Below are 70,338 nucleotides of genomic sequence, written 5' to 3'. Positions count from 1 at the left end.
GCAATCCTGTTAGCTGCGTGATCTGAGAGAGGTTGCAAGGACCGACCTTACAGAGTGGTTCTAAGGTTTAGACGAGTTCATATTTACAGAGTACACAGGAAACCTAAGTGTTGTATTGTGTTTGGCCATTGCACTTGGGGGTCATCTTCCCACCTCCCCATCTCCATTAGCACCCCAAATAAGCATATCATCTACATTCCTAAGATGCTGCTGCAAGACACATTTGTGCATTTCAGGTAGTCCCCACTCCTAACTCCTTCTCTAACCTGCAGAATTTCGGGAACTGTCGGTCTACTTTTTCTTTTTCCTTTTTGGCTGTCATGGCTATTTTGGTTTATTTTTTATTTTTATTTTTTATTTTTTAAATTTATTTGACAGAGACACAGCGAGAGAGGGAACACAAGCAGGGGGAGTGGGAGAGGGAGAAGCAGGCCCCCCGCAGAGCGGGGAGCCCGATGCGGGGCTCAATCCCAGGACCCCGGGATCATGACCTGAGCGAAGGCAGACGCTCAACGACTGAGCCACCCAGGCGCCCCTATTTTGGTTTATTTTAAGTGATCTTTACGCCCAACATGGGGCTTGAACTCACGACCCTCAGATCAAGAGTTACCTGCTCTACCAGCGGAGCCAGCCAGGCGTCCCTGTTATGGTTATTTTAATTAAAATCATTTTGGATCAAAGCAAGAGCTTCTGAAGATACTCTTTGAACAAATCTTCCCAAAAAGGAAAAAAAAAAAAAAACAACCCATAAAAGGTATTAGCTACATTTCCAGGTCACCACTCTGGCAATTTCACCAAACAACCAAAACTGTCTTTTTAGCTGCACGTGAATAAAATGAGAACCAAAGATGAGTGAAATTTGCCTCAATCAGTATAATTTCATGCTCTTTGTTTTATGGGGGTCCATCCCTACTTCCGGTCCTTATTGCAAGACTCTTCGAAAGGTTTTTTTCTTATATTAAAATAAAGACTTTAATATACTTAAAGGAGAGAAATGAAGAGCAACCAAAAGTAAAAAACCATGTTTCTTGCCTACTACTACACTTTACACACACCAGATATAGTGGGGGGGGGGGGCTCCAACATCAACCAATTCTCCAATCCTCTGGACATCAGTTGAGTGCTCACGATTCAATTCTATTGTGACGCTAACTCCCAGAGTTAGAGTACACCCCACGGGTTCAGGGCTCAACCCTGTAAGTCTGTCCCCCACTTCAGATGCTGGACATCCAGTACATCTGACCCACTGGCTATAAATTAGGGTTCCCATGACCTGCCCTTCAGGTTCAATCATTTGCCAGAAGGCTCCCAGAACTCAGGGAAATAGTGTAGTTACTAGATTACTAGTTTATTATGAAGTATACAACTCTGGGGCAGCCAGATAGCAAAGATGTCTAGGGCAGAGTTTGGGGGAAAGGACGCCTTTCCCTCCGTGTCCTCGCCACACCTGCCACATCCTTCCCACACCTGCTGCACTTCCAGCACCTTCACAGTTTCACCAACCTGGAAGCTTCCCAAAGCCTGCTGTTCAGGACTTTTTATGGAAGTGTCATTCCTTAGGCAGGACTGAGTAAATCACTGGCCTTTAGTGTGATTAGCTCAACCTCCAGCCCCTCTCTGCTCCCTGAGGGTCAGGGGGTAGGGCTGAAAGCATGGACCCTCCAAGCACGAAGTTGGTTACCCTGGCAACCAGCATCCCTCCAGAGGCTACCCAGGAGCCCCCCACCTTCTCCAGTCATCTCATTACCATACAAAAAGACACATCACTTTGGAGATGCCAAGGATTTCAGGAGCTCCGTGCCTGGAGATAGGGACAGAGACCAAATATATATTTATTATGTCACAGCGTCTGGAAATGAGTAAGGAGGTACTTGGAAGAGTCATTTATGTACCCCAAACTCTAGGCAAGTGGGCATATTGGGGTTCCCGCTGGTTGTCTGCTCCACAGGACCCATCAGAGCCCTTCCCTGGGATTTTTCGACTGGAAATCTTATAGTCCCTCCCTCTTGTCCTTCAGGGAAGAAGACATGAATGTGATTGCGTTAAATTCTAAGACACTGAGTATGATTTACCGAACAGCCAGGTCACTGTCACTTAAGATGACAGCTCTGACCCTAGCAGTTCTAACTTTCAAGTTCTCATCCTTGCTGTGTCATCTCTTGGCAGGACTCAGTCCTGGCGGCCAGGTGAAAGCTGACTGGTGGTTGGCGAGAGAGGAAAGGCTACCCTGTCCCTTCACCTTCCCCGCTGAGCCAAGGGGTACAGCTCTATTTATTAACAGCCTGCCTCGAGTTTTACCAAAAGCCCAGATAATACTAATGAAGCCAACTTTTTTTTTTAAGATTTTATTTATTTATTTGACAGAGAGAGAGAGACAGCGAGAGAGGGAACACAAGCAGGGGGAGCGGGAGAGGGAGAAGCAGGCTCCCCGCGGAGCAGGGAGCCCGATGCGGAGCTCGATCCCAGGACCCCGGGACCGTGACCTGAGCCGAAGGCAGACGCTTAACGACTGAGCCACCCCGGCGCCCCCAGGAAGCCGACTTTTTAATGTGCCCTTGCCTCTTGACCTAAAATAAGATTCAGGCATTCCTGGAACGGCGTGCCCAGCGCGGCCCTTACCACTTCCTGTGGGGAAACACTTCTGCGTGCATCCATCCTACCATTCAGCATAGCGGTCAATCACGACACCCCAGCTCAGTATCTCATGATCTTGGAGAAGAAGAGCTCAAGACCCAGATCTGGCCAATCATGGTGCCCTGTTTGACTAGCCACAGTGAATGGGCCAGGAGTAGGACATGTGACCCCAAGCCAAGCCAATCAGATTCCTTGAAGTGGGAGGAAACGGAGATTTGACTTTGAGGTAGAGACACCGAAAGGATGAGAGATGGGATCTTAACGCTCCATACTGATTGTCCCCAGTCCTGGTTGTATATAAACATCATCTCGGGCGGCCTGGGTGGCGCAGTCGGTTAAGTGTCTGACTCTTGGTTTCGGATCAGGCCATGATCTAGCATCATGGGATCGAGCCCGGCGTCTGGCTCCACGCTCAGCTCGGAGTCTGCTTAAGATTTTCTCTCTCTATCTCTCTCTCTCTCTGCCCCTTCCCTCCCAAAATAAGTAAATAAATCTTTAAAAAATAACCATCTCACAGGCTTGTTAAAAAACACAGGTTCCTAGGTGAGAAAAACTGAATCAGAGCGTCAGGTGAGGAAGGAGGTGGGAATCCAGATGTTTTCATCAGCAACGTGGGTGATTTTTGTGTAGCCTGCCTGGGTTGACCTCAGAATTCAGAATCACTGATTTATGACACAAAGAAGCCTAGATGTGAAGTGAAGAATTCCATCAGCTGCCAGGATATTTTTCCTATAAGGTACTACATATCCATATATTCCAGGATGTGCTAGATTTCCTCCTTGTTCTCGTTTTGTTGAACGATAATTCTAAAATGTTTGCATGTGGGTTGATTTATGTATATATTTCTCATGTACCCTTTGCATTGACCAAAAACAATACGTCAGCTGTTTTTAATTACTCTTGGGAAACTGTGTCTTTGAGTGTCACATTGCATGGAGAACGGATGATGGGGGGGGGCCCATCCTTTCATTCAGGTTTTAGATAGACATTTCTCTCACAGCCAGCGAAAGTGAAATGAGCCTCGCTGACAACCAGACACAACGTTTCTAACAGAACATAAACAGTGCTCAGAGTAGGTTGCAGACGAGGCTCCACATGGTGCCCATAAAAATAATGCACCAGCCCTCTCTCTTACATGAGTGACTGACAACTCCTCAGTGTCTGTTCCAACCCTGCTTGACTCCAGCTGGATCCTGCTTCCATTGTTAAGATAGTTGCCAAATGGCCCATCTTTTCTACAGCTTCCAGAACTGGCCCGTTTCTCGCATCCCTCCCTAGAATCAGCCAGCACAAGCTCCAGCTTCCTCCATCCTTCCCTTCCCAAGAATCTCCCAAAGGCTCCTCTCCCCTGGGTGCTTGCAGCAGCAGCTAAACCAGCCTCTCTTCATTCAACTGCAGGAATGTTCCTAATAGGATCTCGTCGGTGAGCTGCTACACCATGATGCGTGCGTGCGGGAACACACTAGCTACTTGGTTCTGATGCTTTTCGCTACAGAAATGGAATCATGGCTCAAGCCGGCTTAGGATGTGGGGGCATCTTCTGTCCCATAAGAAGAGCAGAAGCAGAGCAAGCATGAGGTACTCCCTGGGCTTCGGCTCCATTTCCAGCTCTCCCGGCTCGATTCACCTCCCCACGTCTGCTTCATTGTCCCATCGTGGTTCCAGGCAACCTGTCTCGTCCCCAGGAAGAAGAGCAGATGGGCATCTCCTTCCGTGCGTCTCATGTAAGAGGAAGGAAACCTTCCCCAGGAGCCCCTCGGCAGACACCTGCCTTCTTACCTCATGGCCATAATTACATCCCAGACTCCGGTCCAAAACACCTGCCAGGAGGGAAATGGCTACCACGACAAATTAATCTCAAAACACTTGTCCAGAGTGGATGCCAGCACAAAATCGGGGACCTCTTAAGAAAAACGAAGAGAATGGATGTTGAATAGACTACCCATAGTGCCCGTTACCGTTCTACAGTGTTGTTTGTTGCACCTCCTTGAGCGTGGGCTGGTGGCAAAGGTTGGCCTGTCTGCCCAGTCTAAGATTCCCCAATTCTCTAATGACCGTGTATCATTTCATAATAACAAAAGATAGAATTTCAAATAAATTTCAAATAAACTTCAAAGTCCAACATGTTTTTTTATTTTTTTATTTTTTTATTTTAAGATTTTATTCATTTATTTGGCAGAGAGATACAGAGAGAGAGCAAGTAGGCAGAGAGGCAGGCAGAGGGAGAGGGAGAAGCAGGCTCCCCGCCGAGCAGGGAGCCCGATGCGGGGCTCGATCCCAGGACCCTGGGATCACGACCTGAGCCGAAGGCAGCCGCTTAACCGACTGAGCCACCCAGGCGCCCCCCCAACATGTTTTTTTAAAGCAATGCTATCAATTTGAAAAATGAGCAAAATGATTGCCTCTTATTTCTTTCTGGCTTTTCCAGTTTCTCTATAAGTTGGTTGGGAGGTGACGTGTACATTTGGGGTGTCGGACACAAAACACCCAGGCTTGAGAGTTTTGGTTTTTCAAACTCCACTATTGGTACAAGAAACACCCTCCTGGCTCAGGAGGAGAAAGACTCATCTTTTTCAAGTGAAAATGCTAATAAGGAAACTTAGCAGAAGTCCAAGGTTATAGGGTGCAAAGACTATAATTCCTCTTTTATATTAAAAAAAAAAAAGGAAAAGCATAAGAGGCAACACTTTCCAAATAATTGTCTTCTCCAGGGGCTCCCGAGGGATCTAGGGCAACAAAGAGCCCCATGTCATTCACAAGTCCAGGTAGGGTTTCTGCCTAAGTAAACCCACAGAAGAATCTGGAGAGTGCCTTGGAACTAGAAAAACTAGTTCAAGCCTCTGCCTTAAATCCTCTCCGTTGATCCACAGGACGACCCCCAGCCCAGCTTGATGTACAGTGGATCCTAGCAAGCAAGGAATCCTTTGCTCCGAATAAGACAAAGTTTAAACTGTAATTAAGAGAGGGAGAAAGATTTCAAGGAGCTCTTGTAAACTGCTGGAAAATAGCTTGATGTGAAGGGGACCCAGATGCAGGGAACAGAGGGACTGTCCTGGACTACCAGGGCAGGGTCAGCGGGCTTCCTCGGCAGGTGGCCTAACTTATGGGTTTGCAAAGTTACAAAAAGATCCAGATGATCAGATCTGTGGGTCATGAGAAGTGACCCAGAAAATGCCCCTTTTTCAGCCCATCAGAGCTTAGAGACCAGGGCTAGGCTTTGAGGACATTACTTATTGCTTCCCAAACTCGGAGGGTGTCTTCCCATGGCAAACCAGATTTCTGGAACATTTCGCCAGGGAAATGAATGCCCTCAGCAGAGCAGCTTTGGAAATGCTCGTGGAAGGGAAGCAAAATGCAGTCATTAAAAAGGACCGTGAGGGGTGGGGGTGGGGGGTGCCTGTGTGGCTCAGTCAGTTGCGCATCCAACTCCTGGCTTAAGTCATGATCTCAGGGTTGTGGGATGGAGCTCCGCATCAGGTTCTGCACTGGGCGTGGAACCTGCTTAAGATTCTCTCTCTCCGGACTCTTAATCTCAGGAAACAGAGGGATGCTGGAGTGGAGGGGGGTGGGAGGGATGGGGTGGCTGGGTGGTGGACACTGGGGAGCGTATGTGCTATGGTGAGTGCTGTGAATTGTGCAAGACTCATGAATCACAGATTATACATTTGTATAATATATAATATAAATATACATATATATTTGTTAATACAAATTAACAAAAAAATGTTAATAAAAAGAAAAAAAAAGATTCTCTCTCTCCCTCTCCCTCTGCCCCACCCCATCTCTAAAAAATAAAAGAGTAAAAAAAAAAAAGTAAGGGAAGATATTTACTGACTTGAAACATATTCAGAGTATGTGGCAGGGCTGGCAAACTCCGTTAAGGGCCAGATAGAAATTTTCGGCTTTGCGGTCCGTATGGTCTCCGAAGCAGCCACGGGCAGTATGGAAATAATACAGTTGTTATCCCTACAACGGCGTGTTGAGTAGCTGTGACAGAGACCATAGGGCCCCCAGAGCCCCGGATATTTATAATTTCTGGCCATTACAGGAAAAGTGTGTGGATCTCTGTCTGAATCTCTTGCGTGGATTAGGAGACAGGGGAGGGAAGGAACTCAGGGGAAGCTGCCTCCTTGAAGAATCCCTACGCTCATCATTATCAGAGAGAATGGACTCAGAGGGGGAAATCACCAGCCACCCAGCCACTAACACCTGAGCCAGGGAGTCCTGGAGGTGCTCCTTCAGGGGAAAAAGCCTAGAGCTGGGGCCAACACACCTTGCAAGGGACTCGCTCCCTCCCTCTGGGATGTGGGCCCACATCCCCCAGCTGTGTCTAGGCTGCAAGCCTGCTTCCCTTTGGGTCCTCCGGAATCTGGCCACACCTACCTGATCCTGATCCCCACTGCTTCAGGCTTTCACTTCACGTTCCCATAAAGACAGTGTTTGGTGTTTCCTTCCTCCAATTTCCATTCATTCTTCCTCTGAAAACAAGTACCCCCAGCTCCCTCCACTCCCCCCGCCCCACCCCTGCCCGGTGTCTCCCAAGGGTGACCAAAGAGGGGGCCTGGCCAGTCAGCACTCTGCCGCCCCTTAGCCACAGGGATGGGTCAGGGTGATGATCTAGAAAGAGCCGATGAGAGGTCATGAGACATCTGACAAGGAAGCCAAGGGAAAGCCTCCGAGGCTGTGGCCCCAGGGGCTCCAGGCAGCGGGCTTGCAAGCACGGGGGAGGTGGGGGGCTGTCTGAGAACGGAGTCAAGAAAGTAGAAATGAAGGCAGCGATAGAGAAAGAGACGAGATCCCGAGGATATCATTGGACAACCTGGGTCCTTAGCCCCATGTCTACCCCTAATTTGCACTTTCCCGTCTTCTGAATGTTTTCATACCGTTTGGCCCTATTTGGGGTTGCAACAAAGAGTCTTAAACCGGTACATCCTGCCTCTAGTTCTCAGCACATCTCCTGCAGTTCTTCCCGTTTGCGATGCCCTTCCCAATGTGGCCCTCCTGGCCTCCCCCTGCTGATTGTCTAGGGCTCAGCTCAGAACCGCCCACCTCCACCAGGTAGCTTTTCCAAAACCCCGATTGATCGCCCTCTCAGGCTTGCCTGGCTACCCCACCCTGGTGTTTCCATAAAACCCTCTGTGTCCTGATTTATAGAACCCCGTGTTTGTATAGTGACACCCCAGTATGTCTTTGTATCCTCCTACTATGCTGGAGTAAGACAGAGACTAGCGGCCATGGACTTTGGAGTCAGGCCCGGGTTCAAATCCCAGTGCTGCAGCTCACCATCAGGCAAACCAAGGAGCCTCATATCACAAGGCTATTATGTAATTGTGCAAAGTGCTCAAGGCAGCAGAAGATTCTTAGTTTGATTTTTCTTTTAAAAATTTTATTTATTTAGGGGCGCCTGGGTGGCTCAGTTGGTTAAGCGTCTGCCTTGGGCTCAGGTCATGATCCCTGAGTCCCTGGATGGAGTCCCGTGCCCCTGGACCCTGCTTGTGCTCTCTCTCTCTCTCTCTTTCTCGCTAAAATAAATAAATAACTAAATAAAATCTTTTTCAAATTTTTTATTCATTTATTAGAGAGAGAGAGTGAGCACGAGTCGGGGGAAGGGCAGAGGCAGAGGGAGAAGCAGACTCCCCACTGGGCAGGGAGCCTAAGGGACAGACGGACGTGGGGCTCGATCCCACGACCCCAGGATCATGACCTGAGCCAAAGGCAGATGCTTAACCCACTGAGCCACCCAGGTGCCCCCACCCAGGGCTCTTTGTAAGCAGAAATAATCTCTGGTTAATTTAGGCCAGAAAGGAATATATTTGGAAGCTAAAAATATCAACGGAAAACCTCACTAACTGGCCTTAGGCAGGACGTTGGCCAGGGCGGCTCTGGGTCACCGGCCGTGTTGTCTGGTGCTCTGGGCTGAGTGAGCGGCAAATGTGTTTAGCCCTCAACTCAAGAGTCAGGGTTGGAGGGGAACAGCACCTTGGCCGCCCAGGCGCTCAGCTCCTGTTGCCAGGACAGGATGTGGTTCCAGCAAGATGACGCGCAGCACCATCTTAACTTCCCTGCGGTCACTACGCCATCTGCCGAGATCCCGTCCTCAGCGTCAGGTTCACCAGCACTGGAGACTAAGACTGCAACGTATCTTCTTGGGAGACAGAATTCAACTCACAACATACTCTCTCCAGGGGAAAAAAAATCTTATTGGAATCTTAATGGGAATTATACTAAATTTATACCGTAATTTTTCCCTGCTCTTACTCAAGCACATGGCATGTCTCCTTCTTTGTTCTTATTTTGTGGAATATCTTGTTTTTATGTATTTATCTTGAGCCCAGCCACCTGGGTAGCACAGATGTCATGACGTTTTCGGTTAAGATGAGGTCATACTGAAGTGGGGGAAGGCCCTTAATCCACAATGACTGATGTCCTTATAAAGCAAGGAGAACAGACCCAGTGAGGTGACCTCCACATAAGGATGGTGGCAAAGCTTGGGGTGACGCATCTACAAGCTAGGGAATGCCAAGGATTTCCCGAAACCACCACAAACCACCGGGAGAAACACATGGGACAAATCCTCCCCTAGAGCCTTCAGACCCAGCAGGGCCCTGGTGACTCCTTGGATTTGGACTTCTGGCCTCCAGAACCAGGAGAGACTAAATCTCTGTTGTTTCAGGCCCTCCAGTTTATGGTACTTTGTTCTGGCCGCCCCAGAAAACGAATACAGGGAGGAATGAAACGAATGTTGAATGAATGAATAAAGGGAAAGTCCTGACTCAGAGGGGCCGATAGACATTTCCTTGGCCAGGAGAGGGTATATTTGGAAAATTCCCCCAAACAGCAAAAAAATAAAATAAAATAAAGGAAAATAAAATTAAGACGGGAAGCTCTCTGGAGGGTACCAGCTACTGGATCCCGCGGCAGGATCTGGCAGGAACTGGTGAGTTTCAGGAACCCAATCCCAGAAGCCGGGGCCCCTCCTGCCCCAGCCCCCCTACGTCCCCCAACACACCCATCTCCACCACCTGTCCCAACAACGCCCTTGCACACGAAAGGTTCAGAGGTGGTTAGAGTGGATCACACAGCGTCTGAGAGCAGAGAACTGTGGCCGAGGCGGGTGCAGCCTTCCAGGGCCGCACCGAAGGGTGCGAGAGCACCCTCTCCCTCAGCTCATGACGCCCCGATTTCCCAGAGGCCTGAGTCAGTGGGAGGAGGTCCATTTTCGATCACGCTTTGGTCAGTGCTGGGCCAGGCATCCAGCGGTGGGTTGCCAGATAACACACAGAAGGCCCAGATATATTTGAATTTCAGATGAATAAGGAACACATTTTTAGTATAAATATGTCTCAAAGATTGTGTGGCATATACTCGTACGAGAAATTATTCATTAAGTATCTGAAATTCAAACTTCAGCGGGCATCCTGGATTTTTATTGGCTAAATCTGGCACGCCTCCGTGGAAAGCTCCTGGAACCGAGAATCCGCTTCTGATTCAAAGCCTCATTCACACCTCTCCAGATGTGTGACCGTAGAGCTGCTAATCACCCTCCATCATCATAACCCTCTGACGGACCCCGAGCCTGGGGCGCCTGGAGTTGAACCCCACAGCAGATCAGAAATAGCGACATGCTATTAGTGTGGGCCCCTTCAACCCGCGTCCTTGTTTCTCCAAGGAGTGGCTGCTGGCTGTGACCTCAGTCCCTACTCTGACGGACTTGCACACATCTCAAGAGACCAGCAGCCTGGGAAACCAAGTGTTGGGGCCAACGGGTGACTTGGTTTGCTGAATGAGGATGAATGTTTTTTTTTTTTTAAGATTTTATTTATTTATTCGAGAGAGAGAGAGAATGAGAGATAGAAAGCACGAGAGGGAAGAGGGTCAGAGGGAGAAGCAGACTCCCTGCTGAGCAGGAAGCCCGATGCGGGACTCGATCCCGGGACTCCAGGATCATGACCTGAGCCAAAGGCAGTCGCTTAACCAACTGAGTCACCCAGGCGCCCGAGGATGAATGTTTGACCTCTAACAACAGACAGGCTTTGGGCTCTGGGGGAATGGTATTAAACCCCATTACCGTGCGTCATCAAAAACAGTTCAAAGACCTAGAGTCTACTTGGTCCAAAGGCAGAGAAACATGTAACACAGCTCACAAGACTCAAATTTTTTTAACCCTTTAATCAAGAGACTTTGTTTCCCTGGGCATCCAAAGCACATTCTTTTTCCTGGGGTAATAAAGTCTTATTATAAAGCACCTACTGTGTGCCAGGCGTCACAGTCAGGATTTCATGGCGTTATGCTACTGAATCTTGGCAATGATCCTGTTCCATCACCCCACGGCAAACCTCGTTTTGCAAATGAGATTCAGAGAGGTTAAGGAAATTGCTTAAGGGAACCCAGCTGGGAAGAGGAAGCGCTGGGTTTAGGAGGTAGGACTTCCAGATGCCAACTCCCGTACCCTTAACCACTGCCCCCGCCCCCGCCACAGCCAATGGCCCACGTGCTGTCTATTTGTCTATCCTGTCACAAAGTCTTGTGCCTCCGGGAAGCCGGCCCGGAGCGGAGAGCTGTGTGCCCATCACCTTCCTGCCCACGGTGCGGGCGGGGGAGGATCCTGAACCTCACACTGCACAGTGGCTGTCTCTCTAGCCTCGTCCCTTCTCCGGGAACCCTCCCACCCCACACGCAGGGCAGGTACCAGGGACCGGGAGGGTGGCGGTGGAGGGGGGGTTGGCCCAGGAGAAGGCAGTCCCCATCTCCCAGCTTCTCCCCGCCGACCCACTCATTTTCAGTGACGTCAGACCTCTGCCCTAACACTGTCCTGCTCGTCATCCTTGTTGACAACAGGAGGGAATATGCTAATTAGACGTGCAGAAGAACACCAGGGACTGTGCTGATCGCCCGCCCAGAGGACAGGACCCTGTGCTCAGAAAGGCCCCACGTTTGATTCAATGCTTTTCTGTAGTTGTCTTGAAATTCACGACTTTTGGATGAGAGGCCCCGAAGTTTTCATCTTGCACCAGGCCCTGCAAAAGGCACAGCTACTCCTGCCTGGAAGGAAGGAGGAATCTTCAAGCCTCCTTTTTTTTTTTTTTTTTAAATTGTCGTTGAAACTGCAGATGAGCTCAAAACCTGAAGGGAAAGAGGGTGGCCTTCCTCCCTCCTCATTGCTCTGTCCTGGCTTAGCAGCCTTGGGCCACCGGCTCAGAAATTCCCTTCGAGGAGCATGTGAAGCTTCTACTGGGCAGCTACCCAGCTTCCCCCAGGGCCCAGAGCCCCTCAGACAAGCCGGAGAGCTGAAACCCCGGGGCCCTGGGAATGGTCACCTCTTGAGCCCGAAAGCATGGAGCCAACATGATTTGGAGGCAGGTGAAGATACAAAAGCAGGTGCGAGGTACAGGGCAGGTTCTCAGGGCCCCCCACCATCACCTCCGTTTCAGCCACGAGAGAAGGGAAATTCGAGAAGGTGGGTCACTAGTCCCAGGTCCCACGGCAGGAAGTGATGGTGACCCAGAGCCCAGAGCTCTTTGCTGGAATAGCTGTGGGGTTGCATTGATTAGGTAAACTCTGTGAAGCCCGTGAGCCCGGCTTGCAGGAAGATGCTAGTCATTGGTGACTTTGGCGCGCATGAGCAGGGGTGGGAGGGGACACTGGGCAGGTGAGCGGAGTGATGACTTCTGTTGAACAGTTTTGGAGAATAAGATGAGCAGAAGCATGCAGGGCACTCCCTTTCCCTGGGCATGCTAACCACCCTCCGAAGCTGCCAGGCTTAGAGGGGGACACCAGTTGTGGGGGGCCTCGTGGCCTCAGGATGCTTCTGGAGGGAGGGTCCTGGGCTGACATCCAGCAGACTTTGGCTAAAGGGTCACCCAACCACACTCCCTGGGTCGTTCCCCAGAACCTAAAGGCAGGGCACAAGTTTCCCCTGTGAAGCTGTCCCGTCTCCCAAACCAGGAAGAGGAGCACCACTCATCCCCCGAGACAGAGAGCGGGCGCCGAGCTGCGTCTGCATGAACAAAACTCATTCGCGTAACCCTTACCGTCCATCGGTTTCCCCCATATATCCTCTGGTCACATCCCCAAGGTTTAGCATCCCTCAGAGCTCAAACCCTCTGTCCTTTGTTAAAGTGGCACTTGACCTACTGAGTCTATCACTTCTTCTTCTTCTTTTTTTTTTTTTGTTCTACGTAGGCCCCATGCCCAGTGTGGAGCCCAATGCAGGGCTTGAACTCACAACCCTGCGATCAAGACCTGAGCTGAGATCGAGAGTCAGATACTTAACTGATTGAGCCACCCAGATGCCCCTCTCCACTTCTTCAGTTTCACTTTTTTTCTGTGAATTCCTGTGCACATGAATATTCATAAAAATCACATGCCTTTTTCTTCTGTTGAGTGATCTTTTGTTAGTTTAATTCACAGGTCCCCATGGCTCGAATCTAAGAGGGTAGAAGAGAAATTTTTCCTCTAAAACAGGGATCATATCATAGGTGGTCTTTTGTGCCTGGTTTCTTTCACTTAGCATAAGGTTTTCAAGGTCCATCTGTTTTGGAGCATATGTCAGCCTGCATTCCTTTTTATGGCTGAATAATGTCCCATTGCATGGATAGACCACATTTTATTCATCCGTGTATCAGGTGTAACGGACATTTGAGTTGTTTCTACTTTTTGGCTACTATGAATAACAGTTCTGTGAACATTCATGTACAAGTTTTTGTGTGGACCTATGTTTTCATTTTTCTCCAATGAACATCTAGGAATGGAGTTGCTCGATCATATGGTGACTATATGTTTAACATTTTGAGGAAATGCCAGACTTTTCAAAAGTAACTGCAAAATTTTACATTTCCACTAGCTCCAGGTTCCCTACCTCTTCCCCAACACTTGTTACCATCTGTCCTTTTTAATCCTAATTGTCGGGGCGCCTGGGTGGCTCAGTCAGTTAAGCATCTGCCTTCGGCTCAGGTCATGATCTCAGGGTCCTGGGATGAAGGCTTGCGTCAGGCTCCCTGCTCAGCGGGGAGCCTGCTTCTCCCTCTGCTTCTGCCTGCCACTCCCCCTGCTTGTGCTCTCTCTCTCTGTGTCAAATAAATAAATAAAATCTTAAAAAAAAAGAAATGTCTATTGATGTCTTTTGCTCATTTTCGGTTGGGTTATTTGTCTTTGTATTGTTGAGTGGTAAGTTCTTCATATATTCTTATAAAGATTTTATTTATTTTTAGAGAGAGAGAGAGCAAGCAGGGGTGGGGAGGGGCAGAGCGAGAGGGAGAGAGAGAGAATCCCCAGCAGACTCCATGCCCAGTGCAGAGCCCGACCGAGCTCACGACCCTGAGATCATGACCTGAGCCGAAATCAAGAGTCTGACACTTACCCACCTGAGCCACCCAGACACCCCTTAATATATTCTTTTTTTTCTTTTAAGATTTTATTTATTTATTTGTCAGAGAGAGAGAGCACAAGCAGGGGGAGTGGCAGGCAGAGGGAGAAGCAGGCTCCCTGCTGAGCAAGGAGCCCGATGTGGGACTCAATCCCAGGACCCTGGGATCAGGACCTGAGCAGAAGGCAGACGCTTCACCAACTGAGCCACCGAGGCGTCCGCCTTCATATATTTTTAAATATTAGACGCTGGTTGGATATAGGACTTTCAAGTGTTTTTTTCCTATTCTCTGAGTTCTTTTTTTGCTTTCTTAGAATTTCCTTTGAAATGCAAAATTTTTAATTTTGATAAAGTTTAATTGATCTATTTTTTCTTTGGTTACTTGTGCTTTGGGTTGCTTTGCTTTCGTAATCAGAAAAAAAAAAGGAAATGCTTTACAGAAAAATAGGCCCAGATGAAATGCAGTTTATTTATTCAACCATATCTCTGTCCTCAAGGAGCTAACACTCAGCTGACATTCGGTGGGACTTACCCTCAGTGGTTAATGCTTTTTATCTTACTCTTGGTTTCTTTTCCAGGTTGCTAGGCAAAGTCTTTCATATTCTGATGAACCAGATGGCCCATTAAACAGCTTTGAATTTAAGTGGGATGAGTCATCATATAACGGTACTTAGGAATTCTAAGATTAGTGAAGTGTAAGCCATTTTAGGCTTTTTGTTTTCTGTGTCTTGACTGGCTGTAGCGGCAGTGTTTGCTGACTGTAGAAGCTATCCAAACACTGGCAGATGGTGGTTGTACTACTTGAAGTGACGATCACCAAGTCCTGTCCAATCTGGAGAAAAACGTACCATATGCCTTCATAATAACAAAACAGGGAAGAATCTAGACATCCCTCAGTTAGGAACTGATTAAATTATGGTACTTCCGAACTCTAGAATGATAGGCCCAAATGTGTTGAGGGTAGAGAATTGAAAATGTAGGGGAGGACAAGCTTTTACTCTACCCTCTTAGGTTAGGTAACCAGGGGTTGTAAATTAAACTACAAAAGACAGAATAACTGGAGAAAAGACACACCATTTTTCTTAATATTTATGTGCATGGGAGTTCACAGAAAAGAAAGGAAATTCAATGAAGCAGTTAGAATCAAGGCTTAGATATCATTTTAGCAAAAGAAAGTTTAGGGCTCAAGGGGTAAGTTGTGGGGAAGTGGCTAGCACATATGTGAGGGACTAATGGACTATGTTTTAAAGTCTGTTTATGCAAACTCATCCCGGTTTCAACTTCCATCTTTGGTGGCAAGAGTCACTCTTCTCTCCCTGGTATGAGGGAGGAGGAGACACTTTCCTCATCGGGAAATTTATGTCCTGCTTTTAGGCAGAAAAGGGGAGAGAAGAGAACTGTTTCTGTCTCACATGCCTTCAGCTCAAAATAATCGTGATGCTAAAGCAGCATATTTGAGTGACATGTCCTGATTGTCTTCACAGGGATCCAATTACAGCACAATGAAGGTATAAATCAGGATGAAGTGTCCTCCGGAGGAAGGAGAGGCTTTCTAGGAGAACTTCAGGGCCTTTGCACCTGTTCCACCTGCTGTTCCACCTGCCTGGAAGCTCTTCCCTGCGCTCTCACCCCCCACGGACCAAGGTGTTCCCCTGAAATTTCTTCTGTCTGGCTCAAGTGGCCCCTCCTCTGGTGTATTTTTCTTCCCAGCATTTACCTACTCCTGACACGCTGCTGTATATTTATGTGTTTATTGCCTTGTCTCTCTCTCCTAATTATCTATAGCCTCGAATCAAATTGTAGGATTTGACCACCTCTGTGCTCCCAGAGCCCACACGCTGCTGGCCCTTTGAAGCCAAATGTTCCAGTGTGCACATCGACCACTCTGTTTACCCATCCATCCCCCTGTGGACCCTTGGTTGCTTCCACGTCCTGGCTGTCATGAATCCTGCAGCTCTGAGCATCGCTGTGCAAACATCACTTCCAGATCCTTTCGATTTTTGTGGGTTTCTACCCAGAAGAGGAGTTGCTGGGTCCCGCAGTAATTGTGTTTTTTAGCATTTGAGGAACCTCCACACCATTGTCCATGGCACGTTCTCACCGGCAGGTGCACGGGGGTTCAAATTTCTCCACGTCCACGGAAACACTGCTGTTTTGGTGTTTCTTTTTAAGATTTATTTATTTATTTATTTATTTATTTGACAGAGAGAGACACAGCGAGAGAGGGAACACAAGCAGGGGAAGCGGGGGAGGGAGAAGCAGGCCTCCCACTGAGCGGGGAGCCCGATGCGGAGGCTGATCCCAGGACCCCGGGATCACGACCTGAGCCGAAGGCAGGTGCCCAACGACTGAGCGGCCCAGGCGCCCCTGTTTTGGTGTTCCGACAGTGGTCTGCGGTAGCTGTGGGGGCGGGGGGGTCTCAGTGGGTCCACGTCTGTGTTCACTCATCGCAGTTGGTCACCCCCACCAAGCTCGTGCGGATTGGTGCTCACCTGTTAGCTGAATGACGACCAGATGGATGTCCGAACGAAGGAAGAATGAATGCGTGGGAGGAGATGGAATTTCTGGAATAATGGAGCGGAGGGATGTTTGTATGGGTGGTATCGGTCCAGACAAGAGGCAAGAGCTCCAGACGGGTCTGCCTGACGTCTAAATCCACACACCAGGGAGGGCAACCAGCAGGCCTGTGGGAGTCGTTGGGAGACTTTGGGAGTCCCTCCTCAGCCTTCCAAGGTCTTCCCAAGCTCAAACCCCGTTGCCCACCGAGGGCAGGGCTGCTTCCTGAGTGGCCGGGAGTGCACTTGGCGGGGCCTCTCGGTCTCACAGAGACCCGAGCCCCGGAAGGTGAGCAGGGTCTGCGGGGCTGAGCAGAGGAAGGACAAGGGCAAGCAGGAGGGGGTCCCGCCCTCAGGGAGCTTAGAGTCCCCTGTGCCGCCCCCCCCCCATGGAGGTGAATCCAGTTCACACGTGGTGGGGAGCGAGGGGGAGGGGGCGGGCACAATCAGGGCTCTCACACGATGTCACACGATTGTGTGTTGGAGTTTCTCCAGCTCGTTAGGGAGGGGATCGGTGAGACGCTCCCGCGGTTTGGAGGGACACCTGGAAGAACCACGCAGGGGCGCGCGGTGGGGACTCAACCGCAGACACGGCGTGTAAGCACATCCCACTCGATGCAATCCTTCTGCGTGTTCCGAACACGAGAGCTTTGCGTGTTATCAGTTTTCCAGAGTTTACAGGATTGTTAAGTAGCTCGAAGACCCGGAAGGGCTCCCTGGAAGATGCCTTGCTCCTCAGGGGAGAACTGCTCACAGGCTTTCCCAGCAGCAGGATCGGCAGAACCTCTCTCAGGCCTGAAGTTGTCGCGTCTGGTGTCCCCTCCGCTGCCCCTCCCCGTCCCCAGCTGTGACAGTCCCCTGAGAACGGACACCAGGTTCTTCTCCTGTAGGTGGCCTGGGATGGGTAGGCTGCCCGCTGCTGTCCAGTGAGGGATGAATTGCAGGTTTGGGGAGTGGGGAGGAGAGAGCCCTCTTTCCCGGCTTCTGGGGATCTGATATGCTCTCCCATGGCTCCCATCTCTTACAGAGGAAAAGTCCAAAGTCCCGTGGATGGTCTGCAAGGCTTCCAGGACTGGCATCCCACATGATCCTTGTCTCTTACCTCTTCTCCTCACTCGGCCCCAAGCACACTGAGTGCCCCTCCATCAAGCCGGCCATGCTCCTGCCTCAGGGCCTTTGCACTTCCCATTACTTCTGTCCTCCACACTCTCCGGCTAGGTTGTCCTCACGGTTTACTCCTCAGTGAACCCTTCCCCGACCCCAACCGTACTGCTTGACTGTAAACAACCCCACTCACCACTGTCACACTTGTACACGTACGCCTTCCCTTGCTTATCCGTCTCCGTAGTACCCGTGCACAACTGACAGGCTACATATTGGACTTACGTGTGTGTTTATGGTCTCCCTCCCCCAGGCAGGATGTTTATCTAGGCTGTTCACTTTCTCATCCCCAGAGCCCAATCCTTGAGTGAGTAAATAATCAAACGGCATATATCAACTGTTAATAAAAATAATGGTATTATTATATCATGGCTAGTACTACGAACGCTAGTTGCTGTAGTAAAAACACGATGACCACTCTTCCTTCACCTTACCCATTACCGTCAAGGGCCCTTGAAAGCAAGATCTTGGAAACCAGGAGCGCTGTTCTCTGCGATGGGCGTTGTCTGCCACCTCGTGGCTATCTCTGGAACTGCAGGCCACACAACAGGTTCCGAGAGCCGTTTCAGGGTTATCTGCCCACATTCGTTTATAAATTTGTATGGGCATCTCTGGCAGGGATGCACACTGGCACCACCCACCTGAGGGAAATTTGGCAATACCCAACAAAACTACACGTGCACTACCTTTCTACCCAGCAATCCCGTGTATAGGCATCCACCCTGAAGAGACCCCTCCAACAACACAAAAACACTGACGTACGAGGTTAGTCATTGTGCCATTATTTGTCATTTCAAACTATTGGAAACCACCTGAATGTCTGCGTTGACCAGTTAAGCAAACTACTCTCGGTTTTGCTACGTGCACACAAAGGAGTACTCTGCGGGCAGGAAAAAGAACGAGGAAGGTCTCTGTGAGCCCATGAGGAGCCATGTCCAGGACCTGCTTTTAAGCAAAAAAAAAAAAAAAAAAAAAAGGCAAAGCCCCATAGAATATTGATAACATGGCATCCTTCACGTGAGAAAGAGGAGTTCTAAGAAAACACACGTCTGTTCATTAGTGCAAGAGAAACACAAGAAGGATAAAAGTGAAACCAAAGAAGCTGATTCTTATTCCGTGGGAAAGAGGAAGGGAAGAGGGAATGGGGTCCACGCACCAGGGACAGGGACAGAGCAGCAGTTCTTTGGGAATATCTTTTCCTATGTCTTTGACTCTCAGAACCACTGCGCTACGTCATATACCTTCACATACAATGAAACAAGCAAAACCAGCCTGGATATGGGGGAACCCAAACTGGAACGGACCTAACACACGCCCATGGACTCACCATCCCACTGAAGAGGGGGCAGGAAAGGAAGTCGTCCAAGGAACTCTGGAAGAAGCGCCTTGACTGGATGCGGCAAGGCTGTGGTCTGGTTAGTAAGTGTGCTCCTCGTGGGGTCGGGGCTCGAATCCTGAACTACTTCATGTGTGTACAAATCCATAAATACACATCTTGAGAGCTGGGTCTGTCACCGTAGGAGGAAGGAATTATAAATGGGGGGGGGTGGCTAGAATGAACCAAGGTGTTGGACTGGAATCAGAGGCATTGGGATTAAGTCACGGTCCCTGATACAGAAATACAGACCGGGGTGGGGGATGGGTAAGTCAGGCGCATTTCCCTGGTCCCCGCGGAGGGGGCTGAGAGCTGGGACAGCCCCGTGCAGACCAGCACAGCCAAGCGCCCTTCTCCAATGCAAGGAACAAGGGCTATTTGGAGCAGTGGTTGATTCCAAGGCAGGGAATGAACAAGATGACCCTGGAACGTCTGGAGTCGCCAGAAAGTGAGAAATTGCTCCAAAGAGGGTGCGGCTTGTTCAAAGTACACAGGAGCCAACCTGAAGGAACTGTGTGAGCAGTGTGGGTGTGAGCAAGGAAATAAATAACAACAAGATTGGATTCTGGGGCGCCTGGGTGGCTCAGTCGGGTGGGCCTCTGCCTTCCGCTCAGGTCATGATCCTGGGGGTCCCAAGACCGAGCCCCACATCCGGCTCCCTGCTCCGCGGAGAGCCTGCTTCTCCCTCTGCCTCTGCCCCTCCCCTCATGCTCCTCTCTCTCTCAAATGGATAAATAAAATCTTTAAAAAATATTGGATTTTGATACAATAAAATAAATATGTCTATACTGATACCAATAATCAAATAAATGGGGGAGAAAGGACAGATGTTCCTTACGGTGGTCTTCCAGTTAATAAATGAAGAAGGAAAGAGGGAAATCAAAATCACCATCAGGCAAATACCAATACCACTGAAATAATTATTGCAGAAAAGAGCCGCTGACGGATGCTCACATTAGTGGGTGAATGTTTGAGGGGCCGACTGGTGTAGACTCAGGGCATCCTCTAAGATATTTCTACCTTACAGTGAAGAACCCAGGCGGCACCACTCTAATCAAATGATGAAGGTCAATATCAACGGTGTTGGGGCGCATACACCAGGACACGCTACCACGTCTCTGGTGCTCTTGCCGGAAAGGCCTAACCTCATTCCCATCGTGAGAAAGCAAGCATCATTCAACCCAAATGGAGGGACGTTCTCTGGAAGAGCTGATCGCTATTCTTCACACTGGCAAGGCGCTAACAGGCGAGCCGGGGGACTGTCCCACTGGAGACTGATGCGGCATGGCTGAATGCGCCGTAGGCTGCTGGCTGGGATCCCCGAACAGAGAGGAATGAGATGAAATTCACTTTAGTTAATGAACAGTGTTGCACCCATATTACAGCTTTTGGTTGTCATCATTCTACCCTGGTTACCTAAGAGGCCAACATTCGGGGACACTGGGGGAGGGGTGTAGGAGAACTCTGTGCTGTTGTTTTCTCTAAATCTGAAATGAGTTCCGAGTAGGTTTCCCGAGATCTGGATGGAGTACCCATTATGTGCCAAGCTCTGTTCTAGGCACTGAGGACACAGCAGACACATGCCTGTCCTCACGGAGCTTACATTCCTGGGGACACATTAAGAAACAGCTCAATAAAAAGCGTAATGTCACACAGTGATGGTATTGCCAAGAAAATAAAGCGGATGATGTGGTTAGAGTGGCAGGGGAGGTCAGCTGGGTGGTCAGTGGAGGCCTCTCTGAGCAGGTGACCCTCTGGGCAAAGATCAGAATGACAAGCATAGCAAGCATAGCAGCCAGCGCCGTGACGTCGGTTGGAAAGACTTACCGTAGGGAGAGAGGCCATGTGCAAAGGCCCTAGGGTAGAAATGGGCTTGGTGTGGCCTAGCTGGGAGGAGACAGGTCACAGAGCTCAGAGGTGGGTTGGATGGTTCTGTAAGTCTGTTGGGAAGGCCCAGAGGGTATGCGTTCTGGAGTGCTACAATGCCCATTGTGTTTATTTGTGTTTCATTAGGACTTCTAGATTTACTGTGTGTCCCTCACTAGAATACAACGTGGAATCTCATTGTAAAATGTTTGCCACCAATCCAAAGTTATAAACATTTTACTGGGGTGCCAAAATATACCCTTTCCCATATGACCCGGCATAAATCTGGGCGTTCATCCCAGAGAAAAAAGAACTGCATGTCCACACGACAACCTGGACGTGATCCTCTGTAGCAGATCTATTTGTGAAAGCCCAAACCTGCAAATGGCCAAAATATCCCTCAGCAGGTGGATGGTGAAATGTGCACGGAGTGTGGGTGCAGAGACCCACTCGCAGGGAACGCGGGGCGTGATGCAGAGTGGAAAAGCCAACCTCAAATGTCACACATGCTGGGTGACTCCTCACTCATGTAACATCCTCCAAACAACAACATCTTAGAGATGGAAACATGCACGGTCGCTGGGATGGGTGACGGTGGCGGTTCCTGTGCCCACGCGGGGGCGGCGGGTGAGGTCTCCAGAGCCGGCACAGACCTGTCTCTCGGTTGTGGGGGCGGGTGCCCAGTGTCCACGCGGGGTAAGGTGGCCCAGAACCCTTCACACACACCATCCCAATGTCAGCTCCCTGTTTTTGTTTTCATCCCGAAGTTAACGCCAGACGCAACCACTGCGGAAAAAGGCGATTCTCTGTTCTACCTTTGCAGCTTCTTGTGAATCTATCCTTGTTTCAAAATAAAAAGTTAAAAAAGGGCCGTAGGCCACGTAAATGTGGCTGGAGCAGGGAGAGTTTCAGTCCCCGAACCAACAGTTTGTAACCACTGGTTTCAAGGAACAAGATATTCCCATTCTTTTTTTAGATTTTACTTATCTATATGAGAACGTGAGTGAAAAAGTGGCAGAGGGAGAGGGAGAAGGCGGCTCCCCCCTGAGCAGGGGGCCCAATACGGGGCTCCATCCCAGGACCCCGGGGAGATCATGACCTGAGTGGAAGGCAACTGAGCCACCCAGGCGCCCCAGAAATCCTCGTTCTTGACCCTCAGCCGATATTCCTTTGGTCCCACTTCTCGGATTCAGAGGCCGATGCCTGGGTCAGAGGGAAGGTGGAGGCAACATCCCAGGCATCAGAAGCAGCAGGTGGAAAGATTTGGCGTGTTTGTGTGTGTCCACGTGCGGCATTGCTTTTTTCTATTTCTGTGTAATAAATTCCCACAAACTTAGTGGCTTAAAGCAACACGCATTTATTATCTCCCAGTTTCCGTGGGCCGGGGGTATGAGTTCGGGGAGCGGACTCCTCTGCTCGGGGCCTCACCAGGCCGAAATCCAAGTGTCAGCTGGGGCTGGGGTCTCACCCAACTTGGGGGTCTCTTCCGGGCCACTGGTTGTTGCTAGGACCCATCTCATCACTGTGGTGTGACCGAGAGACCACCGGAAGGGTGTCTGGGCTAGGACGGAGCCTCATAGGACACGCTGCAAACATGGGAGTGACCGCCCCATCACATTCAAGGGAGAGATTGATTACACAGGGCTGCGTGACACTCGGGGACGCCCAGGCTTCCGCCCCCATCCGTGCCCAGATACAGGAGAAAGACCTTGTGGATGACCATGCCAAGCAGGGCACCGACGGCCCTCCCACTTCTTTGTTAGTTCCTGACCCCTCTCGCCAGAGCAGCCTCCCTCTCTGCAGCGGGGTCTGGCGTGGGCCCCAGGCCTGGCGCTCACACGGGTGTAACCCGTGCCCCTGGAGTGACTTGTTTCTAACGAGTAGCTGATGTGACAGATGTTACTCCTGTGATTGCCTGACTCCTCCCACTGGCCTCGAGGGAGAAAACCCCTGTGAGTGCCCCCCAACCCCCCAGGTGATCACAGGGAGCCGGCGGTTATCCTTGGCCTGTCATGTGCTCTTCTGAAACCACAGTGTGGTGACATGAGGAATTGAGTTTATGCTAGGACAGCAGAACTCAGTAGCTTTCTTCAGCTCTGGATCCCGAATCGAATGCATTTTTACATGAAAATATTGCATGAAATTGACTGGGTTAAGAAAACACTGTCGTCTGGGCCAAACCGTGGTCTGCAGAGCTCTGTATGAGGCTAGGCAGAGACTCAGGGACACTATTTTATAGAAATTGCTCCATCCAAACGCACAGCAGATTTTGTTCTAATGTAGATCCTCGGTCTGCTTGCTCTAAGGAATTGTGAGGTTTTGCCTTTTCTTACAGTCCGCATCTTTCTTGGCTCGCGAACTGGACAGGCCTACAAAAAAAATGTGATTTATAAAATTACATGTTAGCCTAGCAGACAAATGTGGGAGGTTTGTGAAGTTTACAGCTGAATAGATCTGCTTTTCTTGAACACTCTCCCTGGTTGTTAACACGTAAATAAGATTAGCATAAACTAGGGGTTGGCCAACTTCCTGTAAAGGGCCCGTCAGTAAATATTTTCAGCTTTGTGGGCCATAGGGTTTGTGCTGCAGTAACTCAATCCTGCCCGTGAGCACAGAAGCAATGAACGCTTGTGGCCATGCACCACACTGAATTTTGAGTTTCGTGTGATTTTCATGTCATGAAATATTACTCCTCTTTTCTCAACCATTTAAAAATAGAAAAGCCATTATTAGCTCGTGGGTGGTGTAAAGGCGGGCAGTGTGCTGGATTTGGCCCATGAGCCATGGTTTGTTGACCCCTGGCCTTTTAGATGATCTCCAGCCATCTAAAATCTGTGCCATGTTGAGATCACAGTGTTACGGAACCTGGACTGGATCGCCCGACGGAAGACCCAAGCGGCACTCGGAGATCTTGGAGGATCGGAGGTTTATTTAAACACCGGGGGGCTCAGAGGAGTGTGGTCTCCAAAGGTCTGAGCCCAGAGCACAAACAAAGGGGGCAATTTATACACTTCTACTTCCGTATACTTGGCACTTTCAGCACGTGCGCGAGGCGGGGCAGGGAGAAGGACCCGGAAGAGCCCCGCGCAAGGACTGAGACTCTCTCGCGGGCTCAGTCGGCCATCTTAGGACACAGATTTTCCTTATCAACAGATTACAACCAGAATATTTTTTTGATAAGACGGAACGAGATGGGCAGGTGGCTTTGGTCTGATATCTCTCTCTCTCTCACACACACACACACACACACACACACAAACACACGGGACAGAGCCTGAAGAATTTGCCCAAACCGTGGGGATTCAAGGATGGAGATTCAGGACTCCTCTGCCTTTGGACTGAAGTAGAAGTAGGGAAACTTCCATGGTCTTCCCCACTCGCTTCTCTCCCCAGGCCTGCACCTGCGTGTCTGTAGAGCTGCCCGCTGACCTAGATTGGGGGTCAGTAAGCTAATTCAACAGCGTCGGGTGAGTGCAGTTCCCATCAGCCACACTAACATGCCAAAATGTCCCTATTTTTAATACGTATTATAAACATTCATATCAACTACTTTGGGAAGCCTTGTTAGCTCATCTGTATCCAAATTCCACTGAAAATACAGATCAATTCTCTATATCTTACTCCAACTAGATATTTGATGGAAGAAAAAGTCAATACATGTCATTCATGAGACAGAATGAATAAAAAGACTTTCCTGGTGGGAAGAAAATAAAATGTTTCTAGAATCCACCACTCCCTGACATATGCACACATGCGCGCGCACGCGCGCACACACACACACACACACACACACACCCTCTTAATTCAATCATTTTCTTTTAAACCTATAATTAAAGTTGGCCTTTGTAATAAATTATAAAGATAAAAACTGGTTCCACCTTTTGCACAAAAAGCTACTACAAAAATAACTACAATGAAAATGGTATTCACATCTTATCCCAAATTTCCTAAGCGTAATCGTCCTCCAGAGGCCCGGATGCCATAGCCAAGAAGACTGCCTCCACTACTGTGCTGCTACTCTGTGCTCTTCTTAACAATCACTGCTCCAGGGGAGGTGAGGAAGGCAAAAACAAAAGACTAACTGCTGTGGTTACTGGCCTCACATTTATTTTTTCTTCCAGTTTAAAAAAAGAGAAAAGAAAAAAAGAAAAAAAGTGTCAACTTCAAGAATTCTTTTTCTTCAGAATAGTTTTATTGGTTTGCATATGGTTTGTCAACACTCAACTTTGTCTCTCCTACTCTGACACACAAATCCATTCATTCAGAGTCTTCTTCGCCCCATATTTCATAGATGGTAATATTATTGTGTGGGCTCGCAGGTCCCTCCATGTTCTGAAGCTTGAGGTTACTGCCAGTTGCCATGGCGACTTTCAGATTCCGCACCTTAGACACGAATTTCACAAGGTCCATCTCCAGGTGGGTTAAGGTATTGAACGCATAGTCTTTGTTGGGGGAAGCATTTTGATTTTTCTTTAGTGGAGAGCGAAATGAACAGCCTCGAAGGGCAGGATTCTGCTCCTGTCAAGAAAGATATTCAGGGTGAATAATATCGTTGCCTTTGCTGGTTTTGACACAGTTCCAAGAGAGTCGGGCTCCCCTAAGAAAAGATGGTTCTAGCATTGCACTCTAGTCCAGGGATTGGCAAACTATGGCCCAGTCTGGCCCACCCGTTGTTTTTATAAATAAAGTTTTATTGGAACACAGCCTTGTTCATTTATTTGTGCATTACATAAAGCTGCTTTCATGCTAAAACAGCAGAGTCGAGTCGTTGCAACAGAGACTGTATGTGTTGCAAAGCTGAAAGTAGCTACTATTTGGTCCTTTCCAGAAAAGGTTTGCCAACCCCTGCTCTATCAGTTTGGACACAGTGTCATGAAGTGTTGGAACTGTCTAGCAGAGAACATGCTGTATTTCTCTCCCTTTCCCCGTCTGACGCTTGTTCAGCCACTTCAGGGAGGAGGTGCTACTTCTTTACACATTTATCCCTTCACAACAGGTCTTTTCCTTTACCTGGGATAATGATACCATTTCCATTCGGTTCGGCAACTTGTAAGAAATAAAGAATTTTAAAACAACAAGAAATCATTTATTCTAAGGAAATTAAGAATCAGGAGCAGTGAACCTGTCTCTGTGAGTAATTTTGACCTGAGACACACCAAGTTCTCGAATCTCTCCTTCATTAGGAAAAAACTCATTTAATAGGATAAATATCAAACCAAGCTTTTCTTTAGCTGATCAACGGAAGGTCATCTTCAACCGTTAGCCCTGACCCCTGAGGGTCTGGGGACCGTTGTCTTTCCCAAGGACACGTCAGGGAATGAAGGTGCCCGCCTGTCGCAGGACCACCGGGTAGGTGCCTCGCATCCTACTTTGTTCTACTGAATGGCCCCGCCTATAAGGACGAGAACATCCGTCTCTCCGGGCCTGACACATCTGAGATGGAACGAACCAGCGCGGGGTAAGAAACGGAGCCATCCTTACCTTACTCTTCTCACTATCTCCTCGAAACTTCAGTATCACATACAGTACAACAACAAAAAAAAGCCAGAGCCATTTGCTCCCAAGCCAGCCTTGGGCGTGCTCTGGGAGATTCTGCCTGACCCGAAAGTGCCCTCCGCAAGGCACCTTCCCCTGGGGTTCTTTGACTTTATCTCTCAGAGGAGAAAACATAAAGGCATAGCCACAGGAGAGGCACAGAGGAAAGAACAAGAACCATGTTAGCGTCCGCATGGTGAGCAGAGGTGGGGGACGAAGTTGCTCATGGTGGGTCTGTTTGCCTGCGCACCTGGAGACTGGGTGCCTGGGGCCGGGCCGTTGGTGATGTCACAGAGCCCATGGTGATGACTTCGGCCAGAGGATAAGGAGGCCCATGGTGGTCGCCGGGGAGCAAGGCCCAAGGGGAGGTGGAGAAGTGTCCAGCGGGCAGTTGAGAGCTGGGGGACGGGCGCCGTGGGACGCCAGCCCCCTGCCAGAACACTCTTTCTGACCCCCGGGCTCTACCAGGAGAAGCCATCACCTATTTCTGTTCCTCGCCTGTTGAATCCAGACACGATGTGAGCAGGGTGGACCCGGCACGAGTCCCAGCAGGACTGACAGCCGGGTGGGAGAGGGATGAAACCAGAGGCCACGGACTAGGAGCCACTGGTGTGTTTGGTTTGGCCTGCCTTGTTCCTAAACATGATTATTTGCCAGTATCTAGATGTTGGGAGCGACTTGACTTTTAAAACCAAGATTTTTGGCTTCCTTTGAAAATAGGGATGATCTGATCGCACTGGGATGTTCTCTGCTGGAGCCGAAGAGGCCCTCTAGGTGGCCGTGTTCTGCCCCGTCCCCACTCCCTCGCCTCCCACCTCCACTCGCTGATCGTCCCTGAGTGTGCAGTGCCTGTGCTAATTAAGGGCATAAATGACCTCGTTAAAATTGTGGTAAGAACAGAACACTTTAAGGGAATAGAACGAGGGGACGACTCTAGGTTAGGTTATTCAGGGAGGCTTTCCCAAAAAAGACACCCGGGTCGTTTGAGGGGTGATAAGGAGGTGGCTGGGTAAAAGGCAGGGTGCTGATATCTGCATGTGTGTGAAGACCCGGAGGGAGAAGGGCCCAGCCTGTAGGGCAACCAAAGCCAATGTCAGGAGTAAAGCCAGGGCTCACTGGCCAGTGTGTTTGAAACCATCAGTTTTTATTTTTTTTTAAAGATTTTATTTATTTGAAAGAGAGAGAGAGAGAGAGAGACAGCAAGAGAGGGAACATCAGCAGGAGTGGGAGGGAGAAGCAGGTTCCCCGCTGAGCAGGGAGCCCAATGCGGGGCACCATCCCAGGACCCTAGGATCACGACCTGAGCTGAAGGCAGACGCTTAATGACTGAGCCACCCGGGCGCCCCTGAAACCATTGGTTTTTAAAATGACACGAAACCAAAAGAATCCTGGAACACAAGGCAGCTTGCACCTGTTCCCCCATGTCATCTGATTGACAGACTTAGTCCCTAGGAATGAAACATTCTGCTATCATCAAGGATCCGCTGGGAACCCTCCCTGTGCCTCGAACTGTGTTGAGCTCTGGGCATTGAGCAAGAAGTTTTGTAGGACTACTTGAAACCACTGGAAGACAGCTCCTACATGTGTGCAGCTCCTGGAGAGGCGGGGGCCTTCCCTACTTAGAAAGTAGGCAGTTAAGTAAATCCATTCCTCGACTTGAAACCACTGGAAGACAGCTCCTACATGTGTGCAGCTCCTGGAGAGGCGGGGGCCTTCCCTACTTAGAAAGTAGGCAGTTAAGTAAATCCATTCCTCGAGAGGGGCTACTTTGTAGCTGCTCCTTCGGGACCCAGCTGGCTGGTGTCTGGAGGGGGTGCCCGGTGATCCTCGGGGGCTCATCCTTGGAACCGAGACTCGGTCCTGGCTCTCCTGAGCAGCCTCACGTGGCTCCTGTGGGACAGTCGCCCCTGTTGCCGAGCTACAGCTGCAGAGTATTTTGGGGTGGCCCCGTGTCTACATGTACCCTGTATGTGGTCACCCCCCCCAAACAGTGCTCTAAAATGTGGCGGTTAGGGTGCGATGCAGTGAGGGGCGCACAGACCTCCCGTACGTGATGACCCCACACAACGGGAATGCTCAGGAAATTTCAGCCCACCTGATTTTTGTTATTTGGAGATGTTGATGTAGATTCCACGATAGGAATCACACTGTTTTGGTTTATATTGTGTTCAAAAGCCTGAAAGCACTTTTCAACAGGGAAACGAGTGGGAAAGCAGGTAAGAAGCAGAAAGATCTTTGAGCCAGAATGCTCTCTGGGTCAAGAGGCAAGAACAGGTTCATGGTGTGGCATGGCGATCTCAGTTCATCGTGGGGAGGCTTTAATTCTATTTCTCAGAAATACAAGACCGTGAAACAGCCTGCGCCTGGGAGGCCCTGCCGGCCCGGGTCGCTCCCGGGTCCCGCCTGGCTAGCAGAGCGGCTCGGGCCCTGTGGGGCGAGCAGAGGAGGCAGGAGCTTGTGGGCACTCCTTGCACCCCACTTGGAAGCCTTGCACAGCGTCCATGGACTCCCCCACTTGGCCAGCATTTGTGGGAGAGACGGCGTGGCGTCCTGACCTGACCCGAGCTGTGAGCGCATGTGCAGTGCTGCAGGAAGGGAGGTGGTCACGGCCCCTCTCCGTGGGTCGGTGAGTCCCAGGAGACGAAGCCCACCAAGGGCTCTGCTCTTCGGGGGAACCCTCAACACGGCAGCAGCTCCGAGCCGTCATTGCCTCGCTCTCCTCCTCCTATGTCCCAGGCACCCTGCCAGGCCCGGGGCGACACAGGCAGACTGCTCCCCACCTCAAGGACAAGTGCCGCTCCTCGGGCCTCTGAGGACTTGATGCCTTGCTGGACACGAAAGGCTGGAAGGAGTCTCCACAGCAAGCTCTCTTCCGGGGGCGGCAGGGCTCTTGGGCGGGGAAGGCACAGGCAGAGGCCAGAGGCCGGGGCCGAGGGGCTGAGGCTCTGGCCTGGCTGCTGGAAGGGGGAGGGTGTGTGTGGGGGGTGACAGGCAGAGTTGGGGGTGACCTTGAGGGGAGGCGGGCAGGCTGAGCTGCTCAAGTTTTGATGCTGGGGACCCTGTGACTGGGTCATGGGGAAAAACTGGAGATAGTCAAAATAATGACTGCAGAATAAAATTAAGGCTAAAATTAGGGAAATTGAAGTTGGCAGAAATAATGGCAGTTGATATAAAAAGATGCAACAACTAGGAAATGGTTTAACTGGGCTGTATAGGAAATGGGTAAGGAGGGACACCTGGGGGGCTCCGTCAGTTAAGTGTCTGCCTTCAGCTCAGGTCATGATCCCAGGGTCCTGAGATCAAGCCCCACATCAGGCTCCCTGCTCAGAGGGGAGTCTGCTTCTCCCTCTCCATCTGCCTCTCCACCTGCTCATGCTCTCACTCTCTCAAAAAAATAAAATCTTAAAAAAATAAAATTAAAATTAAAAAAAAAAAAGGGAAAATGGGCAATTCAGTTTTGTTCTGGAAAAGTCCACAACAAAAATTCACTGACGTGACTAGAATTCTGATTAAAATGCTTCTCTGTTCAAAACAGACACGCCTAGGCGCCGAGCTTCCCACCCCTCGGAGACAGAGGACATGGGGACCTGGTGCTCCCGCCCAGGCCTCCGGCCTCCCTCCCCGGCTCCGTTTCCCTCGCGCTGATGGAAACCAGCCAGTCCCGTCCAGAGTACAACTGTCTCCCGAAAGCCATGCTGACATGGGGTATTCCCGGCTCTGAATCAGCCCTGCCAGGCCACGTCCCATGGGACGTTTCAATGCCTGACGTCCCCACAGGTTAAGAGACACCGATTGTGTCATCATCTGAGAGAGAAGGGAACTCATGTCGTGGAAACGCTCTGATCGCCATCCATGGAGGCCGTAGTTTTCTTACTAAAACATTATGGAAGAGAGAAAAAGACAGACAGATGAGAGAAAAGGCGGATTTGCTTTATTTTTATACCAAACCCTCAGGTGCCCAACTAAAAAGTGATAAAAGAAAGGAACCTCCCTAAATACTCGCCGGCAAGCTCTGCTCAGGGGACACAGAGGCTGCCAGCAAACAGACATGCAGGCAGAGTGCATGTAAAGCTCACTTTCTAAAGTACAATTTTGCTTGGCCTGTTCCACTGTTGGCAGCAAAATCATTAGAATTTTAGGCAAAATGGGCCAACCACACACCCCAAGAAATCTGGAGTCTTTATCTCAAGCATAAAAAGTGCAGGCCAACGCATCTTCCGGGGCCGTGGGGAGGGCACGAGCCTGTGGGAGGGGGCGGGCAGGGCCAGCACGTCACCGCGGGAACCCACGCGCCTCACAAGCACGAGCGACCACACCAGCTCCGAGGTTAGGGAGGACGACTTTATAGCTGGGCACAAAGGGGGGGCTAGCAGAGAACAGGGCACAGTAACGCCCACGCCACCTGCCCCGTGGCAACCAGACGGCGCCTGCGCGGCTTCAGAAACAGTAGGACGTGTGGGTGACCCAGTGGGCAGACTCCTCCTTGGAGCGCTTGGCGGAGCTGTGAGTTGTGAAAAGGGACTTGTAAGCTTCCGATTCTTCGCTGTCGGCAATGGACCTCTTTGTGGTTCCACACAGAGGCTTCCCGACTTTTCCAGAAGAGCTCCCATTTGCTGCTGGAAGAATGAGAAGCCAAATACTTTAAGGTTGGGCCTACAGATCACTGCAAATTTCACATTCTTAAAAAGGAAAAAAAGTCTGTTAACAGCAGGAATTTTCCTCTTCCTTTCTTGGGATAAATGTCAAAGTACATCATCTCAACTGCCAACTCCTAAAAACAGATGAAGCTACTACACTTAAGTCTATCATTGAAAACCACATCAGTAACTGTTTGCTGTATTCTCCACTCTGGTCCCAGCCCCGTGAATGCTGGAGATCAGATCATCCTCATGAGGGGTGCTATCAGCCTGTCTCACAGGGGTAGGAACAGAAGTACCAGGAGGCCAGGTCACCTAACCCAGGCCAGGTGGCCACTCCATGTAGGGTGGGGACTGGAATCCATTAACCACTGTGGGTGCCACTCACAAGATTACACCTTCTTTTAACCAATAATAAATCTGTGTTTCCTTTTTGTGAAATCAATCTTTCCTTTGAGTTAAGGGTAGTGAGGAGAAATGCACTGAATTCTGGGCTATGTGTCAAACAGCCCTCTGACACTTGGCCAAGAGGCAGTACAGGGAAGGCTGGCTCTGAGTGCCACGTGTGGTACACATAAAACCCTAAAACCCCAGGCTTAAAGGGATCGGGAATGTTCCCGCCCAATGCCCCAAGCCTCAGACACTAACCAGTCTCTGCAGTAAATCTTAGTCCAGTTCCCTATGCAGCCTAGGTAGCTTGGCACAAAATGCGCACTCAATAAAAAAACAATTAGCATCTATGCCCAGACTCCTTCAATCAGGCTTTGGGGTAGAGCGATTGTTTCTTAGCCTCCAAGAGAGCTCCATGAACTACTTAGAAACATGACTTAGGATGAGCCTGAGCTTTCGAATTCACTCTAATAAAACTGTGACATCACCACCTGGTTTACCAGCCCTCTAAAGAGCTCCCTGTTGCCTCAGTAGGACCCACCTGCATTTTTGGGAGCTGAGCTGGCTTTCTTCTCTCTAGAATCAAGGCTGGTTTCTTCAGGCTTCCCTGTCTTAATTTTTGATGGCCCTGGAAATTCTGTTAAAAAAAAAAAAAAAAGGTAAGCCAAACAAAAGACAAAGCAAAAGCATGAACTTTTGAAAGAAACAGCTCCACAGCCGTATTTTTGCTAAAATAAGGACCTCTTTTAGTGCCTTACCTTCACTGACACCTGGCTTTGAGACAGACTCTGCCGCCTTGGGTTTCTTTGCTTTCTGTAAAAAGAAAGAGCAAACTGGAGACGTGCTTGAACTCTGTTTCAGGCTAAGTGTGGCTGCTGCTGCCCCGGGAGCCCTGCCGACAGGCCAATGCAGTTCATACAACGTAGGTGCTCATTCTGGAGCAGACTCTGAAACGCAGGAGTCCTAAACCCCGACCCTTGGAGTGTGTTTCCAGTTACGCACTTCTGCCTCAGTCAAAAAAATACCTGAAGAGATCTGTCTGGTTCTCTATTTATATTCCAAAAACCACATTCTCAAAACTCTTAAATGAAGACACCAGATTTCAGTGATAACCATGTTACTGGTGACTTCTGTACACAAAAGAGCTGTTAAACAAGTAACGAAGTATAGGTGGGCACCTGAAGTCCAGCCAGCAAAAAATGTACTGAATCTGACCCACTCCAGTCACTCTTGTTCAGAGTTGTCAAACTGCTCTGATGTTAGTTTACTAACTATAAAGACTTGAGGCTAGGGACACCTGGCTGGCTCAGTCGAAGCGCGCTCAGCTCTTGATCGTGGCGCCATAGGTTTGAGCCCCACGTTGGGTGTAGAGGTAACTAAGAAAAAATAAACAAAGACCTGACACTATGCTAAAGGACACTTTAGCCAATTCTCCTAAACTCTGGATTACTCCTGTTAGATTTTTTAAGCACTAGAATTCTGTCACTCATAATAATTACATTGGTCAGCAAGAATTTAAGAAATGAAACTAACCATTCTAAAATCTCACAGCTGTGTTAGAAGGGATTCAGTCAGAGAAAGCACAAACAGAAGGATGTTTGTTCAGAGAATTTACTTTAACATGCCACTTTCCTAACTATCCAAAAGGTGGCGCTAAAGACACACGGCCTAATCATTTCAGAAGGCCGCCGTCACTGGAACACGAGGGGAACAGACCTTCCTCAGGCACTGGCCTTGAACGTGTAATATAGACAAGCAAAGTGACTTATAATGCTTGTACACAATGTAAAAACTTCCTGTTTCACACATGCAAGGCACACATTCAAATCCGCGAGGATGATACCTAGTCCTCAAAAAAAGACAACTGTGGATTTTGAAGCCTTTCATTCACAGCTGAGGTTCTATAAAAAGCAAGAGCAGTAAGAAGTTAGAGAGGAAATGCTATGTCCCATCTTCGGCTGAGAATATATTTGGGAAATATTTTGGTATCCTGGTAGCAGTATCTAAGAGGCATTCCCAGAAGCTGCAGGGAGTATTTTGTGGAGGGGTGTGCGGGCCCCACTGGGCTTTGAACCCCTTGGCAGCAACTCTGGGACTGGAGACGACTCACCACCGTGGCACTGTTAATGACCATACAAACACCAGGAGCTTCCTCAGAAACACATTTTTTCCCCTTTCGTGCTTTTTAAAAACAGCTTGATCGATGACAGCAAGGAAGAATAAGCAGATCCTTTTTGATAACTGTCAAAAACATCTCAAGCTTTTTTTTTGCTCATACGATAACAAAATCACAGTCATTTAGAAAATGAACAGAGAATGAATGCACCTACATTCCAGGGGGACAGGGTCCTGCTCTTTCCTCTATGATGATTAAAAAAAAAACACAACTCTGAAAAATCTTTAATTATTACATCACTGATAAATGCATGCCACACAGAGGCAGGCTATTTTCCCCCACAACTTTATGTCCTCAGGACACTGAAACGCATTTTCTACTATTTCAATCATTCCTCTTAGTTCTGAACACAGAATTTCTCCGTTTACCCTGAACCTAAACTTGTTAATTTTTAATTTTATAAATTAAAATTATGATTATTTTTTAACAATCTCTACACCCATCGTGGGGCTGGAGCTCACAACCCTGAGATCTAGAGTCACGTGCTCTGACTGAGCCAGCCACGCGCCCTTTTTTTTTTTTTTAAAGATTTTATTTATTTGACAGAGAGATACACAGAGAGAGAGAGGGAACACAAGCAGGGGGAGTGGGAGAGGGAGAAGCAGGCTTCCCGCCGAGCAGGAAGCCCGATGTGGGAGTCGATCCCAGGACCCTGGAACCATGACCTGAGCCAAAGGCAGACGCTCAACGCCTGAGCCAGCCACTCGCCCCATAACTTTTTTTTTTTTTTAAAGATTTTATTTATTTATTTGACAGAGAGAGACACAGAGAGAGAGGGATCACAAGCAGGGGGGAGTGGAAGAGGGAGAAGCAGGCTTCCCGCGGAGCAGGGAGCCCGATGTGGGGCTCGATCCCAGGACCCTGGGACCATGACCTGAGCCGAAGGCAGACGCTTAACGACTGAGCCACCCAGGCACCCTATAACTTATTTTTTTTTTAAAGAATGAAAAACTTGCTGTCACAAAAGATCATAGGGATCATCTGTAAATAGTTAAGAAATAACAAAATTTGCTGCTGGATCCAGAATGGAGGGCACACAGAATGACTTCTTAGCTGATAAACTGTTTTGAGCCTGGTCATTATGCCAAATCAGGAGGCAATGAATCCACTGCTTATGGAGTGGGATCTAGACCGAGGGCCACAAAACAAAGCCTTCCCGTCCCATGTCCACGCAGAGCTTTGGTCACAGCCATGGATCTGCGGCACTGGCCTCCCTTCCCGAGAGCCAAGGCAGCCCTCACACCTAGAGGCCCCGGCTGGGGCTCAGGAAGGCCGGGGGCGGCTCCCAGTCATGGGAAGGCTGCTTAGCCCCCTGCTACCTGCGGTGCCTCAGCAGTGGGTGGGGGTCACAGGCTCCCGGGCCCCCGTAGATCTCCAGGGGACTCCCACGACATTCAGACCTGGGCAGCACAGGCTCTCCAGATGTGCTGTTCACTTCTACCGTACAAGTTTTATATACCCACGACGTAAAGTCAGCACAGCACAGAGGTGGTGGCTGCCCCCGCCTCCCCTGGGCTGCAACCGGGCACGAGCTTGGTGACCCTCCTGAGCACGCCCACCCCACGCAGGTGCTGTCACCAGCCCCACGCCACGGATGAAGCAGCTGAGTGAAGGAGGGCAGAACTGCTGTGCCCCACACAGTGAGCCCAGGCCCTTCGAGGTTGTAAAAGCGCCTCAACCACTGCACACCCAAAAGCTGCCCCTGGCAGTGCAGTTCGGGGGTCTGCCACTGGCCCTCTGGCAGAGGCGGCTGGCAGCACCTGAAGACCCGGGGCTGGGGGTGGACCCCAGGGCTCTGTTACCTTCCCCAGCTTCGCCCTCAGCCTCCTCTCCTCCATCTTCCTCTTCAGTGTTTCCACGTCCTCCTTGGTGCCGTTGAGCACGATGACGTCGTCCTCCTGGAAGGCAGCCCCACACTGGAGAGGGCAGAACACAGAAGAGACTCCATCACCACGCGGTGGGCAGCTCAGCTACCCCCCAGACGCTCCCCGAGCCCAACCACTGCTCTGCGAACCCTCGGGAACTTCCTGCCTGTACCCTCGGCTTAGCCAGCTTCTGCGTGTGAGCCCTGCTTTGGCTAGTTCTGTGTACGGAGTCAGCACGGCAGGCCCGAGAGGGCTCTGAAAGGGCTTGGCTCTGCAAGGCCAGCCCCACACTGGTGTCTGCGAACCTGGAGGGCGCCCACCATTTCCTAACTGCATCGGGCTTCTTTCCATCCAGGTGTGCACCACGGCCCCGACCCCCAGGTGTGCGAGGGAAGGGCCGTGCACAGCCGCTGGCTGCTGGTGGGCATTCGGGAAAAGTCTGCAGCGGGACCAGCAGTATCTATTCAGCACTCTCTGCTGGCTCGTCTCAGGACTCACTTCACGAGAGCCCGTGCTGTGCCCGCCGCACACCGCTGGCCCCAGGCTGAAAGGGAAGAAGCCCGTGGAGCTTCCGTCCCAGACGGAGCCCACGCTGGCCAGCCCGACCTGGCGTCAGGGTCTCCGGTAGCGAGGGGACCCTCGGCCGCTGGCAGATTCAGGAGCCCCAGGGTGGGGCCCCGTCACCTGCATTTCTCACGTGTCTCAGGTGATGCAGACGCTGCCTGGGGGGGGGAACCCTGCTTTGAGAACCCCTGCTCCAGTGTCCGGGAAGATGGCCAACTGGGGGAGCCGGGCTCCATCCCAGCAGGAGAGCAGAAGGACCTGTCTGGAGGCAGGGGCTGCACTTCAGCTCTCTCCTGGGCCGCTGCCCACTGTCGTTCCCACGGGGAGGGGGGTCCCTGCATTTTCAAAGGCCCACCTGGGGGGCCCACCCCACTGAGGGAAGGATCTGGGCCAGCATCTGCTTTGTTCTGTGTTCTTCCTCCTATGTGGGTCCCAAGGCCCAGATACACCCGTGGATTCTCTTGGCCTCAGTGAATGCATCCATTAAATGGGAAGTAAACCGAACTCCCAGCGCGGTCCGGGATGAGGCCAGAATTCAGGGCGCCGGCGTCGGGAGCACAGCACAGGGCTGGACAGCCAACGGTCAACCGCTGCGGGCTACAGCTGCGGGTCTGCGCTTTCCTGGAAGAGAGCGACCTGTGCCGACACAGACCATCCCCAGGACACATCTCTGTGTTTCCGACGAGCTTCCCTGGGAGAAACCTCACACGCACATGGCTGTATGTGTCTTGCTGGGGAAAGTGGGCCTCTGTGCCCCCTCACGGAGGGAGAGTGTACAGATTCCCACTGACACCGCCTGGGTCTCTGTCCCTGACCCTCGGCCACGCAACCTTACCAGCCTGCTGGGATAAACGTGAGCCGTGAGCACAAACACGTGCTGACCCCAGTGAGGCCTCGAGAGCCTACCATGCCCGGAACAGGAACAGCCACAGACCCACTGTACCCAGAATCTCTTTTCTACAACACATTCTCAGCACAGGACATTGAAGTGCTCTTAAAAAGCTGCCAAGCTTGGGGCGCCTGGGTGGCTCAGTTGGTTAAGCGACTGCCTTCGGCTCAGGTCATGATCCTGGAGTCCTGGGATCGAGTCCCGCATCGGGCTCCCTGCTCAGCGGGGAGTCTGCTTCTCCCTCTGACCCTCTTCCCTCTCGTGCTCTCTCTCATTCTCTCTCTCTCAAATAAATAAATAAAATCTTTAAAAAATATATTTAAAAAAAGACTTTCTTTAAAAAAAAAAAAAAAAAAAAAAAAAAAAAAAAAAGCTGCCAAGCTTTTCCCAGCACCTCCCAACACACAGGAGAGCCAGTGGACACATGCTGACTGCCCAGGCGCTGCCTTAGCTCAGTTATTTACTGTGGTTCTCACCTCCAAAACCCACAGCACAGGCCCAAGGCACCTCCTTTCCTAGGAGGGATCTGGTAAGATGTCACATCTGAAGAGCCACCCCCCTCCCCCAACCTCTGGCCCACACATCCTGAGATCAGGGACACAGAGAAGTCCTATGAACAACAGAAGGGGGGCTGTTAGGGCACCTCGCCGGAACTGCCTTGGAAGAAAAGGAGCTTGTTTTTTGCCATCACTGCAGGGAGGCCTCCAGGCTCTGCAGGAGGAGGCCTCCTGGGAAGCCCCGCACTGTGGGAGATTTGGGTAGAGCCTTCCCTTGGGGGATCTCCTTGAGTAGGGAATGAAAAGGGATCTGCAGGAACAGAATCAGGTGGCGGATACGGCCCAGTGGGGCTGGGGCTATGGCGTCAACGACCCTCCCAAGCACACAACCAAGAGGCAGAAAGGAGTCTCCATTTGTTCCATTAGCCTGCCCCCTCCTCCTTCCCCACTCCGGGCTTTCTGCGGCTGATTTTCACCAGTCCCCGGCACCCCCTTTCCTGGAGTGTCGGCAGTCAACAGTCTCTCTCCTCTACAGGTGACTGTTTAGTTGTCTAGACAGGACTGTGGACCCCATTCTACCTACAGTTGTGGTGTGCTGTGCCCAGAGTTATATTTTAAAGTTGAATTAGCCACTAAGCATGAAAAGCTGGGAACCTCTCATACTAAAAATTGAGACATCTTGCTTTCTCCCCCAAATTCAAAAGATCCATTAATATTAAACCCACACTCTCAAGGCCTCAATTGCTGGGACCTGAGGAGGGCTGCCCCCTAGAGCCTGGGCATGGTCCTCCCACTGGCAGCGGGTCCCGTCATGCTCCTGGTGTGTGCCCGACGCTGGCAGGCTTCGGCCTGACCCCAGGAACTCGGGTGAGGGACCCATCCGTTGGGAGCACGTGAAGCCAGAGCAGGAAGCAGATTTCCATCCACGGTGCCAGTGGCCAGGCTGGGGCTCTTCTCTACGTACTGAAGGGTTAAGGGAGGGTTACTTTCGAAAGTGAGGGGAGGGCTGCAGCAGAGACACAGCCGACCCAAAGGGCTAGACCCTCTCTGCTTACAAAGTAACGCATATCGTAAGTGAAAAACACCCATATTTTCCTGCAAACACATTTTTCCATGTGTATAGTTACTGCACAGGTGAAATCATGTCTTTATTTTAAATTAGCCTCCTTTTATCACTTGTAACTTAGATGTCCCCAAAATGGGAAAAATCACAACGCATTCTTAAAAAGGAAGGGCAGAGAGTTATTTCAGAGTTTCTGACAATGTAGAAAGTGTTTATTTTTTTTTTAAAGATTTTATTTATTTATTTGAGAGAGAGAGCATGAGAGAGAGCACGAGAGGGAAGAGGGTCAGAGGGAGAAGCAGACTCCCCGCCAAGCAGGGAGCCCGATGCGGGACTCGATTCCGGGACTCCAGGATCGTGACCCGAGCCGAAGGCAGTCGCTCAACCAACTGAGCCACCCAGGCGCCCTGTAGAAAGTGTTTATTAAGCTAAAAGAAAATGACTACAAATTATATGTCCTTGATCTCTGGATATTAACTTTTTTTTTTTTTTAAAGCATTAGGAAAAAAAAAAGCCAGCAGGAAAGTGCCGAGGGAACGGGTACAATTGCGATAATATGCTACTCTCTCTGCAGATCTGTATCACGAACAATTGGAAAAGTGGTTTCTCAATCACTGTTCTTACAAATGATATTTGCAACAGACATCGACATGCATCTCAGACCCCAAAATCCCACCTGTGGGACTCGTTTATTCTCCATCACCGAAGCCTGTTTCCCGCGTAGTACTTGGTGGCACATAGTAAATGAACGTGTGCCTGTATGTGTGTATTGACTTTTAAAATAGTGCTTCCCTCTGTCATAGCGTGAGCTCCAAGAGGGGCAGACTGGTGGTTATCTGCCTTGGCTGTGGCCCAGGGATAAGCCCAGGGTCCTGCACACAGTGGGCACCCAGGAACTAACTGCCGCATGCATGAATGAAAACATAGCCCAGAGAAATATTTCAAACCAGGATAAAATTTTAAAGCCAAATAGTTGCCCTGGAAGGTCGTATGAACTTTACACTCCCTACCACATGTAAGAATGCCCATCACACCCTAAAATTTGAAGGAACAAAACCACACTGATCTGAAAGGTAAAAGAAGATAGTTCCTTTTTGGCTTCAATTAAGAAACAAAATTCCCCACCGCATTCCTACTGCCTCTCTTGCAGATTATGTGTATATGCTGTAGGTCCACTTTATTGAATAAGATCTTTTTTTTTTTAAAGAGTTTATTTGAGAGAGAGTGAGAGTGAGCATGCGCCGGGGGTGGGGTGGGGTGGGGGGGGAGGGAGAAGCAGACTCCCCGCTGAGCAGGGAGCCGCATGCGGGGCTCAATCCCAGGACCCCGAGATCCTGACCTGAGTCAAAGGCAGACGCTTAATTGACTGAGCCACCCAGGCGCCCCTATTTATTAGGATCGTCATTCAAAAATTTTTTACTTTAACCAATCTGTATAAGAAATGGATACATTAAGCCTATTGACCTTTGATCCACTTATCACAATAATTCCTCCCGTGTTTGGTTTTATCCTGTATTTCCCGTGGAGCTCTGGAAGCGTGAAGCTGTACGCAGGCCACTCTTATGTTCTCAGCTGTTTCTTCCACTGCTCTTTGCTTAGGAGAGTCTTCCTCCCTCCAGGTTTAGGGGGTGAGGTCCCAGGTGAAACCCAGCACCAGTCCTTCGCCCCTTGGGGCGGGACACCACGAAGGGCCCAGTTCACGGGCATCCACAGGCTGACCTGCCCAACGGGCACTCAAGGTACGAGGGACACAGCGACAGCAAGACTTCACCTGCAGCCGGTGGCCTTTCCTTTCCTGATTCTTGCCCAATAAACCTCAATCCTGGCATCTGAAGATGTGCCTACAAACACATACAAGGTCTCACCACCACTGAAAGGCAGCACGAACCTGTTTTTATATAAAAAGTACATATGCCACACACAGCCATGCCGCAACCCTGTGAGCTTAAAGAGACTCGACTCTATCTGCCCCAGTAAGAAATCTTCCTATGGCCACAGCGACATCTGTTCCGCAGAAGAGCAACAGGCACCTCGAGTCACCTGCTTGCAGGTGAAGCGAATCTGCACTCATCTGACTAAATGTCAAGCTCAGCTGCCTGGATACCTGCAAGAGGAGAAGTCTCCATGGCATGTGACTCCTGTCTCTTGGCTCCATTATTCTTACGTCTGTTTGTGGGAAACCCGATGAGACAGCAAGTAAGGGAAGCTTTGAAACCAGAGAAGGGAAAGAAGGGAAGCGGACAAGTATCCAGCAGCGGAGAACAACAGAAGGGAAGAGTCGCTGCCGGTGAGGCACAGGCCCCCTCAGCCGTGTGCCCTGGCCCAGCCCCAGCCCTGGTGGAGCCACCGAGCACCAAGCCGGGCACAGCTCCCCTGCGTCCCTGAGCTCAGGTCCTCTGGAGAGCCGTGCTGAAACGCTTGGATTGTTCCAAATGCCATTTAGGAAGCAAACAAGATTTTTAAAGGACTTTTATTATTTATCCCTTTAATAAAAAAGGGTCAGATAACCACATCTGGCCTCCGATTTTTAAAAGCATTTACAGAATTTGCCCCTCGACTACCAGGATCTCATCCAGGCTTCAGAACACCAGACCACTCTGCTGCCCTTCATCTGGGCCAGGCTGCTGACTCGTTGTTTTGTAAGGCAGTGATCTGGTCCTGGAGAAATACTCAGAGAGGCAGCCACTACTTTTCAATCTACAGGTCAAAACCAACAAGAATAAAATCCTCCAGGGATGAAACGGTAACAAAACCTGCCAAACAACTCTGTTCATGTGATTTAAGCAGAAGCCACGCGAAGAGAAGCACTGACTGGAGAGAAAAACCGGGCCTGGCATGGACGTGGCCAGCATTCCGCCCCTCGGAATCTGAGGAGCAGCTTCTGGTAAGTGCTTCATTAAATGACACCCAGGTCGTGAATGGCAGAGGCTGAGCAGGTATAATTATTAAAAGAAAATGTTTTTCTTTGCCTCCTTTATAGTTTTAAAACAGAAATACTGGAAGATCAGTAATATTTTTCAATGCAGATACAGCAGGCATCTTTTTCTCTCAAAATCAGCCCTCCGGTTTTTGTTTCAGCAAACGAAAATAAAAGTGGAATATTTTCAAGTTTGAAATTTGATTTTTTTAAAGATTTTTATTTATTTATTTGACAGAGAGAGAGAGAGAAGACAAGCAGGGGGAGCGGCAGGCAGAGGGAGAGGGAGAAGCAGACTCCCCGCGGAGCAGAGCCCGATGGAGGGCTCGATCCCAGGCCCCTGGGATCATGACCTGAGCCAAAGGCAGATGCTCAACCTGACTGAGCCACCCAGGTGCCCCTTTCTAAGGCCTTTAAAGTGAATATTTTAAATACAGTTTTTGTGGAGAGAAAAAAGGGTCTAAAAATCAGTCAGACCGCACTTCTTAATGAGCTGCGTATTCCCCACACTTGGAAAAATACCACTTACATGTCTTGGAAATTAGCTCAGTGATAGAAAAGTCACCCGTTTAATAATTACATTTTCATGATGGCAACAAAAGTCACGTTTACATTATAGACAAAACCACAACAAGTCACCAAGAATCAAGGCTAGGAAATGTCTGCAAAGCTGAAAATGGCGCAGACCCCCCCATTCAAAGAGGACCAACTGGCCAGTCCCGAAGACGCGGTGCCCACGGGACTGGCACAGCGCCCACTAGCGGCTGTGTTCCTGCAACAGCAAGAGCTACGACCGCCCGCGCCTCCGGGGACCTGCCGGCCTGAAAGAGCCTGTGTTGAAGCGATGACAACAAAGCTCAACCGCTGGTGACCCGGGTCCCCACGGCCGCTGCCATTCGAGGGCACACCTACTTCTCCATCACAGAGGGAACCCGAGCTGGAAGGAAGGTGAACCGGGAAGCTGTGAGCGCTGCGCGGCCAGAAATGGAGGCAGAAAGGCGGCCGATGAAGACAGCCCAGCTCACACGCCTGTCTCTACAGAAGGGAGGGAAAACACTTAGCCCAGGTATTACCCTGAAGGACAACGGATTACACACGGGGCTTGGCCTCATTATTACAAACTACTGAAAAGATCCAATTCCCTGTGGCGGAGCCACAGTTTACATGGGGTGTGATCTTGTCAGCGAAGTGGGGCTAACAACAGTTCTGTGATAAAACCAGAATCTTTTACTTTGACCACAAGCCTAGAAACAAAACCAAAGATGACAAGCCCCCAAACCTCCAAAACCTCCTCCCCACGCTACAGCTGTAACACAATGCAACAAACTACGGCACATGAGTGCCCTTTAACCAAAATTTGTCAAAGTAGTTAAAAGCTTTATTTTAATTTCAAGAAGGTATTTCCTTCCTGCTGAATTTCTAGGTTTTGTTTATTTTACAGACCAGAAAGGAAATGTGTTCATTACAGTTTTTGTGTTTATAAAAAGTATAAAAGTATATATACGTATAAAAGTATATATATATGTATAAAATGTATAAAAAGCATAAAAATGTCTTTAAAAGTATGCCATTATGTTTCATGTTTGGGGCCATCCACAAGCGTTTACTGACCTGGCATAGAACACTGTAACTTGGCATATCTGGGCAGTGACTGCTTTTTATTTTTGAAGCGGGATGGGTAAAAAGGAACTATACAAGGCAAATAAATACATTTTTTAAATTCACAACTCAAAATCAGCATTCACAGCTTTTACTGGTTCACAGTTTAAGAACACAAGGGGAGCTCAAAAGGCTGCCTAGTCCATGCTTCATCCAAATGGCATCTGTGATAATGATGCAGAAGGGCAAGGGACTACTAATGTCAATGTGAGCTAGAACACTGCTCAAAAGCAAATGGGCTTTTTAAACAGGCAATGATATGACTTTTTATTGAAACCAGGAGTCAGGATTTATAAACAAGAACAAAGTAATTACCAACACATGGATGTTTTACCTGATGATCAGTCTTCTTCCTAAATTTCAAAGGTGATGATGCCTTCACACATTAATAATTAATCAAAATGCTTTTGGTCACCTTGGCTCCTGCTAAACCTATTCAGGCATTTCTGTAGGGCTTCAGAAAGGCAACTCAATTATTATCAAATAATTTCATTAAATAAAGATACCTTGTTTTTAATCACTGAACCCTTCTTTAAAAAATAATCATAAACTCATGTCAGCAAGTCAAATTCTGCCATCACAAAACTTCTCTTGATTCTGCCATCACAAAACTTCTCTTGATTTGTTGCTTCATTTACTGGTAAGAGTTATAACATGATATAGAATAACAGCATAAAATGAACTCTGAATAATGTAAAACAGGACAGTATCTATGTCCAAAATAAATATTTAAGATTTTTTTTTTAAACTGCCAAGCTAAGGGCAGTAACACATGAAAATATGCTCAACATCATTAAACATCAGGGAAGTGCAAAGTAAAACCACAATGAATCACCACGACACACCTATCAGAATGGTTAAAATATGAATCTGACCGCACCAGGTGTTGGTGAGGATATAAAGTGACTGGAACTCTCCTACACCGCTAGGGGGAAGGTAAAATGCACAACCACTTTGGGAAACAGCGGGCAGTTTCACTGTTAGGTATTTAACCCCAGAGAAACAAAAACACAGGTCCTATTACCACCACCCTGGAAACCTGCTGACTTAACATTCCAGAAGTTTTTACACTAAGGGCTGTTTTAGTAAAACTGCCATTGCTCCTAATTTGGAATTGTGTTTAAAAGGAAGAGAATATACTTTCACTAACCGCCCCCACTGTGCCAAAACAAAGTCTTTTTTTTTTTTTAAAGATTTTATTTTTATTTATTTGACAGAGAGAGAGACAGCCAGAGAGGGAACACAAGCAGGAGGAGCAGGAGAGGGAGAAGCAGGCTTCCCGCAGAGCGGGGAGCCTGATGCGGGGCTCGATCCCAGGACCCTGGGATCATGACCTGAGCCGAAGGCAGCCGCTTAACGACTGAGCCACCCAGGCGCCCCAAAACAAAGTCTTAAGTACGCAAACATCATGATTATGAGCTTGCTGAAGTAGTCATCAGGATTTTCTATTACGTCAGGGAATGGAAGGAGATCTCCAGCATCACAAGTATTGCAAATGGCTACTCAGTGCAATGTGCAGCCTGAGTCCATCCAGGATGGCTGTGCCCAATTTTAACATCATGTTATGGGTAAATAAGCACTGGAAAATAAACCACAAACCCACAGTATATCTTTTACTTTTGTAAACATGATTTGTGGATAACTTTTCAGTTTTCCCAAAGGCTGATATATATTTCAATAATTTGAATACATCAGTGTTAATTCTGAGTCGGCATAGGTCACCTAACCAACTACCATGATGTTTTGGTGCTAAGGGCTACACCTTTCAATAAAGCTATTGAAATACAAAAACAAAAACAAAGGGCCAAAGACTTGTGCGTGAATGCTTATAGCATCTAGTAATATCCTAAAACTGGAAACAACTTCAATGTCCACAACAGTTGAACAGAGAAGCTGTGGCACGCCCACACAATGGAATCCTGCTCAGCAGTAAAAAGTCAAGGACGGTGATAAACGCAGTGATATGGGTGGAATCTCAAAATCAATATCCTAAGTGAAACAAGCCAAGCAAAAAGCACACAGTGTAGGACTCCATTTATATAAAGTTACAGAACATGCCAGCAAATCCACTGATGGGTTTGCCAGAGACAGGGTGGAGTAAAAGGGGCCCGAGGAAACTTTTAGGGGTGAGGGGAATGCTTGTCATGGTGATTGTGGTGATGGTTTTGCGGGCGTGTATGTATGGAAAAACTGAGCGCGTTATACACCTTAAATATGTGCACTTCAGTCACGTTGCAGGTTGGGGGAGGGCTGCCGCACCCTAAATTCTCCCTCTTGTTCTCTTAGGAAGCTTCAAGGAAAACATTTCAAATCATGGTGATGAGAAGGCCCTTGGAGCCTGAAACATGAGCCAGCTGCGAGCCACGAAGCCCGGGCTCCTCCTGTGTGCAGGCATATGCATCTTTGTTTTTCTGTATTTACGGAATCCAACCCCTGAGGAAGCAGAGGAGGAACCCACCTACCCAGCAGTAGTGGAATGTGGCTTTTATCCGGATGAACTGTGTTCAGCTTTATTTGAAGGGAAAGGGGCCGCCCTCCAAATTGCAAGATTTTGCAAAAACCCTCGTGGTTCTCAAATTCTTGCTCATTTACGCACACCAGGAAATTGCTCTAGGATTTCCCAGGAGTTGCATTTCATAACCAGACCCTTGTCTGCAGAAGAGAGCAATTTCTCTTTGGCATATATTATAACAATTCATAAGGAACTGGCAAGGTTTGTGCAGCTTCTCAGAGCTACTTATGTGCCTCAAAACGTTTACTGTATTCATGTTGATGAAAAGGCCCCGAAGAAGTACAAGACTGCTATGCAAACCCTGGTTAACTGTTTTGAAAATATTTTTATTTCATCAAAGAGAGCAACAGTGGCTTACACTGGCTTTACAAGACTCCAGGCAGATATTAACTGTATGAAAGACCTGGTCCATTCCAAATTTCAATGGAACTACGTCATTAACCTTTGCGGACAGGATTTTCCAATCAAAACAAACAAAGAAATCATACACTACATCAGAACCAAATGGAATGACAAAAACATCACTCCTGGAGTAGTTCAACCACCAAACATGAACTCCAAGACAAGTGAAAGTCAGCCTGAATCCACCCCTGAAGGAAATATCTACATATCTCCAAACAAAAGATTCAAGGACGAACCGCCCCATAACTTAACAATTTATTTTGGAAGCGCTTACTATGTCCTAACGAGGAAGTTTGTAGAGTTTGTACTGACTGACACCCGCGCAAAAGACATGCTTCAGTGGTCCAAAGACATCCAGAGCCCGGAACGACATTACTGGGTGACTCTGAACCGACTGAGAGGTAAGAACAATCCAGCAACGTGGCGTCTGTTCAGATCAGAGGCAACAACAGAAGTTTATTCTCGAGTGAAAACTCTATTTCACTACTTTACTATGGCTCAGTAAATAGCTCTGCATTTTGCAAGACCTTTCACTTGAGGAGTACGGGAGGGTCTGGTTTTAGGGGTCTGAAGTTTGCTGAGGGTGTGCCATGTTCCCAAACCAGCCCAGTTGTTTTGTTCCCTCTCTGAAAAGAAGTCCTACCAGCATCTGAGCAGAAATCTTCAGACACTTCTTGATTCAGTCATTAAATACTACCACGTACCAACTAGTGCCAGACATTATGCTAGGGGCTCTTTAAGAACAGAAAATATTAGAAGTAGTAATTTTTTGGGTGGCAGATAGGATACCTCAGATAGGTTCCCTGAGAGGCAGAGGGAGAGTTGATGTCCTTCTTTATGTGGACTTATTTTCTCTTTGCATAAAGCTGAGTGGCTCCTGTAGGGGATGTGGCTTCAAGTTCGAACAGCTAAGTTAATCGGTCCAGATGACAGTGCAAACACTGGATCCAGTAAAAACTGGTTAGGTGCTTATTATAATCTCTCATATCCACTGAAAATCCTATTTTCGAATCCCCTCAGAGGGCTATCATGGGGAAAACACAATACCAAGAGACCCAACATCATCAGGCCAAGGGTGCGTTGTACTCATTCGGTGAGTTACTGGGGATGGAGAAAGCGATGAAAGCGAAGCACAGCGCTGGGACACAAGGCCAGTGTGGCCCTCTCCAGCCGCTCCCAAAGCGTTACCCCTCATCAGACCACAGCTGAACACTCCGAGCGAGGTGGACACCCCCCGCCCTGGACTCCTGCCTGTGCAGGAAGGGGGAGGGCCGGCACAGAAGTGGGAGCCAAGGGCTGAGGAGCTGCCTGCGCCGCAATGCCTGGTCTGCTTCCCCCGCAGATGCCCCGGGAGCCACGCCGGAGGCCGGCTGGGAGGGAAATGTTCATGCTGTGAAGTGGAGACACGAGGAGGGAAGTGTTCACGATGGATGTAAAGGTAAAAATCAAACCAAATCAAAAGCAAGCCTTCCCGTTGTAGGCAAACTTGACAACTGCTGCCGGGGTAAGGTCAGGAGACGCAGACGACCGTTAGCAGAAGTAGTGAGGGGATGAGTGAGGTTCCAATTCCATGGGGTCAGTTTTTTAAAAACTTCTTATGTAATTATAATACCTAGACAGCAAAGCGCACAAATCCTAAGTATTTGGGTTGATGCATTTTCACAAAGTGAACACTAAACCGGGCTGCAACTTTAAACGTTTTAAAATAAAAACACACAAGCTAGCTGGTTTCTTCCACCTGCTCCTAGAATTCAAACTCACCATTTATTTAAAAAAGCTCTGGGTCTCCCTCAGTCTCTACTAGAATAGATGAGGGAGTAACACAGGTGTATGCTCCAGAGTGGGTTCTTAAGTAGTTCTTGCTGAAGGAAAGTCTTTTCGCTTTTTGCCCTCAGGAGACTCTCCTGGGGAGCTGTGGATTCTTGTCTGGTGTCCCAGAGGTTTTAGTTACCAGGACAACAGAGAAAAGACAGACCTGGGGTGGGGAGGGCAGTGTCCCTCTTTGGTGGACAGGCTAGAAAAGCACTGGCTGACAGCAGGTTCTCAGGCACCACAGTCTGGGGGGAGATGCCTAGGGACTGGGAGGACCGGAACCAGGCTCCTGTCGCACTGTTCAGGCCTACTCTCCAGGCGCCAGCTCTCCCTGACCCCCGCCGAAGCCCGGGGTTGGGCGGCTGCCCGAGAGGAGCACACGGTCTCGGGGAGAAGACGGAGGCCAATGGTCACAGTGCCACGTCCACAAGTCCAGTGGGGAGAGGTGCAAGCGCTCTGGGAGCCCACCCGGAAAGGAAAATGAGGTATCCAACCTTTATGGGGCCGCCAACTGTGTGGGACAGAGAAGGCGGGAAGAGCCGGGCAGACATGCGTGCAGGTGGCTGGGGCAGAGCATCCTCTGTCCGAAGGGATCTGGCTTGCCCTTTCCGTCCACACGCAGCTTCCCAGCCACGCAGGAGGGGCCACCACATACAACCACCTCTTCTCATTGTGCATTTGAGTGTGGTCCCCTGGCTTGAATGACAGTACACCAGCTAGCCACCAGGCTCACCCAGTTTTCAAGCTGTTTAAAAGGCTGACCCAAAAGCAACAGGTTGCAGACAAATGAAAAGTGTAAAACCTAACATCAGAGTAATTCAAAGATGAGCAATTCCTGCTGCCATGTACGCAGCCACCCTCCTGACAGGTACCAGGTCTGGAAGGGCTGGAAGAATTTTCTAGATGTCTTTAATAAATATTTTAGCCAGTATTCAATTAGGGAGCTATTCACACAGTAAGAAGGTGACAGTCAAACAACAGGCTAAGGAGCAACCTTGACCTTTCTTTAGAAAGCAGGTGCTTGTTGCCATTACACACTGGGGTTGACAAGACTGGTAAATAAATGCTCGGGTAGGGGTGGGGGCCGGACGCTCAGATTCCTCCTGAAAACATGATTCACTCACAGTATAAGAAGTCATGAAGGTCTGTTGCTATCAATAATAATGATTTAGAATTCTTAGAGTGACAACCTGAATATTTCAATGTTTGTCAAAAAGCCCAATTACTGTGAATCTTAACAAAAATCATCATTGCCCCAAAGTAAACACTTCAGAAAGTTCTTGCCATTGCTCACTTCAGTGTGCAAACCATCCACAGTATAGCAGCTATGTGGCCCCTGCCTCAGGCCGAGCACTGGCGGGTGAGTGTGGCAGACCCTGCCCCCTTCCAGAGCCCGGCTCTGGGTCTGCAGCCCATCCTCACAATGACTCACAGCTGTTAACTACCATAGTCACACTTTACAGAGGAGGAAGCCCAGGCTCTGAGAAGCGAGGTCACTCCCCATGTCACAGGAAGTGGCCCAGGAAGTGGCAGAGCCAGGTCTCAAGCCAGGTGCCACTGCCTGATGCCCCTCCACTGGATATGCTGACACAAAGAGGGACAGTCACCCTGTTGTTATTTGTAATCACCAAAACAGCACGAGCCCGACTCTGAGGACTTTCCATTTGCTCGTGTTCCCTTCCGGCTCAAGCTCATGTGTGTGGAAATGAGACAGAATTATCCAGTTACAATCAAGGTGCAGCTGAAAATCTTTTTACTCTGTCCTAAGTTTTTCAGACTGCCTGTCTTCACATTCAGACTTTTCAACTGGTGAAATGTAATTCTACTGATACTCCGTGACACTGTACCAAGAATGCCTACCAGAAAGATTTCAGTCATGATGACAGTTGCAGCTTAGAGCGCTCACCCTGCAGGAGCTGCTTGACCCTTTACCGGATGAGCGCCTGCTCACCAGGGGAACGTTCTTTCCGCCTTTTTCCCGTCTCACCAACAACACTGGATGATTCTGTGCATGTAGTTCCGCCCCTTTCCTATATTTCCCTCAGACAGGTTTTTAAAAGTAGGATGACTGGGTTGGTGTGGAGAGAAAGTAGGGCAGAGCTGGGCACAGAGCAAGGTCTCCAAAATGGGGAGACCTTTCCCTCACAAACAAACTGAGCGCTCGCTTCTCTGGGAACCGAAGGTGGTAATGGAGTCACCTCAGGGTGTTGGTGGGAGGGTGACAGAGAAGGAAGCACCAAGCACAGCGTCAGGCACATGAGACATGCTACTGAGCTCATCTCGAAGGAATTCAGCACTGGATTCTAACTATCATTCCAATTTTAATTCCTTCCGTTTGTATCACACACTCACTCTGCAAGAGCAAGAACCGACTGCAGCAAGGAACTGTTACCACTGATGCAATTCTTGTGAACTACCCACAACCAAAGAAAACAAAGTTTGTAGAACCTAACAGAATTCAGAGTGGGCCAGGCAAATGAGTGCTATATTACACCTCTCTCGTGTGTTCATTAATAACGAACATTCCACAGCAGTCCCTTAAAGTAGCCATTAAACATGCCAGAGATCACTGACAGAAAAAATGAAACATCCCTGTCCCCACGGATTCAAAATCCAACACAGAAGCCCCGGTCAGAGCGATCCGAGAAATCATGCTCGGTCTGAGCTCCTGTGAAGCAGGGGCCTGTACAGATGATCCTGGAAAAGTGTCCCTTTTTGTGTGTGAATGTAAACTGATGACACAAAGGCAGCTCGGTTTTTGTGCTTCTTCCTGCAGGCCGCTACGTCCACGAGAGCTGCGTGTATGGACCAGGAGACCTGCCGTGGATCATTCGGTCACCTTCTTTGTTTGCCAACACGTTCGACTCGACAGACTCTCTGGTGGTGACCTGCCTGGAGCGGTGGCACCGGCTGCGGGTGCTGCGACAGGCAGAGGCTCCTGTGGAGCCACACTGGCGTTTCCCACAGGACGGTCACTTCAACAGGAGACTGAGCCACTGAGTGGGAAGCTGCAGAGTGTTTGCTTTCTTACTGCTACCGCTTGTTCCTGACTTGTAATAAGAGAACTCTGACCCAAAGAAGGAAGAATGAGAAATGATTCCTTGATACAAGCTAGTCATCAGATGAATTTAGAAACATGCTGTTGATGAGGCCCTCGATCTAAAGATGGTGGCTTCAGCAGTGAGGGGGGCTGTGGCGCTGCGTATGAGCATTAGCCGGCCCGTGGCTTTTGTCAGAAAAATTCCCTGGACCGCGGCTTCGAGTGAGCTGAGAGAACACTTTGCACAGTTTGGCCATGTATGAAAGTGCACTGTACCCTTTGACAAAGAGACTGGATTTCACAGAGGTATGGGTTGGATTCAGTTTTCTTCAGAAGAACTTCAGAATGCACTACAACAAGAAAATCATAATCTTGATGGAGTAAAGCTCCACGTTCAAGCTCAAAGACCAAAAGTTTTGCAAGGGGATCAAACATCTGATGAAGAGAAAGATTTTTGAGACTATTACTACCTATTAAACAAAATTAAAAAAAAAAGAAACATGCTGTTGACAAACTGTTCCTATTAATCGTAGGCCACTTTTTAGCTCTGAGCAAGAAATCAAGAGAGGAAAAGTGACTCAAAGGTACTGCTGGGGGCCCCTGGACCTGCCAGCTGGACTGCTTCCATAAACAGTGGCGGCAAATCAAAACCTCCCAACACTAGATCCTGACTCAAATTAGATAAGAACACATCTTATTTCTAAGATACTACTGTGTATGAGATTCTAATAAAGAACAAACTCCCACTGGAAACGAAACTCCGCTTATCTACAACAGTCCTCTTTGGCTGTCAACCGTGTTAACTTTGTTCTGGTAATCCTAGAAAAACACAGAAGAGTCTACTTCCTTTGGGTAAAATGAAACTAATCTAGAGTTGAAACACACTTTCTTAAAAAGGTTGCCATACGTTTCCGCAGCCTCGCGGCGCTAACAGAACCGTCTGCCCTGATGGCTTGCTCTGTGCTACGTCTGGGCTGCCCCACGCCAGTGACCACGACCACGACCATGACCACAGGGGCTTCGGGGTATTTGAAATGTAGACAGTGTGACTAAGTGAAACTTAATCTTTATTTTTAAAAAAATTTAATGAACTGAAATTTAAATAGTCACATGTGGCTGGTGGTTATCACACTGAACAGCACTGGCCAAAGGCAGGAATGATCTTAATTTTCTCTACTCACAGATTCGGGTCTCTAAACAGTCCATGGCTTTTTCATCATTCTGTGAGGACTTTCTCTATATTCTCTTTCTCTAAAATAGTTTGTGGCATCGTACAAGACTGAAAATGTTAAGTGGCACAACATGGAACAACCAAAATAAAGGAAAAGCAGGAACCACAGAAGACACTAAAGAAATAAATGTGTAACTCATAAGCAGAGTCTAAAGCCTCAGTGATATTTATTGCAAATACCTTTGCAATAAAATCAAATCAACTTAGTCAATGCAAATAGCCCTTGGAAAGCACAAAGCTAAACAGAAGGAAAAGAGGCTCTGAAAGCAGGTCCCACAAATCAAATGTAAGTAACCACAGAACATTAAAATCTTCAACAAACATTTCTTCCACTCAGACACCTAATTTCAAGGAAAGCACACACTGAAAATGTTCAGACTGTCAAAGACAGGAACGCAAGAGCCCCACGACAGCACAGCTCTGCTTTTCTACACACTTCTACAGGCAAACACAGTGCTCACCAATGGTGCCAACTGGCTACGTTCTGAAAGCTCGAATTCACCACGACTGTGTCTCCTATATTTTATGACAACTCACTAGCAAGTTAAGGGCAAAACCCATTAAAAAAAAAAAAAAAAAGCTTGTATCTTTTCAAGTTACTTGAAACACAAGCCTGCCTTCATTTTGTTTCAATGTTAATTGAATATTTCGTTTCAATGTCAATTGAATAGTCACACATCAGAAGGGTCTAATCTGGGAACCTACTTACCAGATTTGCCACAAGGATGAAGCACTTTAGAATGATTTCTGACTCACCTCACCGATGAGGAAACTGAGGCACAGGGCAACAGTGGGACTTTCCAGGACCACATGGCTAAGCAGGTGAAGCTGGGATTTGGACCTAAGCAGGCAGTCTGGCTCCAGAGTCCAAGCCTTTACCACACCCCCTCACCTCATACAAAGAAATGAACTCAAACACAGAGCCGCGCTCCAAGGGATCAGATATAATAGAAGAAGCTATCTCAACAAATCCTTCCAGTAAAGATAAAATAAATAAATAAAAATATAAAAAATAAAATACTAAAAAAAAAAGTAACTTAAAGCCACGGTGCAACGAAGCGGCAGGAGATTCAGGGAAGGACAAGCGGGGTTTCAGCAGTGTGCCGGGGGAACAACGGGAGCCGAGGGTGACAAACAGGCAGCCACCAAGGCCGGGACAGGCCAGGGAGGCCAACAGAAAGCAGCAGCCTCCGTTGGTGTTAGAACCAACAAGAAACTTCTGTTCACTCTACTCTGAGTCAGACTCTCACTGTGTTCATTTGTAAGAAGAAAATTAAATCATGTGCAACAAGAATGTCTGAAACAGACCACTACAGACTGTACCTTAAAGGTGATGCATTAATCGGGATCTTGAGATAATTTCCCTTTTTGGGAGTAGTACCTTCTTGCTAACAGTGTAGACTCTACAGTTCAATTTTTCTATTAGATTTCTCTAACATGTGAAAAAGTTCAAGGCTGCCTGTGTTGCATGTTATGCAGTTCCCTGAGGCTTAATACCTCCAAAGACCATAAAGATGGCAGAAAGCTAAAATTACCCGACGGACATCAGAGCTTGAAAAAAAATCAGCATTCGCAGACCACTTTTGAAGATACCCCTTTCCCTAACATTTTCTCCCGTTTCCATTCCCCCTCCCCACGAAAAGACAGCAAAAGAGTGGTGCCCGGCCGGCTCAGTCAGTGGAGCATGCAACTCTTGATCTTGAGGTGGTAAATTCAAGCCCCACATTGGGCATAGAGATTACTTAAAAAAAAAAGAATCAGCATGAATGTAAATTTTTGTTTCACTTCTGACTTTAAAATATCCACATATCCCACTCAATGACCACAAAGCCTAAATAAATGAAGTCAGTGGCAAGTCAAATGCTACTGGGTCACAACTCTTAACATCTAAATCAGGGATTCTCAAACTTTATAGTGCATGCAAGTTTCCAGGGCGGGGGTGTGAGGGTGGGGAATCTTGTTAAAATGCAGATTTTGATTCCACAGATCTGGAGAGGGACCCAGGAGTCTGCATTTCTTAAAAAGAGAAAAAACAAAAAACCTCCCAGGTGATGCCAATATTGCAGGACCATGGATGACGCTCTGAGTAACAAGCACATCGTTTATTTGGCAAACTAATTACTCCAGTGTGTTTCTCTTTATTACAAGAAGGGAAGAAGACAGTGGGGAATACAATTAATTTTTTGGCTAGTCACTTGTTTATAGCAAAAACAAACAAACAAACCTAGCAACTACATCTCTTTGGACCCTGTTTACGGAAATTAAGTGTGCACGCCGTGTGTTTCAGAACACACAAGCAGAGAGATCTCAAACCCTTGAGTCTCTTCCAGTGAACTGAAAAACCAAATGTATATGAAACTACAGAGTGGAAAGTAGAGAAAACGTGCACCTAAATATCCCTGAGGTTCCCAAGGCATTCGCAGGACACTGGTTTCTCTAAGTTTCAGACATTACTTAAAAAACCGAAAATACTTGTTTTAGACTTTGATGCTGTGGCTTCACCTCACTTCACTGACATTTCCCTGATGCACTGCAGTTCCTGGAGCTGCACATGACTCTTCCTTTTCGCAGTCTTGGCAGAAATGGCTGGTGTCCACTTCTTCCTGGGCATCCAGCTCTAGTACCTTTCCCAGGCTTCCCTGCAGTTCGGTGTGGCCACATGACTGAGCGATGGACAACAGAACGGGAGCAGAAGTGATGAGCACCACTTCCCGACCTGGGCCATAAAAATCTCCTATGCTGTATGCTCCCTGCCCTGTTCCCATCAGTCAGCCGAGTGCAGAATACTCCAGACCCCAGCAGGAGTCGAGTCCTTGAGTCTCCCTTGGGAGAAAGCTGCCCGACCAGGAACTGTCACTGCATCAGCCACGGGAATGTGAGGGCTGTGGGTCATAGCAGTTAGCCAACCTTGAGTGATACACTTAGTATTCCTATACTTTAGAGACTTGATTTTAGACATAGGAGTTTGATTCCTGAGAGCAGTACATACATTTGTCATTTATTATTTTAAAAATGTTATCATTTGGAATCTGGATCTAAAAGGAAAGTGTCTTAAGAACTTATTATAATCCTTCATTTTACATATTAGAATCTGGGGCCCAGAGAAATGATATTCCCAAGCCAGCGCTGGCGTGTGACCCAAAGCTGATCCATACCAGGCTCTCAGTGCTGGTTACGTGGATGAACGACTCCTACTCAAGTGGGCCACTGGCTGTCCCGTGCTCTGTGATTTTCTAAACTGCACGGTGTCATACGCTGAATGTGTCCCCCACAAAAAGTGGAAGTCCTAGGCCTCAGTCACAACGTGACCTTTGGAAATGAGGTCACTGTAGATGTAGTTAAGATGCAGTTACTGGGCGGGGGGGGGGCTATTCTAACAACTGGTGTCCTTATAAAAAGGGGAAATTTGGACACAGAGAGAGACTCCATAGAGAGAAAGCCATAGGAAGGCACACAGGGAGAAGATGACCATCTCACACCCCTCAGAAGGAACCGGCCCTGCCAGTACTGTGATTTTGGACTTCACACCTCAAGAACTGTGCGTAAATTTCTGTGGAGTCACCCAGTTTCTGGGGCCTTGTTGGGGCAGCCGGTGTTAGCAAACTAATACTTGGAGTTTTTTCTGAAAATATTTTCCCGAAACTTCCTGGAGGATAGCCAGTGTCCTTTCTTGCCTGCAGGAGGTTTCGACAGCCCTGGCAGCTGCCCTCATGAGACAGGAAGAGCCAGCGCTCCTGGTTCTCACCTGCCCTCTGCCCCCTTGTGCAATCCTGCCACCCTTAGTTCCCCTTTCCACCTGCTTCCTTCCCTTCCTTTGAAGTGCCCAAGGTGCTGACATTTAAAAGTTCAGAAGTGTCCAGTAAAACTTGTCAAGTATCAAAAAAAGGTTTCAGACTTCCCCTGCAATTATTTCCATGACATAAAATCAACTTCTCTGTAAAGCTCTGTGCAGGCAGTCCTGTTTTGCTGCAAGTCTATTAACGTGGTCACTGATGGATGTGTGAGGTCAGCCTATGAAAAGGACAGTTGCATGCCATCTAAGGGATGGTGACCGTTATGGGCAGAAGAAAATCAAAGTCTGGCTGCTTTGGATCAGTCAGTCCCCCAAGCCTGGCTGCCCACTGGAATCGTTCTGGGAACTCTCAAATATAAGCAGAAATCCCTGGAGCTCTACCCCAACCATGAAGATTATAGATTTAGTGGGCCTGAAACAGGGGATGGGAGCATATACTAACGTGGAGGTTCTACCGCACAAGCCTGGTTTGGGAGCCACCGATTTAGGGTATTTGGCTTCTCTAATAAATTTCAGCTTAATTTCCCACCTTCTCATATTTCTTTTCTTTCAACCCTGGAAGCAGACTTCCAGAATGTATTTGCAAATGTCTAACACATAAACAACACCTTCCATACTACGTGGGAAAACACACACACCTGAACACAACGTATGTGGAGTTGCCTTCCTGCCTGAAGGAGCCCCAGGCCAGCCGCGGGCCGGCTCCCACGGTGCTTCCCCCACAGGAGCCCTGCGCACACCTGCTGCCAAACGGCTCCTCTTGGTCGGCCGTCACCCTCCGTGCGTCCTGCACAGGCCTACACACTTATGCTCCCAGAGGCGTCAATGGTGCCACACCGCACGCCCACCTGGACCTGCTCCCTGGGCTGGCCCTCAGAGTTTCCACCATCCAGTCCGACTCGCTTCCCAGGCCTCCCTCCCGGCTGGCACAGGCCACCCTGCCCACGTGAGGACTACACCTCGCACTATACCTCCGTCTCCGCGGGCCCTTCTGATGCAGCAGCTGCTCTCTCCCTCCTCAACAGCCCCCACCGCCCCCACCCACATCCTACCGCCACCACTTGCGCCCTGTCCCATGGCTTCAGGCATCCCTGCCCACGTACCATCAGTGTCTTGGTGTATTTCTGTAAACGAGCCCATCGTTTCTCATTTTACTTAAGTTTACTTTAAATGTTAACATTATCTCCTGCCATAAATATCAAAGCAGCACCCCCGGCCACTACGGCAGCCTCTCTCCGAGCTCTGGGACATCGCCCTGTGTTCCGTTCCCAGCATTTGTCACAGTGACTACTGCCGTACTCAGCTCTCTGAGCACTTCTCTCCAACTGGACTGTGGGTTCCACGGAGGCAGGGGCTGTATCTGTCTTATCCACCAGGCTATCCCACCGCATGCACCGTGCTTAAAGCAGAGGCGAGCCCCTCTCAGGTGTTCAGTGAAAGCTGCTGAATGAAAGAACAGTTCACAATAGGGAGAAGGAGGGCGAGGGGCCCAGTGAAACAGAAGCAGAGTTCATATGGGTGAAAATACCAACAGGAGCTGTTGGCATCCATGCCATTAAACTAAGTGGTAGGTTTTCCGTGGCCAACAGAACACCAGAGACACAAACATCTGGGTCTGCGGCAGCGACACCAGGAAAACAGGGCCATCGGCATTTCCATCATGTGAGCTGCACGGGGGAGCTCCTACATCAGGTATTTGCTCCCTCGTGTGAGCACTCACCAAGGACATGTGACATGCTCTGGAGGTGAGACATGGACAAGCCTTGCTCCTTGCTCTCAAACCCTCACAGACGGAGCACAGAGGATTGTGAGCACAGCGGAAATGGTAAATACGTGTCCCTGCCTGCCTGAGCCAGCCCCAGCCGTCATTATACATGTCATTACACATTTGTCCAAACCCATAGAAGACAGACACCACCAAGGGAACCTTAAGAGATTTGGGGTGATGGTGTGTCGATGTAGGTTCATCGGTTGTAACAAATGCAGCCCCCCCCCCCCCGTGGGGGCGTTGATAATGGGAGAGGCTGTGCGGGGGCGGGGGGAGTGCAGAAGGAATAGAGAAAATCCCTTACTTTCCTCTTAATTTTGTTATGAAAACTACTCAAAAATAATAATAACGAAATAAAGTCTTACAGGGAAAAAAAAAAAGGAAAAAAATCAACTGTCCCAGTCCAGTGGGGAAACCACGACATGACTACCAATTACATTCTGATGAGGTCAGTGGGATAACAAGGTGCCCAGGGAATGGGGAAGGCGGCTTGGCAGCAAGGGTTCACAGAGGAAGCAATCGCTCTGGAGCGAAGGTTCACAGGGGGCATGACCTGCCCCAGCTGGCAGGTCAGGGCAGAGGGAACAAAGGCACACATAGGAGGTGGTCAGGGAGCGGCCCAAGCTTGGCCGGAGCTGGCCAGGCACGCAGGGACATGTCATAAAAGGCAGTCTGAGTCTACACCCAGCAAGGATGAGCCATGGAAGGGTTTTAAGCAGAGAAACAACAAACTAGATCTGTTTCAGAAAGAACTGAAGGATGTTGAAATGCCACATGGAGGGAGGGACCCTAAACCATCTGATTTCCTCAGTTACCAAGACAGAAAAAACGATATATGCCAACAACTCACTGTGTGACAAACTTCTGCTTTTATCTCTTTTAAGGCTCGTTCAGAAAACACACAACCGCAGCACCGCAGGAAGCAAAACCTGGAGAAATAATCCAAAATGGAGGATGACTTAAATAATAATTTAAAAATGATCACCCAGATTATCGGTTAACATTTGTTTAGTCTGTACAAAGGCCAAAAACTACAGAGAGAAAAATGGTCACATTTGATTCCATTAAGGAAAAAGAAATTAGTATGTCCCATATATATTTATTTATACTACTTTAAACCAGAAATATAGGCCATAGTCCCATTCCTGGTCCCTTGTAATAATCCTTTAGAATAATGTCTCTCCTACAAAAAAAAATAAATATAAATATATTAAAGAAAAAAAAAACCCACAAACATAAAAAGTCAAAAGACAGAACAGGAACTCTTGGGAGAGACTATTTTAAATATATATGAGATTCAGTGTTTTTTTTGTTTGTTTTAGATTTTATTTATTTATTTGAGAGAGAAAGAGCACAAGCAGAGTGAGCGGCAGGCAGAGGGAGGAAGAGAAGCAGGCTCTCCACTGAGCCGGGAGCCTGATGTAGGGCTCGATCCCAGGACCCTGGGATCATGACCTGAGCCAAAGGCAGACGCTTAACTGAATGAGCCACCCAGGCGCCCCGAGATTCAGTGTTTATGAATATTCAAAAAGGTCTCAAAAAGCAAAAATAAACAATGTATTAGAAAAATAGGCAAAGGCATTAACATGCGATTCATAGGAGAAATATAAATGGCCAAAACATACAAAAAATGCTTAACCTCAACTGCTAATTAAAGAAATTCAGTGCAAAACAATGATGTGCCATGTTTTACGTATCCGGCAATAATGAGAGAGACTAAAGTTATCCAGCTAGAAACAGAGGAAACAGGCATGTCTGTTGGTGGTGGGCACAACACGGTGCGTTTTAGAAGGACAATTTGTCAGTATCGAGGAAAAAAAGCACTTTTCCGAGCATCTCCTATAGAAACATGCTCACGATTGTGCAAATGCATAAATATGTACTTATGAAGTTGTGTAAGACAGTGCTGCTTGTAACAAGGAAAAAGAGGAAAGCACCTAGATGTTCATCAACAGAGGAATGGTTATATAAATTATGAACACTCACATAGCTATTAAAAGTAGCAAGGTAAAGCTATATGCAAGGCCATGAAAACATGCTCACATTAGACAGAGAAGTAGGAAACAAAGAGGTTACAAGATATGTATAATACGTTTCCACGACTCGAAAGAATATACATTTATTTATAATTCCAATGGCAGAGGTGTAGGGAAGTGTGGAGTATGTGTGTTGGTGCTAGGCAGGTCTGTGGGGCGGGGGGGTGGGGGGGGTGGGAAGGTGAAACTCCAAACAACTAAGAACACTGCCATGGGAGGCAGGGGCTGGGGGAAAGGGGCAAAACTTACCTGCACATTTTACTTTATATATTCCTCTAAAAATGCCACAATAGAAAGTCTCTCCAATTCCTTAGGGATTATAGTGGATACAGATTGCGTTAACAAAAACCCAATTAATAACACTGTACTACATTCATTTACTGTTGTTTAGGACCAAAAAAAATTCCTATTTTATGGATGCTTACTAATTATTAATAATTTAGAAAATTATTTTTTTAAAGATTTATTTATTTATTTGACAGAGAGAGAGAGAAGCAGCAGAGGGAGAGGGAGAAGCAGACTCCCTGCAGAGCGGGAGCCCTATGCGGGACTTGATCCCAGGACCCTGGGATCATGACCTGAGCCAAAGGCAGACATTTAACAACTGAGCCACCCAGGCGCCCCAGAAAATTATTTTTCTTTAAACAAAGGCTCAATGTTTTCATTACACTAGTCATTTGTTTCTATTTTTCTCTATATTTAAATCTTTATTATATAGACTTTAATAAATGTATGAAGTCACCCCCAGATCAATTATCTAGTGTGGAGGCCATATTAATAGCAGGAGGGCAAAGCCAAAACAGGCCAAGCTCAATTAACTGGGAAGAGAGAAGAGAGATTAACCAGTGAAAAAGGGGAAAAACTAGGGAAGCCACAATCGGAGCAACAGGCTACAGGTAACCCCTTGCTCAAGACCCCAGAGTTGAGTCTGTTTCTGCTAAGTTCCTCTTTTGAGGTGAACCGTGGTTTTCTTAAAAAGAAGTGGGAAGCCAGACACAAAAAGTCAAATACTGAATGATTCTATGTATAGGAAATCTCCAAAATAGGCAAATCCATGAAGACAGAGAGCAGACCGGCAGTGGCCAGGGGCTGGGGCTGGGGGAATGGGAAGGGACTGCTCTGTGTCTACGGAGTTTTCCTTTGGGGTGAGGGAAATGGAAGCAGACAGAGGCTGGTGGCTGCACAGCACTGTGGTTGTAACAAACACCCCTGAAACATGCACCTTAAAATGGTCACTTTTATGTTACAACTTTAACCTTGAAATAATGTGTGTGTATACCACATACAGAAACGCACACAAAAGTGGGATGAGGTGAGTCTACTTCCCCAGAACTTTAGCTTTTTAATTAATTCATTACTTTTTCTTTCTTTTAGCTTTATTTAGGTACAACTGACAAACACACATTTTCTATATGTAGGGTGTACAACTTGATGATTTGATGTATGTATATACTGTGAAACAATCATCACTATCAAGCCAATTAACATATCTACCACCTCACAGAGCTATCACTAAATGGTAAACCCTGAGAGGCTTAAATGATTTAAAGTCAGACTATCTGAAGAATATAATTTTTAAAATTAATTAATTGATTTTTTTATGTAGTGTTCCATGATTGTTTGCATATAACACCCAGGGCTCCATGCAATACATGCCCTCCTTAATACCCATCACCAGGCTAACACATCCCCCCACAACACCCCCCAAAACCCCTGAAGAATATAATCTTTAAAAGCCCCTTGGGCCTAAAATTTTACTCCTCTCCAAATCCACAAAGCCACAGGTTATGCCATTTCAGGGCATGGTGGTCACGCTGTCTGGCATAGTATGCCACGCATAGCGCACACACGTCTGTTGAACGGATGTGTACAAATGTGCCAGAATGCTCCAGATTCAAGGTGGTTGTTTATAGCTCAAAGTTTTTACTTACTTGAGATTCTCCCCGTTTCACCCCCGCCCATTTCCTGAATGAAAATAGTAAAAAAGTACTACCTTTCAACAAGTAATATGTTAGATGGAAGATTCCAGATGGCAGGTGGGACTACCAGTTATTAAAGGTATTTCTAAATGGTGGGAAGAGCTGAAAGCTTTGGCTTACTGAGACATTCTATAAAAAGGCACCTGCTACAGTCAACATTCATATTTTTTAAGGCAGAAATATACAGGTCACTTATGTTTGCTATAGAACTCTTGACCTTAGGATTTCTGGTGCTCTAGTCAGAGGACTTGTTTGCTACAAATTCAAAGCAAGTTATCATTATCAGCTAGGTCTTTAGCTGACTGACTGACCACACATTGGGTGCCACTGTTTTCCACCACATGGTTTTCAGCAATTATAAGGAAATGGGAGCTGCCTGATGGGCAACATTTGTCCTTTGCTTTCTTCCCATAGAAAAAACCAAATAATCCAATTCAAGTCTCATAAAGTGTCACATGAGAAATTTTTAAAATCCCTCTTTACTCTAAGTGCTCCTACTCTCAAGAACAGAAAGCACAGACACCAAAGTTGAGTGGACTTGGTGGGACACCACATGAGAAATGGCTATTGGGGAATGAACATGGTCTTATGGCAGCACCACTACCTCTAAGACACAACCCAAAACCAAAGGAAACCTTAAAGAATACTGTGTGATTGGGGTGCCTGGGTGGCTCAGTCGTTAAGCGTCTGCCTTCGGCTCAGGTCATGATCCCAGGGTCCTGGGATCGAGCCCCGCATCGGGCTCCCTGTTCTATGGGAAGCCTGCTTCTCCCTCTCCCGCTCCCCCTGCTTGTGTTCCCTCTCTCGCTGTGTCTCTCTCTCTCAAATAAATAAATAAAATCTTTAAAAAAAGAAAAAGAAGACAACTGTGTGATTATAAAGCTACAGCACGAATCCTAACAGCACCAGTGTTGTCTAACCAGACTCCACACCATCTGCCCCACATCCCTTACTGACCTGTGCCGGCCATTCATCTCCAAGCCCACAACGGGGCAGATGAAACGTGCCCGCTGGAGGTCATCGTGTTTGTCACCTTTTGTGTTTCCTTTGTCCCCTTCCCAGGCAGGATTATCAGAAAGCCTGAGTTCTGTCACATTCTGTGAAAAACCATCCATAGTTTAAGAATTCATCTGATAAATGGATCATCCTTAGCCTCAATTAACCACCTAAATTGATAGAGAAATTGTTATTCCAGTCCTTTCCCATCCAAACCTCTTCTTCCTAGCTCCTTTTCTTTGGCCATCAATTGTAACATGGATAAAAAAATTAAACCATAAACTGCAATAGAAAACAAGAGCTTTAAAATTCAGACTGGTAAGTGAATTAGTTAATTTCTATTTTATAAATATTTTGCTATCTAAGGAAAAGTACCTTTGGACATGAAAAATAAGTCCACTAAGAGAAAGCTCTGTATTTTCATCCAGAAAGGAACATTTTCTTTCCCTGCGAATGAATCTTCACTGAGACTGTTCCATATTCCTGGCGGGCCATATTTATTTAGTAATTGAACAGACAGGGGCGCCTGGGTGGCTCAGTCGTTAAGCGTCTGCCTTCGGCTCAGGTCATGGTCCTGGGGTCCTGGGATTGAGTCAAGCATCGGGCTCCCTGCTCAGCGGGCAGCCTGCTTCTCTCTCACCCACTCCCCCTGCTTGTGTTCCCTCTCTCGCTGCGTCTCTCTCTGTCAAATAAATAAAATCTTAAAAAAAAAAAAAAATTACTGGGGTGCCTGGGTGGCTCAGATGGTTGAGCGTCTGCCTTCAGCTCAGGTCATGGTCCCAGGGTCCTGTGATCGAGTCCCGCATCAGGCTCCCTGCTAGGCGGGGAGCCTGCTTCTCCCTCTGCCTCTCTCCTTCTCTCTGACTTTCATGAATAAATTAAAAAAAAAATTACTAATTTTCCTGAAATTAACATATCTTGTATCCTGTAATCACTCCCAAGAATTCAAACAAAAGGCCTAATATAATAAAAAATTTACAAAGAAAGAAGAGAAAAACCCAAAGCCTTATACGGAGAGCCAGGGACTCTGGTTCTGGGTTGGGGCCTCATTAGCTGTGTGGCCTCAAAAAGTCATGGAGAGGGGCGCCTGGGTGGCTCAGTTGTTAAGCGTCTGCCTTTGGCTCAGGTCATGACCCTGGATCGAGCCCTGCATCGGGCTCCCTCCTCGGCGGGAAGCCTTCTTCTCCCTCTCCCACGCCCCCTGCTTGTGTTCCCTCTCTGTCTCTCTCAAATAAACAAACAAATCTTAAAAAAAAAAAAGTCATGGATAGTGAGTATTCTCACCTGTGAGATGAAGTGTCTGACAAGGTTGATGGTCCTCAAATTCTCTACCACCTTCCTGATTTTTCTCCCATTGACCAGATTTGCAAGATTTTGTCCTCTCAATCAACTTCCTTTACTAAAAAACTTGTTTTTCCATTTTATAAAAGAATTTTAACTGCCAATCAGAACATCTAATTAGCAGGAGATACCACAATGACTTAATAATGATCTACCTTATAAAATTCTCTAATTCTGTGTCTTCCAAATCAAAACTTCAAGTAGCTGAGTTTTAACTACAAAAATGATGTCTCCAAACATTTATACATCACATTGTTTTCAAAGTTCTTTTGTACATATTAAATTATAACAAATTTATAAGGCAGGAAGGACAGGCATGGGAACTCTTGGCTTGAGCTTTAAGTGACCTGCCCCAAATCATACTTTCATTAGGTGGCTGGGTGGGACTAGAATTCCAAATTTCTGAGTTCAGTCTATAATGTACCTGAATTCTATAAAATAAACGTTAACCACTGAGACCCCTGGAGAACTTCAGAATCACTGGTCTTACCTTAATGCTTTTAATGTGAGATGCTGCCTTCCCAAGAGCCTTTTCGGAAGATTTGTCCAATAGAAACTCAATGACGGCATCTTTGTTATAAAGTCTGCAACAATAAGGATGAGTCAGAACATTCTAGCAACAATCAACCTCCACACAAAGGAGTAAGATGAAATTCAGTACAATCCAAAGTCATTTATATCTGATGACAGGAATGCCCTGCATTATTAAAAAAGTAAATTAAATCCTGTCTCAACTATTTCCACAGTATACAAAGAAAGAAACTAGTTTAAACCAAGGGTTGCAAACTGGCAGTCTGAGGGCTGAATGTGATCTGAACAGGACCTTAAAAATTGGGAAAATTAATATAAAAGTACATTTTCAACTTTTCCTGGGGAAAACAATCAGAAGTTCTGGAATCACTAGGCCCGCATTCTTGAGCTGCAACAACTGGCTGGAAATGAGCAGCACCTACCCTTTTAGACAGGACGTGAACTCTCCAGTTTCCTCCAGTCCCCACCATTCCCTACTACCCCACACGGCTTCCTCATGCATTTATGTTTAAAACTGAGCTCCTACTGGCCCCTGAATTTTCAGATCATGGATTAAATAAACCAAACTGACTAAAAAAATGCAGAAGTATGTTCAGAGACAGGGAATGACAACCTAGGCTTCACAAACTTGTTCAAGATGATTCACATTTCATGAATCAAGAACCGCATTTACACATTAAAATTCTTTTTCCTTCACATTAAAATTCTTTTAAAAATTAGTTAATAAAAACTCATCTCAATTAAGTAGAAGGAACCATACCTGCCGAGTTCACAGGCAACTATTGGTCGCCTTAATATTTCTTGACTTAGAGTACAATAGTTCCATTGGGCCACTAATTCAGCATCTTTGTCAACCTAAGAAAAGAAAAAAAATCCTTCCAATTAACTTTCACCTCTGAAAGATATATGGTCCACAGTTCTACCTATAAGGGCTTATTTAGTTATACCACATGTGATGATTTTTGTCTTTTAAATCAAAGATAGTGACACATGAAGCTGGGATTAAAAAGTCCAAGTAACTAATACCATGTCAAATCAAGTTCCCACTGAACAGGACATGTACAACAAAACAGTTCACATCAAGTCATTAAATTGCTTATGTAAGCTGCATATAAATATTAGTATTTGTATCTATTTTTTAAAGTTTATTTATTTTTTTAGTAACCTCTACACTCAACGTGGGACTTGAACTCACGACCCCGAGATCAAGAGTCACTCTTCCGACTGAGCCAACCAGGTGCCCCTAGCATTTGTACCTTAACAGTAAGTTAGAGAAGCAGTACAGAAAAAATAAGCAATACAGGTTAATTTCTATCAATGGCAAAGGCTCCAAAGTTTTAGCTGAATTTAAAGACTGAGAATTTAGAAAATAGTTATTTTTTTAAGTTCAGCACAAAGACTATATAATTCTTTATAAAAATCAAATCCAAACACAAGACCTTCTATTGCCCTCAAATGATATTTCACCTATATAATATTCCACGTCCCACTATTTTCCCCTCCTAAAATGCCAAACCTGGATAATAGGAGGGCACAAGTGGGAGAAAGTAGGGAGAGGAAAAAAAATACGGAAAAATTCCCTTAAATTTACTTTTTGCAGTAACAACTGCTTGTTTACTGTGTGCCAAGTGCTGTGTTAAGCAGTTTCTGTGACTTTATCTTTCAGCCCTCATAAAAATCCTAAAACTTAGTATTTTTACTTTGTTACTGAGGAGATGGAGGTACCAAGAGGTTAGGTTACATGCCCAAGGTCTCACAGCAAGTAGATGAAGATGCTAAGAACCCAAACAGGCTGGCTCCAGAAACCAAGTTTTGTGTTGTTTTTTTTTTAGATTTTATTTATTTGACAGAGAAGGGGGAGGGGCATGGTGGAGGAGAGTCTCAAGCCGACTCTGCGATGAGTGCAGAGGCCAAGGCAGGGCTTGATCCCATGACCCTGAGATCATGACCTGAGCTGAAACCAAGAATCAGACACTTAACCAACTGTGCCACCCATGTGCTCCAGAGACCATGCTTTTAATCACTACTTTTACCGCTTTTCTATTATTTCAAATAGAACAAAATAAAAACAAAACCCACACGACTGCAACTGTTGTTCTATCCATACCCCAGATCCAAGAGCTCTACGCTGGTTGCTTAAATAACTTTTATCAAAATTCACAATGTAGGGGCTCCTGGGTGGCTCAGTCGTTGAGCATCTGCCTTCGGCTCAGGTCATGATCCCAGGGTGCTGGGATGGAGCCCCGCGTCGGGCTCCCTGCTCCGTGGGAAGCCTGCTTCTCCCTCTCCCACTCCCCCTGCTTGTGTTCCCTCTCTCGTTGTGTCTCTGTCAAATAAATAAATAAAATCTTTAAAAAAAATATTCACAATGTAGCCAAGCCCCAAGAAAAACCTGCCACCAGTGAAGTGGATTTACTACACCCGTTGCAGAGTCAAAAAAGCCATGTTCAGCCAAGTCCAGGTTCTCCTTTCTGGATCCCTCACCTGCTTTACCCATAGTCCTTTGCTGATTCAAAAGATAACTGTGATAGCTGGGGACAGGGAGAAAAGTGATAAACTAATCCTTACCCGGGTTGGTAACCCCAAAAAACTTCTGAAACCTTTTTTTTTTTTTTAAACCAGGGTCTTTCTTCAGGGAAATGTCTTAAATTACAGCAATGGTTTTACCAGACAAAACACACCATGTGAGTGATCAAAAATATTAAATTATTATATATCTATTTGAAACGTAAGCAATGCAAAGGCTGAACTCTGTTCACTGCCGTGTCCCCAGGGCCTAGAATAGTGTCTGTGATAAGCATTTAATAAAGTATTTGTTGAATAAATAAGGATAACAAAATCCATCCTGCCTGAGCACTCTGGTTGTCTCAGATCACCCTTTCTTCTTTTCTATCCCCTTCTGACACCTTACCAAGCTTTTCATTAAGCTACGCCTCTTCAGCCCTGGCCACAAGTTAATGAAACTAGCTGAATACTTTTTGGCAAAAGCTCTCGTGAGTGTTAACTATTTAGCATTAGTCTATGCATCTGTAGGTGTGATGAGAAGGAACACTCCATCCTCTTGAGAGTCCATTCATTCTCAAATTCAACACATCTACCAGGTGTCTACTGTGTGGTGGACAAAGGTAAGACACACAGTCTCTGTTCATGTCTGAGAAAGACAGACAATAAACAAATGAAAACAGTGATAAGCACTATAAAGAAAAGTAAAGCAGCAAAAGAGGATAGAGAGCGATGGAAGTGAGATGTATTTTGGCGATAGTGGACTCAGATGACATCTGAGGAAAGAACTGAATGAAGTGAAGAAACAAATCATATGAACATCTCAGTGAAGAACATTATCAGGTTGGGGAAATTATACTCCAGGCTGAGAAACAAAGGCCTGTATGGCTGAAACAGAATGAAAGACTGGGAGAGGGGTAGAAGATGAGGTGGAGGGGCAAGGCGTCTGATCACACAGGACCTTGTGGGATTTTGTTCTGAATATAACAAAAAGCTGCTGGAGGATTTTAAATACAGTAGTGATATATGAGATTTACCTTTTGAAAAGATTTTCTAGCTGCTGAATAGAGAATATATGCAGCATTCACATGTGCCAGGCACTGTATTAGCTACTTTACATGCCTTCTGTTATTAAAAAATAATTACTGGGGAGCCTGAGTAGCTCAGTCTGCCTTCGGCTGGGGTCATGATCCCAGGATTCTGGGATCGAGCCCCAGATAGGGCTCCTTGCTCAGCAGGGAGTCTGCCTCTCTCTCTCCCTCTGCCTACCACTCCCCCTGCTTGTACTCTCTCTCTCTCTGTTAAATAAATAAATACGGGGCGCCTGGGTGGCTCACTCGTTAAGTGTCTGCCTTGGCTCAGGTCATGATCTCAGGGCCCTGGGATTCAGCTCCCCCCGCCCCGGCCATCGGGCTCCCTGTTCTGCAGGAAGCCTGCTTCTCCCTTTCCCACTCCACTCCCCCTGCTTGTGTTCCCTCTCCCGCTGTCTCTCTCTCTGTCAAATAAATAAAATCTTAAAAGTAAATAAATAAACAAGCAAACAAATAAAATCTTAGGGAAAAAAGTAATTAACGCGGGGCGCCTGGCTTAGCTGGTAGACCACGTGACTCTTGATCTTGAGGTCATGAGTTCAAGCCCCACGATGGGCGTAGCGATTATTTAAACAATAAAGGGTTAAAAAAATAATCACCAATGCTAACTTTTTTTTTAAGATTTTATTTATTTATTTGAGAGAGAGAGAGAATGAGAGACAGAGAGCCCGAGAGGGAAGAGGGCCAGAGGGAGAAGCAGACTCCCCGCTGAGCAGGGAGCCCGATGCGGGACTCGATCCCGGGGCTCCAGGATCATGACCTGAGCCGAAGGCAGTCGCTCAACCAACTGAGCCACCCAGGCGCCCACCAATGCTAACTTTGAATTCCTGAATAAGTGGTTGTAAATCCTGGCTTCATTACCTGTCAGTTGTGTGATCTTGGTCATGTTACTGACTCAATTTCCCTGTTTAGTAGCATGAAAATTATGACATACAGTTTTTCTCAGTTACCTGTGAGAATTAAGAATTATTCACTCATTCATTTACTCACCGTTTTACTGTGCCAAGAATTGTGCTAGCTGCAGAGGAGAAAAGGTGAAGACTGCGCCACAGGGAACTTATCTTTTTCTGTGACTGACATTAATCAACCATGAAAGCAGTGTGCAGGGTGGTAAGATGGTTTTTTTAAGAGAAAGACCTGATCTTATGTGGATAAGAGAACCTTTGGGACGAATTCCCGGAGAAAATGAAGTTAAGTGTGTATAAAGCTCAACAAACAGCAGCCATTTGTTTCATTGTAACTAACGGCAGACAAGCTTTAGATCCTGGCCTTGCCACTTACTAGGGTTGCAACTTTGTCCTCTTGGCCCTCAATGTCTTTGCCTGAAAAGCGAGGATGATGACAATACGTGCCCACAGGGCTGTTGTGAGAACTGTACGAGCCACCGCATATTAAGCGTACTGCCAGGTGAGTAGCAACAGTAAGCACTCAATAAAAGTCTGATACTAATATTGTTGTTAATTCTGAGTTCTCCAAATGAGATAAATGAGCACGGGAGCGTCAGGAACCCCGCTAGCTCCCCGCCCTTCCTTCGCTCCCTGGGGACCCCCCCTACCGCTGGTCCCCACCGGACCCACGTCGCTGACCTTCTCAACCTTCTTCGGCCCCTTCACCAGTTCATGTCTCTTGGGGATTGTTCCTCCGTCGCAACCCATCGCCAGCCAGGAGTCAGAGTCAGCAGCGATATCCCGCAGCGACCACTTCGGGGGGGGTCCCTGGCGACCGCTGCAGTCACTTCCGGCGCGCCGGGATGACGCAACACGCCCGCCGTGACGCATGGGGCGGATCCGTTGCCAAGCCCCGGTTGCCATGGAGAGCGTCGCTAGGCGCTGGGCGAGGCCCCGCGGCTAGGGCTGCCGGAGCTCCAGCCAGTCCTTGCACGCACAGGGGCTGGCGGAGCGTCGGCATCTCCCGGCCCGGCCCGTTCCTTCCTCCTTACGGTGGGTGCAGGGTTTCTGCTGCACCGTGGCGATCGCTCGCCGCGCCTCGGGGTTAGGGGTGACTCAAGAGCACCCCCCGTTCTTGGGTCCCGTCCCACCCCAGTGTGTCTGACTGTGGGTCTGGCACATCCCCGGCGCTCTGAGCGCGGCGAGGGAAAGGGCCGCATTTTGTTAATGCGATTAACGAGGCAGGTGAATGGCATCTGTTACTTCAGA

General features: G+C 47.9%; 3 protein-coding genes and 1 pseudogene across 4 annotated transcripts; 2 read left to right on the top strand and 2 right to left on the bottom strand.

The window, feature by feature from the left end:
• Positions 1–25,126: 25,126 nt before the first annotated feature.
• On the bottom strand, positions 25,127–26,763 carry LOC113938171 (protein FAM209A). Its single transcript, XM_027623382.1, has 2 exons — positions 26,438–26,763; positions 25,127–25,474 (listed from the first exon to the last, which is right to left on the bottom strand). Exons 1-2 carry the CDS (start codon positions 26,684–26,686, stop codon positions 25,214–25,216), a joined length of 510 nt encoding a protein of 169 aa, XP_027479183.1. The 5' UTR covers positions 26,687–26,763; the 3' UTR covers positions 25,127–25,213.
• Positions 26,764–30,400: 3,637 nt separating this feature from the next.
• On the bottom strand, positions 30,401–69,946 carry RTF2 (replication termination factor 2). 2 transcript variants are annotated; one of them, XM_027623379.1, is made up of 9 exons: positions 69,769–69,946; positions 65,350–65,444; positions 64,549–64,642; positions 62,679–62,818; positions 58,557–58,635; positions 35,497–35,610; positions 32,277–32,331; positions 32,060–32,155; positions 30,401–31,107 (listed from the first exon to the last, which is right to left on the bottom strand). In XM_027623379.1, the coding sequence occupies exons 1-9, from the start codon at positions 69,835–69,837 to the stop codon at positions 30,929–30,931; spliced, it is 921 nt and encodes a 306-aa protein (XP_027479180.1). In that variant the 5' UTR covers positions 69,838–69,946; the 3' UTR covers positions 30,401–30,928. The 2 variants fall into 2 exon arrangements, with proteins under 2 accessions (XP_027479180.1, XP_027479182.1); XM_027623381.1 differs by having other exon boundaries at positions 30,401–31,104.
• LOC113938169 (beta-1,3-galactosyl-O-glycosyl-glycoprotein beta-1,6-N-acetylglucosaminyltransferase 7) lies at positions 41,947–50,893 on the top strand. Its single transcript, XM_027623378.2, has 4 exons — positions 41,947–42,555; positions 45,435–46,463; positions 47,405–47,500; positions 50,651–50,893. The coding sequence occupies exons 2-4, from the start codon at positions 45,494–45,496 to the stop codon at positions 50,872–50,874; spliced, it is 1,290 nt and encodes a 429-aa protein (XP_027479179.1). The 5' UTR covers positions 41,947–42,555; positions 45,435–45,493; the 3' UTR covers positions 50,875–50,893.
• Positions 51,040–51,372, top strand: LOC113938172 (annotated as a pseudogene).
• Positions 69,947–70,338: the final 392 nt, after the last annotated feature.

This window comes from Zalophus californianus, chromosome 8 (genome assembly GCF_009762305.2).
Source record: "Zalophus californianus isolate mZalCal1 chromosome 8, mZalCal1.pri.v2, whole genome shotgun sequence".
NCBI classification, from domain to species: Eukaryota; Metazoa; Chordata; class Mammalia; order Carnivora; family Otariidae; genus Zalophus; species Zalophus californianus.
This window is presented reverse-complemented; position numbering and strand designations above follow the sequence as displayed.

Excerpts from the sequence above, each read along its gene's own strand:
- LOC113938171 (XM_027623382.1), bottom strand. The coding sequence starts at position 26,686 with ATGCGGACGCTAACATGGTTCTTGTTCTTTCCTCTGTGCCTCTCCTGT. Across the intron at positions 25,475-26,437 it reads GAGATAGTGAGAAGAGTAAG|GAGCAGAATCCTGCCCTTCG; the intron begins GTAAGGATGGCT and ends CTTTCTTGACAG.
- LOC113938169 (XM_027623378.2), top strand. The coding sequence starts at position 45,494 with ATGAGCCAGCTGCGAGCCACGAAGCCCGGGCTCCTCCTGTGTGCAGGC. Across the intron at positions 46,464-47,404 it reads GACTCTGAACCGACTGAGAG|ATGCCCCGGGAGCCACGCCG; the intron begins GTAAGAACAATC and ends CTTCCCCCGCAG. Across the intron at positions 47,501-50,650 it reads TGTTCACGATGGATGTAAAG|GCCGCTACGTCCACGAGAGC; the intron begins GTAAAAATCAAA and ends TTCTTCCTGCAG.
- RTF2 (XM_027623379.1), bottom strand. The coding sequence starts at position 69,837 with ATGGGTTGCGACGGAGGAACAATCCCCAAGAGACATGAACTGGTGAAG. Across the intron at positions 58,636-62,678 it reads GAGATGAATGGCCGGCACAG|GTTTTGCTTCCTGCGGTGCT; the intron begins GTCAGTAAGGGA and ends TTATTTCTCCAG. Across the intron at positions 35,611-58,556 it reads AAGCAGAAGTTTGTCACACA|TGTGGGGCTGCCTTCCAGGA; the intron begins GTGAGTTGTTGG and ends TGCCCTCTCCAG.